The 72,089-nt window shown below is 46.2% G+C and overlaps 2 protein-coding genes across 2 annotated transcripts in view; both read left to right on the forward strand.

Moving 5' to 3' along the window:
* The window catches only part of LOC119402088 (monocarboxylate transporter 5), a 19,884-nt gene extending 14,793 nt beyond the window's left edge, over positions 1-5,091 (forward strand). The window contains exons 3-4 of the mRNA XM_037669190.1: positions 1-192; positions 4,149-5,091. The exon at positions 1-192 is cut by the window's left edge and continues 804 nt beyond it. Of these exons, the coding sequence (XP_037525118.1) occupies positions 1-192; positions 4,149-4,300 (344 nt within the window). The 3' untranslated portion in view covers positions 4,301-5,091. The remainder of the gene's footprint in view (positions 193-4,148) is intronic.
* Positions 5,092-36,615: 31,524 nt separating this feature from the next.
* LOC119402090 (actinia tenebrosa protease inhibitors) lies at positions 36,616-47,833 on the forward strand. The gene is made up of 5 exons (XM_037669194.1): positions 36,616-36,886; positions 42,789-42,944; positions 45,082-45,246; positions 46,386-46,635; positions 47,671-47,833. The coding sequence occupies exons 1-4, from the start codon at positions 36,814-36,816 to the stop codon at positions 46,628-46,630; spliced, it is 639 nt and encodes a 212-aa protein (XP_037525122.1). The 5' UTR covers positions 36,616-36,813; the 3' UTR covers positions 46,631-46,635; positions 47,671-47,833.
* The last annotated feature ends 24,256 nt before the right edge of the window (positions 47,834-72,089 follow it).

Raw genomic sequence — 72,089 nt, forward strand, 5'->3', positions numbered from 1 at the left:
TGCTGCCGTTCTTCACTTCGTACCCGGCGCTGGCGGCGCTCTCGGCTGTTGCCGGTTCTTGCAATGGCATAGCCGTGACGCATATTTTCGTGCTGTGCGGTGAGCTGGTCGATCCGGCGGTGTTCAGTCTGTGTTTGGGAGCCGCTAATTTTGTGGCCGCGTTCGCGCTTCTGGAAAGGCCACTTATGATAGGTAAGAATGTGGCGCCTATCCCGACCCACTCTGCATATCCATGTTTGCAACGCAGAAGTCATAACTATTTTATAGTCATTTTATACCAATTTAAACTATAGTGTTCTATAGTTGTGACTTCTGCAACGCACAAATCATGTCCTTTATTTTGAAAGCTTGCCCAGCGACATAAAATACTCAGTATTACATTTATATAGGTGGAGGTCGGTTTCCGCGATTTACATAAAAAGTGCTCAGTGGTCGTTCCCATAGAGCCAAAAAAACATGGCTGATCCCTCCGTCATAGGAATCGGTATAACACGAAAGTGAAACGTGTCTTCACAGAAGTAGTGCTTATGATATATGAGAGCTTGTACAATGTCTATTCGTGTTTGGCAGCTATAGCACCGTTTGACGTGGATGCACCCATGTTGAGAGCATGTCTCTATCGCGACGACTAACGCCCATGATCATGATAAAACCGTTGAGGTAGCTGACGGTGTGAACATATATTTGGACACAGCGAATCGTGAATCGCGCGTAAGGATGATATCAACGAGCTCATAATCAACACTGGTACCCGGTATGCACTTCTTCAAAGCGTCGTCAATTAAGGAGAGAAACGGCACGGTGTGCGCTTTCTAGTAATGGGTAGCCGACGCCTGTGCTCATGCATACATAACACACACTGCACTTCAGCAACGCGGGAGATAGAGGTTCGTAGCCTGAGCCGCAAACGCGTGCGTCCCGCTGGCCTCTGTCTCGCAGGCGCTGCTCTCGCTCCACCAAGGCACGACATTCGCCCGTCGAAATCGCGTCCTTTCTGCAACGCATATTGCAGCAGTTTTGTTAGTCGGTGCTCTCGCATTTGAAGCAGTCGGCGGCAGAGAAATCCCGTTCGTGCACGTGGAAGGTGCACTACTCCGATGAGCCGACGCACGCTAACACGAATCCAAAGGCAAAGAACGTAACTGCGTCAAGGGTGCCTCGGCGACGCCAGCGCGGCCAGTCTACCTCTCTGGTATCGAGACGCTTTAACCATGACCTCCGATATCACGTGCAATCTCGGAGTAAGCGCTAGTAAGTGTCGATCGTGAAGCATTACTTCTTTCCACCTCTCACAGACGGCGGCACCGCCCCGCTCCGCCCGCCGCGAAAGAGAATGTGTGAAAGATATAAGGCGCGTTCGCGCCGTGCCTCGCATCTCCCGAGTTGGTTTAGTCGGTAGAGCGTCGGGCGCTTGCCGTCGCGGCCGCAACGTCGTGGGTTCGATTCCCAGCGGGGTATCTTTTTCTTGGTTTTTTTCTTTCTCACCCGTTGGCGTCCATTTTATCAACGTCATATCCGTGACGGATGTACTTGGTGGACCCCGGCATAAAACACTTTCGTGTTAAAATCACAGTCTGCAGGGATGGAGGCCCACTGTTTTCAGGTAACGCCATCGTATCTGGTTTCGACCACGACATATTCAACACACGTTTTAGATTGTAGCCGCACACGCCCAAGCACAAAAATATGGGGAGGAATTCACGGAATTGTTAATGTGCGATTCATTTAATACAAGAAAAATGCAGACCTACGTTAGTGCTTCAGGAGGGATAGTGCCTTGCTGGCGAGAAGAGACGGGAGATATCACTGAAAGAAAAGAGTGCCTGTCTGTATGAAAGACAGGACATAAGAAAGACGACACATAGAAATATCATACAATGAGTGTTTTGATGGGACTCACACCTACCTATACCACAGAACTCGGGATCCTGGGAAACAGTGCATAGCGTAAAGTGGTCCTGCAGCACTTCTCCAAATAATCATTCAATGACCTCACTATTGCAGTTGATGACATTACGAACCGATTGCCGCAAATTTCTTTTTTGCAATTTGTCAAGTACGCGCAGCGTTACAGCCATTCGTTTCACGACCTAAGCACTCTCTCTCCTATCGACCCAACGAGCACTCTGAAATCTACGCTGGAGGGCCAAATTTATATAAATTATCTTTCGTAAGTGCCTCTTCTCACCGATCAGCCGCCTTCACTAATGATATGTTCCCCATCGTGACCTGCCTAAATAATCTATTACGAAAATTTTTAGCGCATGACCTTCCTGTGACGTGCCCAGACTTTGGAACAAACGTTAACCCATCATTTTTGGAAACAGGATCGTAGCAGAGCAACGTTTACTGGCCATTTATTCGGGTGTGTTTAAATCGGGCCGAAACGGAGTTCCGTAGACTTCCAAAAGAAAATCTCGATATTTTGGATTTTCTTACCGTATTTACAGCGGGAACACCCCCACAAGTGTTTCGCTTGCATATGCTCCAAGAACAATATGGAGACATTCCGCTTACCTCTCGCAATGTTGCAAATATTTTCGAAGTCTTTCGTGAAATAGGCAGAATCCAGTTCCTTTCGCGCAATTTGCACTTGCTTTCGTTCTGACTGTGAGCATGTTGTACCCCTAACAGCCTCACGCGTTTTTTTTTTTAATGCGGAGCATTTCTTAGTGAACTTCTGCGACCTTGAGCGTATCTATCTATCTATCTATCTATCTATCTATCTATCTATCTATCTATCTATCTATCTATCTATCTATCTATCTATCTATCTATCTATCTATCTATCTATCTATCTATCTATCTATCTATCTATCTAATCTAGCCGCCTACGACTATGAGCTCTCCTGACCGTTTCGTTAATGGGACGTATACCAATATCGGTATGACATAACATGACCGTATTACGAACATAAATGACAGGTCATCACATGAAAAACATGACATGCATGTCATGACCAGCATGATTTACATGCCATGGTGTTGGTGCTCTTGCGGCTGTTTTGTTAATTATATATATACCAAAATTGGTATGGCATGACGATAGTATATGACGAACACAAGTGACAGGTCCTAGTGTGCAAATCATGATATGCGTATCATGCACAGCATGATTTACCTTACATGGTCTCGGGGCGCTCGTGGCTGTGTAAATGAATGGATACATACCAAAACTGGTATGATGAGACATTCCTGCATGACGAACATAACTGAAACATGGTAACATGAAAATCGTGACATGCAAGTCATGTATGACATGATTTACATGCTACGCTCACGGTGCACTCGCGGCCGGTTCACTCACTAGATATACACCGAAATTGGTATTGCGCGACGTGACTGTATGGCAAACATAAATGACAGATGGTAACTTGACTATCACGATGTGGATATAATTTACGGCATGATTTAAATTGCACGCTCATTGTCCGATCGCTGCCGTTTCGCTCACTTGATATACACCAAAATTGGTATTGCGAGACGCGACTGTATGACGACCGTAAATTAGAGGTAGTAACATGTAAATCATGACATGCATGTCATGTACGACATGATTTACATGGCACGCTCATGGTGCACTCGCGGCCGTTTGGCTAAGTTGATGTACAGTAATATCAGTATTGCGCCACGCGACTGTATCGCGAACATAAATGAGAGGTGGTAACATGAATATCATGACATGCATGGCATGTACCACATAATTTACATGACACTGTTATAGTGCGCTTCTGGCCGTTTTGGTAATTGGATATATACCAAAAATTGTTATGGCATGACACTAGTGCGTGATGAACCTAAATGACAGGTCATGCATTGTATATTCCAGAATATACGTTTCATTAGCATAGTATACACCGGATTGTACATGCATGCATGCAAGTCAAACATGCGGTATATAGTGTACTAGATGCCATGGCATGAATGACTTCACTTGTCTCAAAGACAAACAAGGCGATGTAGCAGCTCTCTGCTGGCTGCTTCGCATTACATCGATTCCCACAGTGCGTGGGATCTGCCGTATTTTTTTTTCGAATCTCATTCGAGACATTTTGGGTTCATTAAATAACAACCTATTTTTTACAGGCACAACCCTCTTACTATATGTATCTTATGTATCTATATATTTTCTTTTCGGCAATTTTCAGGATACTGCAGGGACAAGCTTGGAAGCTATGATGGACTGTTTTACTTCAGTGCTGGCGTAGCCTGGAGTAGTGCAATTCTCTGGCTCCTCACATACATCTGTGAGAGGCGAACCACCAGTGAAAAACTGTTGTCCCAGGCAACTCGTCGATAACGGTAATGTTGCCTTAGGCAAAAGAATAATGCCCAAAAAGCTCAGGCTTTTGGTTTACTAAAGGTGGAATATGCGAAGAGGCCGCGCATCTTAACATATTTGCTGAAAACAATGTAAAAATTATTATAAGTACCAAACACAACCAGTAGCTTGTAATGCATAACGACGCGCTAGCAAAGAAATTATACGAATTACGAAGACAAGAGAAAATATGAAGATTATAAGTCTTTAAAAGCAACAAAAGCATGAAAATGTCAGGACAGCAGCTCGAGGTTTGAACTTCACACGAGGGACTTTTATTGAACAATTTATAAATTAACTATTAATAATTGGAGTTTTACGTAGCAAAACGACAATGTGATTACGAGAGACACCGTAGTGGCTCCGGAAATGTCGACCATATGGTGTTCCTTACAGTCACGTAAGTCTAAGCACATGGGCCTCTAAATGGCAGCTAACGTTGCCATTTGAATGGCGGTGTTTTCCATATATCATATATGGACCATTTCTGGAGGATATCTGACGTCAGGATTCCAGAAACATCTCGATACCAATTGTTCTCCTCTCTCTCTTCTCGCCGCCTTCTATCTTCTCTTTCTCCCGAAGCGGGAGGCAGGGGAAATCTGGTATTTCGACGCAAGAGGGTCTGGGCCCCTAGGAAAGCACCTCTTCAGCCTAAAACATTCGAAGAAAAACGCGTCCGTCAGGCTTGCCCGCCATGTTGCTTTCTGGCGTGGACAACTGTTCATTGCAAGAAGAAGGCTCTTCAACATACTTATTGAAAAAATGAATAAACGTTATTTAAGATTATTCCGGCAGTTTCCTTCGGGCGGGGCGAGGGGAAGAGGGGATGAACCGCTGTCCCGTCCAACCCTCCGTCGTGGATGATGGTGGTGCCTCAGGTGACGGCTTGATGTTCTTGGACCCGGGTGGCATCTTCGGCTTACCGGATGGCCCGTAGCTGGTCGGCCAGCTGGTTAAGAAAAAATGAAATATATGGAATGACGACAGTCATGTGTGGGCCGGGCCGCTAGCGAAAGGTCACGGGCTGCGTGTTTGAGGCTCCTGGCATAGAAGTACGTTTGAAGCTTGTTTGAAGTTTATTCACATGAAATAAATACATATCGATTGCAAACACTGTAAGACCCCTTAGCCGAAGGCTAGCATTGGGGACATTTACAGACACGTAATTACAGAAATGTTCATTAACAAACATGTAATTGACGGTTTCCATTGTCATTGACAACTACATAAAAAAGAGAAATAGCAGATAAAAAAAGAAAAAGATATAACGGAGAAAAAATATATGATATAGACATAGAATACGTGGTATAGAACAACGAGACAACATATCGTTTATAACTTAAATGTGGTAAGCATAACAACATTGAAAGAGAAAAGAAAGAAAACAAAAGAAAACATACGAGTGTATCTACAGGTTGCGCACGTCACATAAGTGTCTATACACATGACATTTGCTGTTGATAGTACTTTTTTAACCAGTGTGAAACGTTATTGCTCTGCTTTCCCTCAGTTGGTATGTCGTTCCATATTTTTGTACCAATAAATTCTACAAGTCTCTGGCCATATAGGTTTCTTGCCAATGGTATATTAAACTTCCCAATTGTTTTGTTTCTTGTTGGACGATTTGGCACACGCAATATTGATATGTTAAACGGATAGTTGTCCTTTATTACACTGCTAATCCACTTAGCCATACTTATTTCGCGTAAGAAATCAAACGGTATGATTTGCAGTTTAGAAAATATTGGTTTGCTTGCTTCATTTCGGAGCGAGAAACTAATAGTTTGGACGGCTCGTTTGTGTAAACGTCGAACAGGATCTAGGTAAGTATTGAATGTCCAGGCCCATGAATCAATACAGTACGTTAGGTGAGACTGGAAAAATGAAAAATACAGGATGCGGAGAATGTTTCTTGGAAAATGTTCCCGTGCCTGAAACGATGCAAAACAACCAGATGCTAACTTTGAGCAAAGAGCTTCGATGTGACGCTGCCAATTTAGATGCTGATCGAGAATCACGCCAAGATAGGTATATGAGTCGGTGAGTTCGAGTTAGCATTGATTTAAATGCAGTGAGACAGAACTATTACAGATAATTTTTGAACGTGAGTGGAAAACGGTATATTTAGTTTTTGTTGTATCAATGGTTAGTTTATTGGCAATGAACTGTTCGGAAAGTTTAGCAAGCTCGATTTGGGCTTTTTCCTGTAGTTCCTGGATGTTGCCACCTGTAATTATCATAGCGGTGTCATCAGCGCACATTGATATATCAGCGAATTTTAATGTTTGGGGCAAGTCATTTACATATATTGTGAAAAACACGGGACCGAGTACTGAACCCTGCGGTACTCCTGTACTAAGATGCTGAGGGGTTGACGTTATGCCGTTCATGTGTACGATTTGTTTTCGATTATCAAAATAACTGCGAAAAAAATCAAGTTCATTGTTGCGAAACCCATAAGCGCTTAACTTATTGAGTAAGATGACATGATCGACGGTGTCAAAAGCCTTTTTAAATCAAGAAAAATAACTTCCAATAGCTGGTTATTATGAAGAGCGGTGTTTAGAGTCTGCGTTAATGAAAGTACCGTTGTGGACGTAGAGTGTATAGGTCGAAAACCGTGCTGTTGTGGACAAAGTACATTATATTTTTCAAAAAAAAAGAATGAATGCGCTTAGCAAGAAGTTTTTCAGAGATAGTATTGATAACACTAAGAACAGATATGGGACGATAGCATGATGGGTCAGATTTGTCTCCGTTTTTGAAGATCGGAGTCGCCTTAGCAGTCTTCAACGTCGATGGGTACATTCCCGCACGCAATGAATGATTGAATAGGCGGAGTAAAATGGTACCCAGTATATCAGTGTTTCCTTAATTAACCTCACAGTTATCTCGTCAGGTCCTGCGGCCTTTCCAATGTTTAGTTTGTTCACAGCATTAAGTATTCATGCAGGTCAATGTCGCGCATTACGAAGGAATTAACGATAGGAGCGAACGAGTGTGCGGGCAAGTTATGATCGGGAAGTATCTTTGCAAGATTAGGACCGACGTTTGTGAAATATGTATTGAAGTTTTCAACTGTATTTTCCATTACGTTATCAGGAACAATGTCCTGCTTGCTAGAGCTGGGAAATTACCTCTTTCACAATTTGCCAGATCCTCTTAGAATTGCCTGCCGCGCGAGTAATCAGCCCGGAGTAGTAATCTCTTTTCCTCTTACGCAGCACAGATACTGTTTCATTACGGGCTTTTTATACTCACTTAGGTAGTAGCCATTGCCTTTGTTGTGCGTCCATTTATGGTACCAGTAGTCTTTCACTTTAAGTAGGTCAAGTATATGGTTAGTCATCCATGCACAAATAGGCTCATCGTAGGAACGCTTCCAAATTTCACTTTGGCTATTCTTTATTATGTCTTTTAAAAGCCGAATTAGATTCGAGAATTCAGTATTCACGTCATTATGATAAATTGTGTCTGTCTGGCTTGCCAACAAAAGGCTTCGGGCATGATTATAATCAATCTTCATAAATGTCTTCCTGCTATGAGATTTCTCAATTACAGGGATTTCTATATTAACAAGTATTGGCACATGGTCTCAAATAGTTTGCTGAAGTACGCGGGCATCTACATTAGTTGTTTCGTTTGTCATGACGTGATCGATTAGAGCTGCTGAAGAAGCAGTTACACGTGTTGGCACAGTTATATTATTAAGAAAATCATATGACTGCAGCACATTAGTATATTCAATGTTGTTTGAATTAATACTGTCGATATTAATGTCACCGACTATTACAACAGGAACGTTTACTTTTAAGAGTGACAAGAAAATTTCTTCTAGTTTATCTAAGAAGTTAGGTATGCTTGAATTCGGTGGCCTGTAAACCACCCCCTCTATGAGTGAGCCAATCGAAGAAAAAATGTTTCAATGTGTGGTAGGCTGACTGTGGCCGACGAAACGATGGCAAATCCTAGCCCACACCGTACAAAAGAAACAATACCACCCCCACGAGACGTTGAATCACGTGATTCAGATACTGTTTTGTACCCAGGGATACACACGTTTTCGTTCTTTTTTAACCAAGTTTCTGTAGCAGCAATGATATCGTAATTCTGTTTATGTTGTGCGATAAGGGACAAAAGCAAGTTTAGATTTTTATGTATACTACGGACGTTACTGTAAAACATAGCTAAATCACGCGCAGTTTTCGATGTACGGTCTTTGGCCATGATTAGAAATAATACATGTTATCAAGGCCCACGTCATACTATATTCGTCAGGTCTTCTTCATAGATCACCTGTACTACCCTTGTGTTTTCAACCTTCCTCATGAGTATTTCGCCGTCAGAAACCCAGGCAAATTTCCAGTTGTTTTCCCTCTTCACCTGTATAGCTTTCCCAAGTAGTATCTTGTTTTCCCTACGGAGATGCTCGTTTATGAAAACGGGCGTGTTTTCCTCGAAACCAAGCATGGAAGCATTCAGTCGGGTTTTTTTTCGCCGCCTGCAAAAACCTGCCACGTGTGGATCTGGGCACAAACTTGACTACAATATTTGCAGGCCCGTTTCCCCTCGTCGGCACCCTGTGGACCACATCTATTTCACTACTGGCATGCTTTATTTGTATGCTCGTAGCGACTGCATGGATAGTTTCACGGAGGTCCTTATTCCCTGCAGCAGGCACACCTTTCAATTCAATGTTATTCTTCCTCCCATATTGTTTTAGTTCTATCAACTCTGTTCACTTCCTTCAGTTCTTTGTTCAATTTCTGGTTTTCCTGCTGAAGGTCATGGGTGCGAGATTTTACTTCATTTACTTCCGAGCGAAGTGACGTTATTTCTGACTTGAACTCCTCAAAACTTTCCTTTATGAAGTCCATCGACGCCCTGACAGATGTCGGCTCAGCTTTTACCGACGAGTGAAGCGCCTTCATTTCACTCTTGAGATCATGCAGTGCTGTAATGAACTTCGGAGTCATTTCAGTCATTACTTTTACTATTTCCTTGATGCTATTAGGCGCTTTTCCTCCCAGTATTTTAGCGAAGTCTGTCATAGCGTCTGTGGCATGCGCATTCATTGCAAGTTAGCAGTCACAAACAGAATATGCAAACTCAAAAAGAAAACAGTGCGCAGTTGAGCAGACCAGCAGCCGCGACCACCAAGCACTCAGTTCACAAATGCTACGTATACACGGAATAATTGCCCATCTGCAGCATAAATAAGAAGCATTAGCGCATGTAGCGTGCACGGCTGCTGGCACTGCTCTGTGAAGCTGGCCGGGTTGACGTTCCTTTTATAGGACCGACGGGGGCGTTTCCCACGCGCAGAGACGGAACACGTGGTGGAATGTCTCGGCTTGTAAGGAACCAAGATGCCACGTCAAATCCGATAGTTGTTAGTCAACGATGTCACCTGTCTGATGATTACAGCATGCTTGTTGCCTGCAGCATAAAGAAGGAGCATGAGCGCATGTAGCGTGCACGGCTGCTGGCACTGCTCTGGCACTGCTATGTGATACCTTCTGGATATGAAAATATGCAGCCTCACAATGACCAGTCTTGTAAACTGAGCTGCTTTGCCAGTTCGCTCACTCTAATCAGTGATCATTACAGCAGAACAGCGTGAACTACTGGATAGTGAAACACAGAGCTGTGGCGGTGAAGAAAGGCTTTGATCATGATACGTTGCCGTTCTTGATGGATGCTACTACTTGGGTCACATTGGCCACATCACTATTTTCTCGCTGCTTTATTCCTTCTCACTTTCTGTGAGTCTACTTTTACATTTCGGAAATTCTTGTTCATGGCCCTCTCAGTCCTTTGCGATTAATCTTCAACGCTTCACGGCAAAAGTCCCCATCTTTGTCCTATAGTACTAGCTTCACGCCAGCCCATTTTAGTGAGGACGCTGTTTTTAAAACGGGGACGTGTGCTCACGAATTGCACTTTTGTGGGAGAAAGTTGATGCTGTCCTCTTGCCCGCTACTTCCCTTTCTGGAAGTGTTCCGGGCGAGGGCCAACATTTCCGTCTTGTCCAGTTTCAGGTGATTGCGGTAAGTTAGACCAAGTGCTAGGGTATTGCTCTCTTCATAGGGTACTGCAACTTCCCCAGTACATTGGACGTTTTACATTACCAAGGCGGATGGCCGCATCTTGGAGACCGTCACCAAAATGTTGTGCCAAGCAAATTCTTTTACTTTAATTGCCGTTCGAAGTTCTTGATGAAACCTTTTGAAACCTGCAAAGCAGGGCTTACTTCTATGCGGGCATTAAGAAGGCGGTCATGAAGAAGTTGCAGGCTTTGGCACAAAGAATACGGCAGAGACGTAGCCCATGTCCATGAGAATGTGGGAAACGTTCCCACAAGCAAGGCATTCTTTGCTTGTATCATGGAAGGACTTCCTCGCTACAAGCAAGCAAATCTTTTTTTTTACAGTGAGCCCAATAGACCAGCTAGGTATGAAGCTTTCACAGGAAGCATTGTATACATAGGCGACTTCTTGGAAGCTTGAGAGATAAAATGTGCAAAAGGGCCCGATGTAGAATAAATGTAATGCACAAGGGTTTTTGGGTGGGCTAGTCGTGTTCCACTTTCTCGTAGTTTGTGCTGTTCTGCCATAATGTTCATGAACCAATAGCCCCACGAAACTTTCACCATTGAGTTGCAAAATTCTTCTTGAGCACAAAAGAACTCTTCAAGAATGACAAATATATGTGTGTATCACCCACATAAATGAACTAATGTAGTTTTAGTACCACTTCGTCTACTCCATGATGTCCATGTAATGCTGGTTATGACATGCCACCCCTATTTATAACATGGTAGGTCATTCACTGCCGCTTGTTTATCATGTAGTCAAGCACATTCTCGCATATAATATTAATACAATATTGTTGGAGTTCTACGTCATGAAACCACGATATCAATATGATAGACGCCGTAGTGGAGTGCTCCGGAAATTTCGACCATTTTGGGTTCTTTAACGTGAGCCTATATGTAAGCACACGAACCTCTAGACTTTACCTCCGTCGAAATGCAGCCGCCGCGGCCGGCATTCGATCCGACGACTTTCGGGCGAGTAGTCAACCACCATAACCGCTAGAACACCACGGTGGGTCATTCTGGTATATACCCTGCTACTGTAATGACCGCGACGGCTTCACGACATATAAAACAAGCCATTTGTTGCCATTGATATCATGACCTCTCATAACTGTTCGTCTTAAGCGCATGTCAAGTGATTCGCATTCTGGTATGCAGAAAGGCAATTTAAAGGCCACTATAGCACCACAATGACAACACATTATTGAATGATGTGCATGACGTCCATATTGTGTTATTTGTGTTGTGAACTGTCAGTTGCGTTAGTGTACACTCATATCACAAGGTGCAAATTTTGGTAAATGCCAAGGTAACGAAATAACCACGAGGAAAAAAAGGTGTATGAGGATGGATGGATGGATGGATGGATGGATGGATGGATGGATGGATGGATGGATGGATGGATGGATGGATGGATGGATGGATGGATGGATGGATGGATGGATGGATGGATGGATGGATAGATGGATGGATAGATAGATAGATAGATAGATAGATAGATAGATAGATAGATAGATAGATAGATAGATAGATAGATAGATAGATAGATAGATAGATAGATAGATAGATAGATAGATAGATAGATAGATAGATAGCAAATGGTTCGCTGATAAATGCTTCGCATTTGGATGCCTTAGCTTCAGGATCCTTGCTTCGAAAAGAACATTCGACACAGTAGTAGTGAAACATGACATTCTGCTTATAAAACTACGATCAATGATCCTACTAGCGCTTTCTGTGGAATCGATTAAAAGATGTCTCGCGCCATGACAGTAGTGTTTCCCAGTTGGTGATAACTCACTCACATATTTTACATGTTTTTTTCTATTTTTTAGACTGGATTTATCGCTGTTTCAATAAACTGAGTTGTACCCATAAATAAAACATCAAATTTGTTATTTCCAGCTTATGATAGCCAGTTCTTCATCGATGCGAAGAACTTTCCATGTGACTTATTAAAACAGCTTTGTATGGTGGCGTGGTTCATAACTTCAGAAAGTGAAAGCATAGCGCCAAAGGAGCAAGCCCGAGACGAGTACGCCGGTCATGTATTTTCGCCTCGCTCTGGTTTCTTTTGCGCTACTGTTCTTCTTCCTCACTTTCGTTATCATTTTGGTTTCATGAACTTATGGTGAAGGAAAATCAAAACCTCGTAAACAGCAAGCTTATTTGCACCCAGTATTGACAAATCAACATGTGGTGATGATGGTGAAGAAGCATGCATTAAAATCATTAAGATGGATTAAGTTATTCGGCGAACCAATTCCCCGCAAAAGGAGTATTCACTGTATAAGCAAGTAGCACGCGCAGTAAGACGAGTGTGGCCCGCGCTGTCGTAGGTTTTCGGTAGTCTGATCGTTGGTGAAACACGCAGTCTTTTACTTATGTAATGCCTAAGATTGTAGCGTTATCGTGGGTGATGGCGTTGGTGCCAGAATATCCCCACACAGAGCATTCAAAATGTCAGTGGAAACGCGTACACCAGCACTTTCCTGCATTGAACATGTATGACGGAAAGTTGGGCAACCCGGAAGATCAGCGCCTAACAGAGCACATGTGGTTACTCGCTAGAAGGCGGTAGTGAAAGGCACCTGCTAATTGATAGAAAGGTAACTAATGCGAGCCGTTTTTTCATAGGACGAATGTGTTAAGGCGACCTAAAGACCAAAGAGCACGTGAAATGTCTGAAGCTTCTGTGACAGCGAGACATGGCCAAGAGAGGTGTGTCAGGAAGCCATCAGTGTATCTTTTCAAGAAAGAGTCATTTTTTGTTGCATATAGGCGCCTTCGTGAGTAGTGTACTACGGTCGTGCGGTCATGCGTGTTCTTGCGCACGAGCATTGTTCGAAGAGACAAGACTGTATGGTTTCAGTAAACCAGTCGTTATTCTGCAATCGACGTGTCTGCTTCTAATCTGAAGCCCAGAGCAGTTTGAGCAAGATTGATCCAAATAGGTCGCGAAGCTTCAGACTAAACGTGATTCAGAACCTTTTTGCCAGCAACAATAGCAAGGGGAGTTATGGGTGCTGCGATCGAAGCGCGACTAGGTTGGAGGGAACACCTATAATGAAAAAAAAAAAAAAAAACAAGTTTTATTCAAGGGCGAAGCAATCATGACGTCTTACAAATGAAGTTTATTTTCAGAAAAATATTATCTGGGTGCAATTAGCAAGGAATTTATGGCAGTGCTTAATTATTCCGAAAAGCCTAAGATCTAGAAAAATATTTTTCTTGGTGCCCTCTGAAGAGAGCAGCACGCCAGTACTATTCCGTGCAGCCCTAGGCGTGCTCGTAAATGTAGTCTGTGACGACACGCCCCCTCGCGTGTTTTGGTGTTTCGCACTCTCATGGGTTCTCTCGGATGTTGTGGGGAAAATTTAATTTTTGCTATGCGGGGCTGTGGCTGTGTGCGTGTTTGCTATGCGCGTGTGTTACACGTAACGCTAATTTATCGCGCCATTAGGGAAAGCGTAATGCACGTAGTGTCCACGCACTTTTTGTACTTATTAGCACACTTGGTGTTCATTGAGTACAGTGCAATAAAACTGCGTTGTTTTGACCACTGAATAAATGAAATATAATTTTTGCGTGACTGGGCTTCATTTCTCCTTGTCAGAATGGAAGCACACAAGCAAAGTGCTCTGTAAGGCTCCTGCATATGTGCGAAGCAAATAAGCAACGCTGCAAATATGAGAGGTGCACTGCTGCTTGTTTTAATACAGCTGCGGAAGATGCCTCGAAAGCCGAATAAAAGTTCCGAGAATAAGTTTCCTAGTAAAAACAAGATGAATTGAACTGCAGTGCAAGTGAGCACCGCTATTTAGCCTTGAGTCGATATTAGTTTAGCGGGCGTCGATTTCACGTACACTGCAAAGGAATCGCCGGCCCGCCTTAACGCGAGTCCTTAACGATCAGGAGCCTACGAAAACTATTTCAAGATCAAATTTCACGCTAGTGCCAAGAAAAATGGCGGCACTTTTTTATCGGATATTGCGTCAAATCCGCTTAATTTTTGTTCCGCTGGAAGTGTTTCCTCCTCACACACATGGCGCGAAGCCCTATGAGCAGCCCATGTCACCATTTTCTGAACGTATGGGCTCCTATGGAAGCTTCGCTACTATTGAAGCCCCCTACCATAGAAGGCATCAGTTATATTTACCTTGGTTGGAATTCTTACAATTACACATATCCCTGTTCAGTTATTCTGAGATCACGAAAGATCATGAAAGTTTATCATGGTGATGAATGTACTAGGCCATCGCGTCGGCAATGTTGGGTACTATCCTCAACTTTCGCCGCCCCGGTCGCCCGGCTGTTACGGTGCTTGGCTGCTGACAAGAAGGACGAGGGTTCGACCAGCGCAGCTGCGGTCCCATTTCGATGTAGGCGGAATGCTAGATGCCTGTGTGCTGTGCCTTGTCAGTGCGCGCCAAAGAACCCCAGGTGGTAGAAATTATCAGCAGTCCTCCACTACGGTTCTTTCTTTTTATATGAAAAACGTGGAGAAATAACTACGGCTTCTCTCACAGTCCTAGTCTCTTTGGATCGTGAAAACACAAAAGCTAGCCAATCAACCTCGCCTCAACTTTTTCTGGGTGTAAAACTTCACATGGGCAGGCATGCGTCAAAACAGTTTGTCAATGACACTGACCGAGTGATGGAGGAGACATGGTAAGGTCACCATAACTTTGGCAGTTTTATGCCATCGGCCAATAAAGATAAAGGCTACTCGTATTCGCAGGCGTTATCGGCCAAAAATACGCCGTTGCGGCTTCGCAACTATGTTGGTGAAATGAGCCATCATGCCAAAGTATTATATACGCACGCCTGCAGTGGCCGCTATTTCAGCAAGACATCTTGCAATATAATGATGGTTGTCGCTCCGATATTGAGTGAGACGGCTGCAAAACATAGTCCATTTTACGTCCACGCACTGTAGGTGCGTGATATGTCAGACACTGAACGGAAAACCATGTATGAAGCCATGGCTTGACATACAATTCTCGGCTGTTTTTTTTTATTCAGGTAATATTTTCTTAAACCCTTGGCGTTACAAATGAATTGCTGCTAGTGTGAAGGTTACATCACGGCGATGACTATTATGCTTAATGAAATTCATAATAAGTGGTATCGCTTCTGCTATAATAATAAGCGTGGAATGAAATATCATTTCTAGTCGGCTCATGTCAGACTACAAGAAGTACACAGCAGCAACATTTTTAACTTTGCCGAACGTGCGATACTTCAGCCTTATTTATTGCCCATGCGTTTCTGGAAGCGCAGACGCGACGAAGGTGATCAAGACGCAATAGGCACATGGACTGTTTCTTTTTATTTGCCAGATGCAGCTCCTGTGAATGAATTGGTACTGCCACTATTTAAATGCTGGCTTGCAAATGCGTCAGGAGTATGTTACAAAATACCAACGCAGATTAACCCTATGACACGTTATGTATACGATTGCGTATGCCATCTGTTCTTGCTCTTTGTACCAACTAGGGGCTATATCCAGATATATCGACAGCGAGATGTATCGACATTTGGATAAACTGAGCCTCCTGCATAAAAAATTTGTCTTCACTTAACTTCATTTTGCAGTGTACCATTGCATATGATGACTCTACTGAAAACACTACCACGTTCGACGAGTCGTTCGGCATGCCACTTCCTGCGAGCAATGTGTAAAGTATAATTTTTCTTTGCTCAAAATGGGCATAAATAAAAATGAACTTGCACTGTATTTGTAGCCTGAGAGTTCAATCTATTTACGCCAAAAGAGGGCATGAATGACTTCGGGATACATAGATATTAATTACAGCCTAATTAGGATTAGTTACTATAACACACATAAATTAACGTATTATGACATTATTTTTGTTGCAATAGTCTATTGAGTGCCTTGAAATAACGTCGTACTGATTTGACACATTTACAGAGAGTACTTCATAGGTAGCGTCTGAAAGGGTTAGCGATAATCTTGCGCCATTCCTTGCAACAGGGTGCCGAAGCGAGCGATTGTGCGCTTTTCATTTCCTTTTCTAACTTTTTTGTTCCGGCGCTACGCCACCGATAGTGTGTGTGACAGACAAACCATTTGTTGTATAGTCGCGGCGATAAACTAAAAGAGAAAATGCGAGGCAGGCGCGCAATGGGGGGCAACGCATGCTCAGATGGGGCCAATCTCAAACCACATGTTATGGGGGGCGATCGGAGATCTGTTCGTTCCGCTTGTTCGTTCTCCTGGGGAAGAACAAGCGCGCTCATTGGCTGAAGCGGCAGATGCCACTCAAGGGGTGGTGTCGCCATTTCGATTTTTTTTTGCTTGATCTTTTCTTTTTTGGTGACGTCATATCGCGTCATAGCGAGTGGGGTGATTGGAGATCTCTGTTCTGCGCCGTTCGTTCTGCCCCCATTCTGGCGGCGCACGCGATTGGCCGAAGCCGGAAAAAACCACGTCTCTGAGGGGCGTAGCCATTTTTCTTTTTGCGTGATCTTTTATTTTTTGGTGACGTCATAATGCGTCATAACGAGCATGTCGTCTGCTACAAACGAACGGAGCGCGAGGCCGTTCGCACACGTTCTCTCGAGCGAACAAACGGCTTCGCACGGCATGATGCGGCGGTTACGGCTGCCGCAACAGCTGATTTTGAGAAAATGGCGCTTGCGACGTGTGCTTCTCCTGCGGTTTGAGGTGCGAGATGCGTTTGAAGTCATGAGCGAGTGCGCCGTCGCTTTCGGTTCTCGAAACGAACAGTGCGAACGAAATGAACGGGCCTGCCACTGGGCTGTGGTCTTACGCGCAGGGACTTCTTAATTCAAAAGCGCTACCAGCTACTGTCACGTGTCGTCCCGGTCCTCACTCGTGAACGACGGCCCCAGCGGGCGCGACGGCATAGCTATCTGTGGGTGCTCTTATATAAAAGCCAGCAGAAGCTCCTTTTGACGATCCGACACCCGGGAGCCAAGCCAGACATTCCGGTGGGACGACATTTTGAAAAACTGCGCCAGCCGCTACTTTTCTCCTTTTTTTTCGCGTGCTCGACTTCACATAGCGAGCACCGTTAGAAAAACTAACAGCAATAAATATCAGCACTCAAACCTATTGCTGTTTCAGAAACTGTTTGAGCTTGAGAAGAAAAACAATATCTTTTCTGTGTTTATTAGAAGGCAAGAAACACTTCGTTTTGAAATATACGGTCCCCTTGCCGAGGACAAACGATGCGCGTCTACTTCCGGAAAGCTCGCCGCTCACCGCTTGACGATTGGCTGTCCTCTTCATCTCGGCGGAAGGGAGCTGCGGACCGCCCACTTTTGTGACGTAACACCGCCAGAACGAACGCGGAACGAACAGAGATCTCCGATCCCCCCCATGTGTAGATGTCCCGCGTGTAGCGCCGAGAGCGACGCTCCGGCCTTCTAGACAGGCGTGTTGACCTCTGTAGATACATGGAAACGGCGCAGTGAAGGTCAATCTAAATAGGTCGCGGAAGTCAGAACGAAAAGTGGTCGCAAACCTATTGCGACAAACATGAACACCCGCGTGACGGTTAAAGCGCTACTAGGTGAGGGGGGGGGGGGACAAATAATGAAAACAAAAAATTAATTAAACGTTTATTTTCATTAGTTTTATTTTATTTGTCACGAATTAAATTAGTAGATTACTTTAATCAAACTTTAGTCTTGGGTATGTGGTTGAGTGGCCAATTATTTTCGTTTATTTTCAGAAACAGCGGGCACATGCAGGCAGTCTCGTAACATGGGCCAACGGTTTTGCGCATTTTCAGATGCAAATGGCGTCGCTCGTTTTTGCGCAGTATGTTTGTGCCTGTCGTCCGTAGGTGATTTCCTCGCATAAGCGTTGTTTTCTAGTCGTGGTACTTGGCAGAAGATAATATAGCCCATCGCAGCCATCGGGAACCGTTTCAGTGACTGTGTTTTGCCAGCGCACGGCCGGCGTGCTGTCGCCCTTCGGGACGATGAGTCCGCCACGCTACGCGAAGAAACGCTGCGCTGTCTACGGATGCAAGAGCAACACGTGTGCAAGGTTTGTGTGCACGTTGAATTGTTATGCTACTTTTGATTTCTGTGTTATATATTTTGGGGTAGTATCCTGTTCAACTGCAATATTTCGCCAATAAAATACACCTTATTTATCAAATCTGTCTTTTTCGTCTTCCCGTTATCTTGCAGGCTTCCATTATGGAGCCGTCATAGTGATGAGAAAAAGAACGTGTAGCTATATAAAAAAAAAGTAAGAAGCGGTGCCCTGTCAAAAAATTTCATAATTTCGCGCCCATCGCGTTAAACCGTGACGTCATTTCCGCTTCCGGTTGTGACGTCATCTTTTTCTTTATTTTTAATTCTGTTTGTCCCCTCCTCACATAGATGGCGACTGTTGCAACAACTAGCCACCGGCTTGACACGTGGGCTTCTACGGAAGTTACGCTACCAGTTTACATTTACCTTGGCGCAGTCGTGCAAGTGCAGTTGTATCTTTTGACGGCCACAACTCGCCGCGGCAGAAATGCGGGCGAAAAAGTTACAAATGAAGCGATAAGGAGCGTCCTTTATGCGACAGAAGGATATGGAAAAGCCGTGCCCGCTCCATCTTCAGGGTCGAAAGTGGCACGCGGCGAAGTTGGATGTTCTTTGTAGTACGTTATGTTGGGCCAGACTAGTTGGTGCATCATTACTCGGTGCATCGTTACTTGCGCCCCGTATTTCAAGTAATGTCCTTTGCATTTTGCGCGAGTATGGAAGTGGGAACAGAACGACAGCCGTGAACCCTCGTGCTGGCGATGCACTGTTCGCGTTGATGGGTGCTTGTAGCTTGCGGCCTCTACTATCAATTTATTCACGTTGTCCCTAATGCGGTCGGGTGCCATCGTTTACGTCGGAATCGTTTACGCCATCGTTTACGTCGAGAAGATGCCTCATGGCCAATGTGCCTGACTACCGTTTTCAATTTGTTAGCAGGTGAGTAGGAGTTATTCCCATTCCTGGCCTAACAGTGGCGTCCGTGTTCGCGTATTGTCACGCATCTCCAGTCCCAATCACCCTTCGATCGCTGCTTTTGAATGAATAACCCACGCCTTGGACAACGCTGCGTTGCTGTAAAGCAAGTTATCCATCAGTGAATAACACAAGCTATATGATAAAAACAGAGTACAAGCCTAATTATCTCTTCCAAGTATCATTTTCCGAAACGTTCCAAATTTTCACAGCATCAACGCATTTTTACTTCTCGCTTTTTTTATTAAAGGAGATTATATAATCTCCTTTAAGATCAACATGCGCTCGCTGTTGAACCAGGATGTCGGTGAAAGTTGAACGAACAGCGATGTTAGCGTTAGATTTATCCACCCCATCCTAACCAAGTTGCACCATTGGCCTTTGTCGCGTTTTAGATATTCGTCCTGTGGAATTATTCGAAACTTCAAATACTAGCTATTCGAAAGTCCAATCGAATTATTCGATTAGGAACTATTCGATTCGAATTCGAAACTCGAATAGTTTTCTCATGTGTTTTTCTACGTGCGGAAATGACATATGTCATTTCCGCACGTAGAAAAACACATGAGAAAACTGTCAAGTCCTTCACAACATCGCTCCAGAAACGAAGGCACGGATTTCTTGCTTAGTTCGGTCGCATATGCCGCAAGCGCCGTAAAACGACCTGTCTTTGGCCTGCAAAACCCTCGGTGATTGGCTTTGCATGTAAAAATTTGTTCACACTGGGCAGTCGCCACTGCCGCACCGCACCACTAGTTCAGAAAATCCCATCGTACCGGCGCGCAGTTAAAACGCTGTTGTGAACGGGCGCCCGAAGACTTTTGGGCCCGGAGCATACATGGCGATGGAGCACGACATTACCGTTGTCAGATGAGCTGTATTGCGCGTCCATAGGGAAAGAAAACTATCTACCGTACCCCCTCTGTTTGGAGGTTAGGAGTGGCGTTACTGACTGGAATGGCGGCTCTTCCATCAACATGCTTGCGCGCCCATAAAACAAAAGCCGCTCCCGAACAAGTGCGTAATGAAGCTGTCAGCACGCCGTAGCGTCCCTGATTTTTCCTTTGTCCTGCCGTAACTGGCGGTACACATTTCGTGCAAATATACATTGTATATTCGATTCGATATTCGATATTTCTGGCCACTATTCAGCACTATTCGATTCGAATTCGATTCGAGAAAAAATTTCACTATTCGCACACCCCTAGTTTTTTTACTTCATTAACATCACATTCGGCCACCGTGAGCAGAAGTCGAACATTTGCCTTCGTATTGGCGTATGTGCAGAAACTAAAAGTGACATGATGAACACACCTTGAAGCAAATATAATTTTTTTATGTTGAAGCATGTTAGCAGACCACCACTCACCGGGAGTTTTATTCGGATTTCTTTAAAACCAAGGAGCGCTTGCAACGAAACGCTAATTTTAGGTTTTCTTATAAAGTTTACAGTACAGGAGGCGCACAGGTTTATCGTTTTTGCATATGTTCAAGAAAAATGTATGGACATTTCACTGCACCTTTGCAATTTCGCAACGGAAACGTAGCTATGCTTTTTTGATACAGGCTGAATCCGCTTCTTCGCGGAGATTACTTTCGCGCAGTTTATAATCTACTTGTTATCACCGTGAACAGTTTCAACGCCAAAGCTCCTGAAACATCATTTGATCTCTTATTGACGTCATTTCGTGTTATATCATGGACGGCTTATTTTTTACAAGTAGAAGTGTCGACCTCATAATCCCATGTTTGCTTTTCGCCCATTTTTTTTCAGGATACTGTAGTGACAACCTCGGAAGCTATGATGGACTGTTTCACTTCAGTGCTGGCATAGCCTGGAGTAGTGCAATTCTCTGGCTCGTCACATACCTCCGTGAGAGGCGGACCACGGGTGAAAAGCTGTTGGCGAGGGCAACTCCTCGATCATGGTGACGTTACCGTATACAAGAGAACAATGCCGCCAAGAAAGACAGGTTTTCTGATGATTTCATGTCAAACATGCAAAGTGCAGGCTGCTAAATAGGAGGCTGTCCCAATATCTCTGCTTGAACTGCAACGGACGGTCGCAACTCAAGCAGATATTAAACGCGCCGGCCTTCTCCGGCTTGCGAAGGCGCATTAAGGGGTCCCGAAGGGGGGACCTTCATCGCTCAAACAGTAACTGCGAACATTGATCAAACGGGCGCGGTCACGCTATCTCGATATAGATAAGCAGACGGCTCATACCTTTGTACGTGGAAGCGATAGACAGCACGAAGGTCATTTCGGATGCTGTAGTGGCCGTGTTCCCTTGCGCAAGCGTTCTGTACAGTTAAGCCAGATCGGATACTAAATGAGTTATGTTAACTTGGAATGTCTTCCTGAAAGGTCATAGCGGGTGAAGGCGACCAAGGCAGTGCTCAAACTTTTGAAGACATCAGACTTGTACCGGCGTTTATAGACCAATGGCGTTAACATGACTCTGAGGTGTGTGAATTGTGCGTGCGTGCCCTCCCTCTCTCTCTCTATCTCTATCTTTGAAACTCACCCACCCCTTTCGCCAGTGTAGGGTAGCATACCGGTTCTTATAGATTGGTTAAGATCCCTGCGTTTCCTTTCTCTCCTATTCCCTCTTTGCTTCCTTGATGACTCATTTAACATTAATGATCGGGTACTAAATGACTTATCTGCCGTAGGCTTATTTTGTGAAACATTCCAATTTGCTGCTCTCGAATTCATTGCTTCACAATTGCGGCGAAACTGAATTTTTTTGCACCGAAAAAAAAAGCGTTTATTCAGATGACTGCGGTTTTCTCGGTGCTCAATGAAAGAATCGTCCATAAATGGTTTTATTGTCGTACAGTGAAAACTCTCATGTGGTGTCTGTATCCTCACGCAATGCAAATGTTCGTGACTCTTGTTAGCCTGTGTACTTTCACGCTGGTATATAAAACTTCCCGCTTCTAAAAGTTGCCTTTACAGGGCAAAAGGATGTGCCATAGCCGTCGTCATAGCCAAGACTTGGCGCTGGTGAACACAGCGGCAATTCTTTTACATGTAGTCAAACACCAAACAATCAATGACTTAAAAGCCCCGGCTGCATACCGCGACGTAGGGGCACGCACGCGTAATTAGGAGACTTAGAATTCGGCTTCTTCGGTGGCAACTCGTTCTTTCGTACAGTTTCATAAATCATTTGCCCATCATTCCTAAGCGTCACCTAATAACTACAAACAAATTCCGTTGTAATTTTCTCTGCATCATTGTCGGTTGGCTTGAGGAGGTTGTGCGTTACAAAAACCTGATGCGTCTGTCGGCCTCATTCACGATGGAAGAATGTGATACGTTCCAGGCAATTAAATTTACAGATGCAGTCTTACATCATCATCATCATCATCATCATCATCAGCCTGTCTACGCCCACTGCAGGGCAAAGGCCTCTCCCATGTTCCGCCAATCAACCCGGTCCTGTGCTTTCTGCTGCCACGTAATACCTGCAAACTTCTTAAAGGGGTCATGAAGCACCTCTTGGGCTGATTGAAAAAACACATCCTGCGGAAAGCTGACACGGCTATGAACTGCTCTGCCAAATATTACAGTCGTGCGCGCCGCGTAATGGCCACAAGCGGAGCGCGAAGTTGCCGTTTCCCCAGGCACCCTCTTTTCAAACAGAGGCCGGTTCTCACTCTCGTCGGTGGGCGGGGCGTCGGTCCGCTGTACGTCGCAAGACCCATAGCATGCTTATTGGCCGATAGCCGACGTAAATCGAGAGCGGCGTTCGGATCAGATGCGCTTCTTGCCGCGGGGTGCCGCCCCTTGCCGGCGCCGCACTCCTCAGTACACGGTAGCCGCACTCGCGCAAGCGAATCACAGCGGGAGAGCGATCGCGTTTCATGACGCGCGCTGGCGTAACTTCTTTCCCCCATGCCATCCCTCCCTGTCTAGCTTCCAGTGCGCTCGCCGGCACGAGAAAAGAGAGAAAGCGCTGGGAGCGTGCGCCAAACCCCCGTAACTCCGCTGATTCTTGACGGATTCGAGAAATTTTTGCGGCAATCGATTCGGGAGGCAGTACACTCCGATACTGAGGCCATTAGATCATTACTTGGAAAAGTGGTTCATGACCCCTTTAATCTCATCTACCCACCTAATTTTCTGTCTCCCCCTCACGCGTTTGACATCTCTTGGAATCCAGTCAGTTACCCTTAATGACCACCGGTTATCCTGCCGACGTGCTACGTGCCCGGACCATATCCATTTCTTCTTCTTGATTTCAACTATGATGTCCTTAACCCCCGTTTGTTCCCTGACCCACTCTGCTCTCTTCCTGTCTCTTAAGGTTACACCTATCATTTTCCTTTCCATCGCTCGCTGCGTCGTCCTCAATTTAAGTTGAACCCTCTTTGTAAGTCTCCAGGTTTCTGCTCCGTAGGTAAGTACCGGTAAGATGCAGCTGTTATATACCTTCCTCTTGAGGGATAGTGGTAGATTACCATTCATGATTTGATAATGCTTGCCGAATGAGCCCCAACCCATCCTTATTCTTCTAGTTATTTCACTCTCATGGTTCGGCTCCGCGGTTACTACCTGTCCTAAGTAGACGTACTCCTTTACAACTTCCAGTGTCTCGCCACCTATCACAAAGCGCTGTTCTCTGCCAAGATTGTTCCACATTACTTTAGTTTTATGCATATTAATTTTCAGACCTACTCTTCTACTTTCCGTATCCAGTTCAGTAATCATGAGCTGCAATTCGTCTCCCGCGTTACTCATCAATGCAATGTCATCAGCGAATCGTAGGTTACTGAGATACTCTCCATTAACTCTTATCCCTAACTCTTCCCAATCTAGGGCCCTGAAAACCTCCTGTAAACACGCGGTGAATAACATTGGAGAGATCGTGTCTCCCTGCCGTACGCCCTTCTTTATTGGGAGTCTGTCGCTTTCTTTATGGAGGACTATAGTGGCTGTGGATCCGCTGTAGATTTCTTCCATTATGTTTATATAGGCTTCGTCGATGCCTTGATTCCGCAGTGCCTGCATGACTGCTGATGTCTCCACCGAATCAAATGCCTTCTCGTAATCTATGAAGGCTATGTATAAGGGTTGGTTGTATTCCGCGCATTTCTCTATCACCCGATTGATAGTATGAATATGGTCTATTGTTGAGAATCCTGTACGAAATCCTGCCTGGTCCCTTGGTTGATTGAACTCTAAGGTCGTATTAATTCTGTTAGCAATTACTTTTGTAAATAGCTTGTAGACAACGGACAGTAAGCTTATGGGCCTGTAATTTTTCAGGTCCTTGACGTCCCCTTTCTTATGGATCAAGATGATGTTGGCATTCTTCCAAGATTCTGGTATCCTCCCCGTCGAGAGGCACTTTGTATACAGGGTGGCCAGTTTCTCTAACATAATCTCTCCACCGTCTTTCAACAGGTCTGATGTTATCTGATCCTCACCAGCTGCTTTGCCTCTTTGCATTCCCTTTAGGGCTTTCTTTACTTCTCCTGTCAATACTGGTGGGATGTCAGATTCCTCTGCGCTATTACTCCTTCTTACGTTATCATCCTGAATGCCTCGGCTGCTGTACAGATCTCTGTAGAACTCTTCCGCTACCTCAACTATTCTATCCATATTGGTTGTGACCTTGCCTTCCTTGTCCCTTAATGCATACATCTGATATTTGCCTATGCACAGTTTTGTCTTCATAGCTTTGAGGCTTCTTCCGTTCTTTAGAGCATGCTCAATTCTCTCCATATTATACTTTCTTATGTCGGCTACTTTACGCCTATTGATTAACTTCGAAAGCTCCGCCAGCTCTATTTTGTCTGTTGCATTTGAGGCTGTCATAGCTTGACGTTTCTTAATGAGGTTTTTCGTCTCTTGGGATAGCTTACCAGTGTCCTGTCTAACGATTGTACCCCCGACTTCCACTGCACACTCCTTGATGATACTAGTCAGATTATCATTTATTGCGTCAACGCTAAGGTCGGTTTCCTCGGTTAAAGCCGCGTACCTATTCTGAAGTGAAACTCTGAATTCCTGAACTTTCCCTCTCAGAGCTAGTTCATTAATCGGCTTCTTGCGTATCAGTTTCTGCCGTTCCTTCCTCACGTCAAGTTGAATCCTAGATCTTACCATTCTATGGTCACTGCATCGGATCTTGTTAACTACTTCCACATCCTGTATAATGCCCGGGTGGCCGCACATTATGAAGTCTATTTCATTTTTAGTTTCGCCATTAGGACTCCTCCACGTCCACTTACGAGTAGCCCGTTTTCTGCAGAAGGTATTCAAGATGCGTAAATTATTGCGTTCTGCAAACTCTACTAGTAACTCCCCTCTGGCGTTTCTAGAGCCGATCTCCCTAGTAACTCCCCTCTGGCGTTTCTAGAGCCTTACATCGAGCAGTCTTAAAAACCACTCCTTTTGGTAAGATCACTCCGCTGCTTCAGTGACGTCTGCAATTTCACGCGAGTGCTCAAGGCGATTGTTATGGGCATCTAAACCAAATTTGCTAAGAATGACTGAAATATGTGCTGTCACCCACCAGAAAAAGGCTTATGTCGTTTGTGTATGGCATGTCATCCCATACATGACATGCATATCATGCCACTCGCCATATGTCATGCTATTCCCTATATGACGGGTGAATAGTTGCCACATGTTTGTCCCACAGGCATGCACGTTCGGGTATAGTATACCGTGTTAATAAACCACCACTATAAGCCTTTGTGCCATTCATGTAATGATGTAGATGTCGTGCATCACGACCGGCCGCTCACGTTATGACCCGTCATGCTTGTCTGCAATACACGCATTTCATGTGATGCGTGTTCGGGTAAAAGTAAAGGTAATGGAACAACCGTCATTTCATCACGGTGACATCATATCACTGTGTGATTTAGTAGTGCATCATTTCGAAAACGTAGCAGCCGGCTCTCTTTGAATACAAACTACTTCAGATATGGTATTTGTTGGTTGTTCTCAGAGTGAAGGGCCGAACAGCGGTACCACTAGTACATATAAGTTACGGAAACTTATTAAAACCCGTATATCTTCTTTAAACAGGCACTTAGATCCCAGAAGAGTTGCACTACGCAAGCACTAACCGTTCAGATATCGTCTACCAAATAATTACAGAACTATACAATAAAACCTTCTCAGTGCGAAAAGCAGAGTACAAAACTTCATGTTATAATCATTTATTGCCTGCCATGAAAACTTGTTTTCACCGTTTCCGTATTGTTCTGATATGGTTTATTTCAGAGTCCATAGAGTGGACGGTGATGCAATAGGTTTCTATTGTAAATGGCCTCCACAGAACCTATCGGTGAAAACACATTCTTCTACTAAGTCTTGCAAAAAGGATGTCGTGACTGACTTGACCGAGTGCCTTTTTATTTCACCATACTGAAGAAGGCAATTATTATGTTGCCTTGTATTGAATGATATCATTCGTTGTGCTGCATGAGATGGCCTATAGTTGTGCTGTCGTAGTTGACCATTGTAATGCAAACAGGTAGCCCTAGTGACACCACCTGAAACCTTTGTAAATCGCGAATACGAGATAATTTGTACTATAACATCAAATATCAAGGAACCGGATAATAATTAGCCAGAATTCCTAAGAATAATATTCCTCTGGCTGGACACTTAAAAACATGCGAGCATTGTAACAATTAAGCAGTCCCGACAAGAGGAGTGAGCCGCACTGAACAATAAAATGTACATTTAGACACAATGAGCGAATACCAAATAGCACGCTATTATTCTTCTAGTCTATCCTACCTGTATCAATTATTTTTTCCGCGTGTATGTTCCATTTGTATTATATCACAGTTTCGGTGGCGAGGAGACGGAAGGAGGGGCTCTGTAAAGACACACTCCTTGCTCTTACGAGCTTCCCATCCAGTGCTTGATTGCAAGCCTTCATTATCTGGGTTCCATTCTTGTCCTGGCTATATAGGTGCGCACAATGAGCCAAAAGGTACCTCTTAATATTTCAGTTTATAAAAAGTACAATTAGGGCTACTTTTACTGTTATTACATTTCTTTACTTCTTTAGACGAATGAAATGTATTGTTCACCGTTGCATGTCACTGCGGCGATAGTTCGAAAACCGGCTGACACGTGTTCACTGCAAGCCAATTGACAAAATGTCTGGCACGACGCCCAGCCCATTGTCTTCGATGCTGATGATTATGTAGGTCAGTAATATTTTCAGGACAGGGTCTCGGTCCTCACCTAAGACATCATAATGCCTTGAACTAGACTGATCGTTTTCGTTCCTTTCCCCAGAATAATAGAAACCGTCATTGGCTTCAACCTCGCAGTTTTCCATTGTGAGCTTGAAAATATACTTTTTGCTTACGCAATTTCTTTCGGAGGTGGGTATTTCGGACACATTTCCTGTGTCGCGGGTTGCACGTGTCTTCTCCAAACAAATCTTTTCGGCCTGTCGAATTAGGGTGTGTTTATTTGAAGTGCATGCGCTTCCGTAATACCTTGTCAGCTTACTTCCTGTCGAAACAATCGGCGATACTTATTCATGCGTACGTCATTCTATCGATGCGAATAACGGTAAGGACAGGTTGGAGGTAATAAAAACTTGAAGGTATATTTTAGTGAAATATTTACAGTCATATGTACATCTTGCCGAAGCACACTGATGATAACATAGACATCAACAGCATCTTACTCTTCTACTTAACTTTTCTTAAGTTAGAGCCTAGAACACTGTTACTACATACGAAGAACCGAGTCTCACTGTTCGACCACCAAGTGGTTACGGCCCAGACAGAAGTTGCATCGTACGGAGTTTTACTGATCGATCAGTTAAGTGATTACAGCCTAGACTGAAGGGAAACGAATTCCGTCCACTCTTAAGTACCTTGCGGTAAACAAAAAAAAAGGGGGAGGTGGCCACTGGTGCTCCGCCTCGGCATTCCCTTATCCAATCCGTTTATCCTTAGATTAAGCCACTCCCTACCGGGCTGCCTTAATCTCGACAGCAGTGTCTTTACAGCGCAGACAGGCATTTTGGCACTCTTTCCCATCATGGCTCTCTCTTTCCTTCCCACGCTCTTAGGGATTCTCACGGTCGAAATACATCGGTATCTTAGCCAAGGTGCATTCACGCCATTTTCCCGTACTCATCGAGTTGAACCCGCGGGCGCAGTCGTTAAATGGTTCCGGGAAAGAAAAGGCGTTTGCGTGACCCTGCCTCCCACGCATTCGACCTTGCATTGTTGCGAAAGCATATGTCGGTCGTTGTTGGGGTCACGCATACTGTCGCCTCGAGCGACGGCATAGAGCGGGGGATGTCCTCCTCATTTTCCCACACGTTCGGGACGCCGACATCTGAGAACGGTCGCTTGACCGCAACCCATGCTGGCCATCGCTGCTCAAAGGAAGCCGTTTGCTTTCTCTTGATAATTGCACAGCCGAAGACCGGGCAGGGGGAGAGCCGAGAAAGAAGCTTTGTACGACGTACCGTGCCGCGCCGTCCCGTCTGCAGGATCGACTTATGAGCGGCAAACATAACACGTCCCCCCTAAAGAGTACGCTGGGCTGTTCTACGCTCAGTGGTACGATAAATCACTGCCGCGATTAGGTCACTGGACTTTCTAACCATACAACAGTCTACACAAACATCAAACACAATTGCAAGACAACAAGGTAGGAGAATACAAGAAATGTAAACAAGTGCATGCGAAACAATCAAGCATTGCTGCTTCAAGCAGTAAGATCACTAGTGTCTGTTTCTTGAATTCACAATCACACAGTCCACAATATACAGCAGCAAGTGGGCAGGAACATTCACGTCCCCCCCAGTTGGCATGGCACTGTTATTCTGATGGCTTCCATAAACTATTCTGGAGCCTTGATAATGCATCCGCATTACCGTTACATACGCCCTTCCGATGTTGTACTGACACATGATATCGCTGTAACGCCAGCGCCCATCTTGTCAATTTCGCCCCGTGCGGAGTCGGAGTTGTAAGGTACGACAGCGGATTGTGGTCGGAAATGACGTTTACTATGGCACCGAAAAGCCAGTAGTCAAACTTCTTTAAGGCCCATATTATTGCGAACGCTTCCCTCTCAATTGTCGACCAGCGCATCTGGGTCGGTGAGAAGCGGTGGCTTGCAAAGGCGATAGGCTTCTCTTGCCCCTCGGCTGACATTTGCGCCAAACATGCTCCCGCCGCCGTAGCTGATGCGTCTGTGAAAAGCCAGTAGGGCTGAGATGGCTCTGGAGTGTTAAGCGCCACGGCCTCGCACAAAGATCGTTTGAGAATCTCAAATGCCGCCTGGGCTTCCTCCGGCCAGGGTATCTTATTAGGTACCGCTTTCTTTGTTAACAGCGTGAGCGGGCTCGTCACCTCTGCGTATCCTCGGACGTACTCGCGATAGTAGCCGCAAATTCCTAACAGGCTGCGTAGTTCCTTTTTGGTGCGCGGTGGTACCAGGTTCTTAATCGCTGCTATTTTTTCAGGGTCTGGTGCATGTGTCCCTGAACCGACAATGTGCCCCAGGTAATGTATGTGGGATTGCGCAACCTGACACTTCTCCGGACTGGCTTTCAGTCCCGCCTTATCTAAGACCTTAAGAATAATGTCAAGATGCTTTAAGTGCTCCTCCCAAGTACTAGAAAAAATAGCAATATCATCAAGGTATGCCGTGGCATACATTTGATGTTGCGCCAAGAGTTTATTCACCATTCTTTGAAAGGTTGCCGCGGAATTTTTTAGCCCGAAAGGCATCACTTTCCATGCGTACTGACCCTCATGCGTTACAAACGCGGTGAATTCCTGACTCTTCTCTTCCATCGGTACCTGCCAGTACCCGCGCCTAAGGTCCACTACCGTAATGAACTGCGCTCTACCTACTCGGAAAATCAATTCCTGAGGATTCATCATAGGGAACGCATCCACTTTGGTGACAGCATTTAACGCCCTGTAGTCCACACACATGCGGATAGTCCCTTCTTTTTTTCCGACGCATACCACCGGGTGTGCGAACTCACTCTCCGTGGGGTAGATCAACTTCCAAGTCAAAAGTTCGTCAACTTGCCGGCTGACTTCCTTCTTTAATAGTTCCGGCACCCGATAAGGAAACACCTTTTTTGCCTGGTGGCCCGGTTCTATTTCTATCTTATGTTCGTCTACCTTCGCTATACTCGGGGTGCCGTCAAAGAGTGTGCAATGTCTTTGGAACACCGCCTGTACTTCCGCCTGCGCGTCAGCATCAAGGTGAGCAACCTTCTCGCTCGTTAGCACTAGCTCTTCCCGCCTTATAGTGGTTGGTTGTGGAGCATATTCCACCTCCCCAAAATCATGGTCCTCATCGAAGACGACACCAATATGACTGACCCTTGCATAGTAAGGTCGAATGTTGTTGGCGTGGACACTTTTCACCTTTCCCTCAGATGTTTCAACGCGGTAGGAATGTTCGCGCTCACGTCCAACCACTGTGAATGGGCCTAGCCATTTAGGTGACATCTTACAAGTCCGATCATTGTCGAAAACCACAACTTGGTCGCCAACGTTAAAAGCTTTGAGCCTGGTGCTGCGATTATACGCACCGGCGTAACTCTCCTGATGAGTTGCACTCATTAGTTCAGCAATATTAGCGGCAGTCTCGAGCTGCTCCTTAAGTTGCTGTAAATACTTGGCGGGGCTTTCTCTCAATGTCGCCGGCACCGGCATTTCTCCCGTCCACGTCCTCTGCAGTATTAGAAGCGGTCCCTTGGGGTTCCTTCCATACAATAGACGAAACGGAGCTACTCCGGTTACCTCATGGGGAACTTCCCGATAAGCCCATAAAACCATTGGGATCAATTTGTCCCAATTCTTGGAGTCTCTCTGAATGACATGATACAACATGTTTTTCAGTACTCGATTCCACCTCTCTACAACTCCATTACTCTCTGGGTGTTCTGGGGTTGAGAATCTTGGTGTGCAGCCTAATTTCTCCAGCATCGTTTGCGTGAGCTGAGATTTGAAATTAGTGCCTTGATCGGAGCAGATCATCTCCGGAACGCCTGTGCGACTGAAGATCTCAGTCAGCGCATCACAAGTCGCCTTAGCTGTCAAAGAACGCAGTGGGACCACCTCTGGCCACCTCGTGCAAAGGTCAACTAAGCACAGCGCGTACTTATGCCCTCTCGCTGACGGTGTGTCCAGGGGTCCGATTACATCTACATTGACAACTTGGAAAGGGTGCTCGGGTCTAGTGAGCGGAGTTATAGGCACCCTATCCGTGCGACGCCTGTCTGAACGAATTTGACATCCATGGCACGAACGACAATGCTCTAATATCTCCTTCGCCATACCCGGCCAAAAGAAGTTATACCTAATGCGAGCTTTTGTTTTCTTTGGCCCTAGATGCCCCCCACATAATGACTCATGGGCTAAGTGCATTACCTCAGTACGCTTATCTTTGGGGACAACTAGTTGACTCACTCGAGTGCCTGCTATTGAGTCGCAGTGGTATAATAGCCCGTCTGAAATGAACATGCCGGATTTCCCACTACGAGCATCTTCCCAACATTTCTTTAGCGTAGCGTCACCCAACTGCACTTTGCGGAACTCTTCTCTTTGGCCAGCGACGCCTCCCTTTCTTCATCAATTTGCGCATCTTCCCCGAAAACGTCTTTTTCCTCCAAGGTAAGATTGCAGGCCACTACTTTTGGTTTCTCTACTGCTTGTTCTGCCTCATGAGCAGGCTCGGCCGGTGCTCGACAGGGTGCCAGAGGGCTGCTGGCCTTCAACAAAAGTTTCCAATCTTCCTCGGTCAACAAACAATCTGTGCCCTCGACGAGCTCATCAGTTAACGCGCAGAGTAGGTCGACGCTCTGAGGTTGCGTCACCACTCGCGGGCTATTTAATTTGACCGGCAGCGTAGCCAGCCTTGCCTCGATTGTTTTACCAAAAGCAGACACCAACCTTACCGTGCCACACGGCTCTATTAGACTACGCGGAAGCAGACTCTCCCGAATGACGGTTATCTCACTCCCCATATCCAAAATCGCATCTGCGGCTATACCTGCACATGCTACAGGGATTAACTGCGGTTTATTTGTGCCTTGACCCTCGTGTTTCAGAGACTTCACCTTTGCGCTAAGTACTCCATCAGGTATTTCAGTTTCCGTCTCGTGGGATAACGTTACCTTTTGTACTTTCCGCTTTGGCTCGATAGCCTTTTTGGGGTTGCTCTCCTGATCACTAGACTTCGGGCATTCTCTAGCGAAATGGCCTGAGCCGTGACATAAGTGGCATTTCAAAGCCCCTTTCTCTACCCGTGTCGCCGGCTTCTGTCCCATTTCTACACTTGGTTGCTTTGAAGCACGCCCTTTCCCTTTCGCTTGTTCGAAATTTTGGAGCACTTTAGCGATCTCAGTTGGCCTAAGTCATCCCTCGCCTTCCCTTAATCTCACATACTCTAGACCCTCCGTACTTAGTCCCGATTTTATACGGTCAGCAACGATGAGTTCGGCCATCACTTCTACCGTGTCGGCCTCTCTCACTTGAAGGTAGTATGAGAAATAAGTTCTCACACGCGACGCGAACTGCGCCCACGTCTCTTCCTTCCGTTTTACCGCTCGTTCAAACCTCAGCAGATACTCTGCCGGAGAAAGCTTCAGTTCCGTCAGCACCGCCGCTTTAACTGACTCGTAATCTGCACTCTCTTCAGGGTTGAGGTTACGCAGTAGGTAACGGACTCGTTCAGTTAGTGCTGGTATAACCAAATGCACGCGACTCTCATACGGTACTTGGTAAGTAGCAAACAGTTTTTCTATTTCCTCAAAACATAATGGTACATCCGCGTCACTCGGCAGGCGAAACCCTTTCAGCACTTTTGCACATTGCTGGACAGAATCGAAGCACCGTCGCCTCTGATCACCCGTCTCCGACCCAGAGTTGGACAACGTGCCACTGAGACGTTCCGCGTTCATTCTAGTTTGCAATAGCTTTTCGTACTCAATCTGAAGATTGAGCCTTTGGATTTCAAGTTCGGGCGTTCTCGTTTCGCTTGAAAACGGCAAAACCTGAGATGCCTGCTGCATCGATTCTTGCCTCTGAGTAGGCATTCTCGCCTCAGCTGATTTATCAGAATTTAGACTACCATCCTTTGATGGCTCTCGATTCCGATCCATATCCGCTACACTCGCACCTTCATCTCCATTAGACTCCATTGTTTCAGCACCCCCGCGTGTTCTCACCATGTGCTCTACACATAAACTGCCATGCTAACTTGAGAAAGACGTAAGAAATCCTGCTCACCCTTTGCTGAATGCTCTGTTGTTCCTGGATCTCCTCCACGGCGCCGGAGTTGACTGCTGTGGGATCGTCTCGACGTTGCCGCTGGTAGCTGTTGGATGCCTTGCCCCTCGAGTCTTCTCAGCGCTGGTCCAGTGTATGGTGCTGTAGAGCTCACCGATCCCTGTCAGACTGCGCCAGTTATGTTTTTTCTTGTTCGTTTTCTCCTTGATGTGGATTGAAGTCCCGTCAAGGAGATGATCGACGTCGATGAAGCAGGAGGCAGGTTGGAGGTAATAAAAACTTGAAGGTATATTGTAGCGAAATATTTACAGTCATATGTACATCTTGCCGAAGCACACTGATGATAACATAGACATCAACAGCATCTTACTCTTCTACTTAACTTTTCTTAAGTTAGAGCCTAGAACACTGTTACTACATACGAAGAACCGAGTCTCACTGTTCGACCACCAAGTGGTTACGGCCCAGAGAGAAGTTGCATCGTACGGAGTCTTACTGATCGATCAGTTAAGTGATTACAGCCTAGAATGAAGGGAAACGAATTCCGTCCAGTCTTAAGTACCTTGCGGTAAACAAAAAAAAGGGGAGGTGGCCACTGGTGGTCCGCCTCGGCATTCCCTTATCCAATCCGTTTATCCTCAGTTTAAGCCACTACCTACCGGGCTGTCCTTAATCTCGACAGCAGTGCCTTTACAGCGCAGACAGGCGTTTTGGCACTCTTTCCCATCATGGCTCTCTCTCTCCTTCCCACGCTCTTAGGGATTCTCACGGTCGAAATACATCGGTATCTTAGCCCAGGTGCATTCACGCCATTTTCCCGTACTCATCGAGTTGAACCCGCGGGCGCAGTCGTTAAATGGTTCCGGGAAAGAAAAGGCGTTTGCGTGACCCTGCCTCCCACGCATTCGACCTTGCATTGTTGCGAAAGCATATGTCGGTCGTTGTTGGGGTCACGCATACTGTCGCCTCGAGCGACGGCATAGAGCGGGGGATGTCCTCCTCATTTTCCCACACGTTCGGGACGCCGACCTCTGAGAACGGTCGCTTGACCGCAACCCATGCTGGCCATCGCTGCTCAAAGGAAGCCGTTTGCTTTCTCTTGATAATTGCACAGCCGAAGACCGGGCAGGGGGAGAGCCGAGAAAGAAGCTTTGTACGACGTACCGTGCCGCGCCGTCCCGTCTGCAGGATCGACTTATGAGCGGCAAACATAACAGAGGGTGTTTTTCGGAGTTTATTGTTGGAAGAAAATTGGGCGCTTATCGAACTTTATTTCCCGCAAGTGTCCAATTCTCCGAAATTCTGTGTTCAATTTTGAAATATAAGTTGCTGCAACGTGTTCTTAATAATTTCATATCCAATTAAAATGCATTGCATTGATGCAAATAATCCTTTTTTTTCACCTTTTTATTTTTTCTCCACTTCCTGTTCATTTACCCTGTTAATAAGCCTGTTGTTGTGCCCTGCTGCAAGCTCGCCAAACCGTACTTCGGGGGAGGGGGGGCAGGAGCTAGTCAAGCTGCTTCTCAGCTTTTTCTCGCAGCCTCCCTGATCTTCCTGATGAAAAATAGGGAGTTTATTATTATTATTATTCTCAATACTCCAAAATCATATATGAAATTGTATCTGAACAAAAAATTATGCGAACACACTAAGTGTATTTTAGATCTCTGCAAGGTTTGAAAGCACAAATACATATACAGACAAGCACAAATACTTGAATACAAAACACGTACGTTTGTTCGTATTACAAGCTTAAAGCTTGTTCTAATAGACGCAAGCATATTTTGCGAGGTTGGTGCCACTGATGGAGGTGCGCTCCTTTCGATTGATGATCCTCAGCTTTGAAAATGCCCTTTTAAAATCAGAGTTTATTGGATAAATCCGAATTTTCAAAAGTTTTATCGGCGAGTATTTATCGTTCAGATTTATCCGAATACACGGGGCCCTAGTTATGACTAAAACACTTTGTCTTCGTCAGTGCAGCCACGCAAAAGGACAATGTTGGCTCAACAGCATTTTCTGCTGATCATTGGTACCCACTTCTAGCCCCGGCCGGCCTATAGACTCCTCTTTTGTTCGAACCGACCGCCATAGTAGTCTTCTAAGTTTATAGGCTCACGAAATATACTATCTGATTTTGAAGAGCATAGTTTGCAGTTTTGAGTGACATTCTCCACAATCTCCGCTGTCCTTGAAAACACGACAGAAATAAAGTACACACGTTGTAAAAGGAAAGCACGTGCAGACCGTCTACACAATTGTCTATGTTATCACGCACGTATGTACTTGAACACGGCGAAACAAGGCCTTTTGTATCGCTCGCCAGCTAGCGCAGCTTTCTTTGCACAAATATTCGTGAGTCCATTGGCGGCCAATGGCATGCAGCAAAATATGCCTTGGTACAATCCTCACAATTTTTTCCCCAAAATTTTAAAGTATATATCAATATGCGAAATTATCACTGTGTTTGCTTGCATGTCGTGATTTAGCCCGTGTGTACAAAACGGAGCTGTGCTGTACTTGACTGTGATCTGGGCGTGGTAAAAGGCGGCAAAGCATTTTGTAACGCCATCACCTTCATCCCTGCATAGTACTTCATGATTTGGGTGGACATTTTTTGCTGGGTGTATTGCGGTAACCATGAAATTTACCATACGAGTCAAGCTGGCATATATGTGTGTATACGCTTCTATATGGACATCAGCACTGCGTATGCCGCCTATATATACATAATGTAATTTCCCAGTAATAACGGCGATGTTTTTGTCTGATTATGACAGAGCAATAAAAGAAAGTTGCGTTTCCCAAGGCGATCCTCCTCTTCGTGCGTTTTTTGGTTTTTACAGAATATGCACAAACAATAGACAATGTGCTCCTGGAAAAGCACATCGTGAATGTTAAGGGCATATGCAGTTTATATCACAGATGCTTGAGAACATTGCATAGCGTAAGACTGCCGAATTCCTGACGCGGTGTGCTTGGGGCATCCTAGGTTGTCCGTGGTTTGAAACCTGCTCGCCTTGCACCCAAGCTACGGACGCTCGGCGCTTATAAGTAGGGCAACGGAAAAAGCGCTTGCCGCACACAAGTGGGAAAAGGACACAATGAAAACGTGTGCACTTTTGTTGTCCGCCTTTCTCTTCGGATCTTGCGCGGCCACGAGCTACTCGCCCGAAGGTAGGTGTTGCGCCATATTCTTTTTGTGTTTTTGTGAAGTTACATCAATATTCAGTCTTAATCTTTAGCGTAGTAGTGGTGTGCGCGTTGGTCTTCAATAAGCCGCGTTTAGATCCTGCATATCATCTGTCAATACGTAGCTACGAGAACGTTTTCATAATTGGAGTGGGTAACAGCGACCACAATAATTATAGGGGAAAACAATGGTGGCGTCGTCTGTGGTATGCAAATTCGCTGTTACAATAAACACTGCTTTCTTTGCCAACACCAACCGCCGCCTTGCACTGGATAATTTTCTGCTACACAGTCTAGCCTCAACAACTGAACAATGCGTATACGAAAACTACCTGCAGCCGGAATAATGCACTTCGCAAAACATTGCAGTTATTTCTTTTTTGCGTGTGTCACATGAAAAAAAGAATATTACACTAGGCTTGAAATTTTTCTTTGGGACGATTGCAACAATTTCACCGTGTTGCACCTACTAGGTAAGTTTATTTCTACGTTTCAAGGTCCCCACGAATTATTACAGTAAACCTAAGCTCTTCCAGCTTCGTTTGTTTTGATGTAATGGTAATTTATTCGCGAGGTTTCAAGATAAAAGACTGCGTTCTCAGTAGTCAAGAACGCGTGGCTAGCCCAACTCTAGATGAAGGTTTTTTTATTATTATTTAACGCACGCCAGAATTTAGGCACTTAGGATTTGTTCATTGCAAGTTTCTCTCGTGGATGTGACGTTCACCTCAAGCCTAATAACCGATGACTGGAAAACAATTCCTTCTTCACTGCTACACACAAAATAGTAGTCAGGCCAAACTAAAGCTGTTTGTTTCGCTTGTTGTCGGCAACCAATGGCGTGGTTTGGTGCTTGTACTCGCCGTTAATCTCCAATGCAGAGCCTGCAAGACCCTCAGGAGTTTGTAAAGCCACCTCAACATCATAGGTTAGAGAACTGATGTTTATTTAATTGCGATTTTCGAAATCACTCAATGACTGTGAGCAGATTCTTCATTCCCTTCGCCTGGCCCTAGACGTGTTACCATAATAAGACTTGCCGAAACAGGAACTGCCAGTGAGATAGGTTTTCTAATGACGTTCTTTAGGGTACGTAGAATACAGAAGTTCCACCTTAGATGTGGTGAGCTGATCTCCCTTCTGCAACGTTATGAGCTGGGGAGAACCGCCATGGGCGCGGAACGTTAGACCTCGTGCCTTGGAGTGGGCCAGCTCGTTGAGGTTGGTCAGGCCTCCTTCAAAATGGCCCATGTGAGCAGGAAGCCTCATTAAGAAGTAAGTACAAATGTCTTTGTCACCGAGAATACGGCGTGCTTACTTGGAGATGGCGCCGACGGCAAAGGCCCGGATGGCTGTCCGGGAGTCACTGAATGCGTTCGCACGTTTCTCGTCGAGGAGAGCAATGGCGATGGTCACCTGCTCGACAGCCTTCGAGGACGAACATTCGATTGATGCGGCGTTGATGACCAAACCAGCTTTTTTGACCCATACTACCGCGTATCTGTTGATGTTCCTGTGCCGGGCCGCGTCGACAAAGCAGCTCTCCTCAGGGATCTCTGCTACCCTGCCGAGGGTCGCCACCACCCGAGCCCGTCTTCTTTCCACGTTTCACGGCAGGTGCATATTGCGTGGAACGGAGAAAACGATAATCTGTTCACGTTGGTTTTTTTCAATGCCCCCGGTAATTGCGGTGCACCATGGTGGGAGGGATACCAATGTCTGTCAGAAGTCGCCTCCCAGTCTTCGTGCCCGAGAGTGTGAAGACCTGTGTCCTCTCCTCAGCTTCCGCAATTTCCTAAAGCGTATTGTAAGTTCCCAGCTGGAGGGGTCGTTCCACTTGCGTGTAGTTTGGGAGTCCAAAAGCACTTTTGATGCCCCTCCGGAGCATGGCGTTTAGCTTATCCCGCTCAGCACTCTGCCAGACATGCATGGCCGCGACGTACGTAATGTGACACAGTAGAAACGCGTGGATGAGCCTGACCAGGTTGTTTTCTCCAAGACCACTGCGACTGTTGGCGACCCTCCTGATAAAACCTGTGGTGCTGTCCGTCTTTTACGCGAATCGGAGTATCGTTTGGCTATTGGTGCCCGACGACTCCACGATCATACCGAGGATGCGGATCGATGCGACCCTATGGGTTGTGTCCTCACTCTTTGTGTGAAGGATTATGTCGCTCTCTGCCAGGGGTTTCTAGTCTCTTGGCTTGCGTCTCCGCCTGCTGGGTCTGTACAAGAGCAGCTCTGATTTGATCGGTGAACACGTCAGGCTGGTTCCCTGCAGAAAGGAGTCCGTATAGTCGATTCCTTCTTAGAGGGCAGATTTAACGTGCGCGTTTCTGCCTCCGGCACACCAGATCGTTATGTCGTACGCGTAAACGGTACGTCCCATGCTTTGAGTCTTCCCGAGACCCTCCAATAGACCAACCATGGCGATATTAAACAAAAGCTGTGAAATGACGGAGCCTTGTGAGGCGCCCCTATCACTGAGTTTTTGCTGGCCTTGAGCAAGGCGCTGCGTCCCTCGAAGAAAGTTCTAAGGAAAGAGTGAAAGGCCGCGCCCATGCCGAGGTTCGAGATTGCGTGGGCAATTAACTACTGATGCATATTATCAAAAACCTTCTCCAGGTCGAAATCGAGAATGGCCCTCGTGTCCCGGGTGTTAATGTCGAGTATATGAGCCTTGATGAGCCTCATAGCGTCCTGGGTTGAGAGACCGGGCCTTAATCCCACCATGTTGTGAGGAAACATTGTTTTCTTCGATAAACCTTGAGATTTCGTTGTGGAAGACATGCTCTGCCACCTCACCTACACAGGACGTAAGGGAGATGGGCTGTTGGTTTTCTAAGCTCTCTAGTAAAAAAAATATAATAAAAGCACATGAACGCGCTTCCGCTTCTTCATTGCGTCGTTGGTGTGAGCAGCAGCACAGTGTAGGGCCGTGAATAAGGGCGAGACGCGCACTCCACACCAGTCCACAACATATCCACACAACATATCAGCTAACCTTGCCATTTAACAGATCTTTCCCATATCTCATATATGGGGGTCACTTCTGAAAGGGACTTGGTGTCAGGATTCGAGAAACATATCAATACGAATCTCCAGACAGAATGAAATCTGGACTCCGGTTCTGAAATATAGCTTTCGTTCCACGGTTATGCTTCAACAAATGGTGACAGCACTAGGTGCCTCAGGAAAAAAAAATGCTTGAGACCATTCACGTCTGTGTAGCTTACCCGATCGAAGTGTTATTAATCGCGTTAGGCAAGAAACTAATGCAAGCTCCATTTAGCGAAGTCAGATAACTTCTTCCTTGTGAAGCACGAAATAGCTGCTAAAGTTTTAAACACACTCGCTTAAACACGCCGTCGGGATTGCTTTCTTTCTGGGGCGTGCAGCTGTCCAGTGTGGATGCAAAGCTCGTGGAGTACTTATTAAGAAGAAAATATGGAATACAGGCAGTCATTCTATAATCAGGCCGCTGGCGAATGGACTGCATGTTTGAGACCCCTGGTCTAGGCCAAAGAACGTAGCGCTGGCATTGCTGGCAGCTGACCCGAAGGCTGCAGGTTCGATCCCAGCCACAGCGGTCGCATTTCGATGGAGGCGAAATGCTAGAGGCCCGTGTATTGTACGATCTCAGAAAACGTTAAACACCAGATGGTCGAAATTTCCGGATCCCTCCACTACGGCGTGCCGCATAATCATATCGTGGTTTTGGCGCGGAAAACTCCAGACATTATTATTAGCATTACTGACACTTATACAAGTATTCGGACTTCATGAAGATTACGTATTTTCAGCGAATTAAATAATGCCGTCAGCTGAGGTTGCGCGTCACGCCATGCGGTAAGTAGACTTGAGGACAAAGGAAAATGCAACACATGTCCACACCTCCTGTGGGCGCGCGCGAGCCGCAGATGTTCTATTCATATTTTGCCAAACAAGTGCTATTTTAAAATTTTCGGAGACAATACGCTATTGGTCAATGTGTACCCCCACCGAACTAGGTCTCTAAAAACACCTGCTTCAGGTTTCACTGCAAGCGAAGAACAGCCTATGTAGTTAATGTGAACAACAGGATACATCGCTGATTTGAATTGTTATGTTCTAGAGTTTGCGACTGTGCACTATGTCACCTAGTAGTTGTCATGCTGTGACACCAAAGGACATAATATAATTGCCGTCTCTAATACTGAATAACAAAGAATGCGTCAGCAACGTGTCTTTTGTGTGCTTGAAGTGCTATCTTCAATTCAAATAGGTACAAAACCCCATAACTGATCAAAATAAGGGCTTCATAATTTCCTAGTAAACGTCCGTATTATGCACATATTTTAAAACTTTCCTGAATCTTCACATTCCTTGCGTTTTCTCAGACTGGTATTTTTAAATGCGAAGCATTTCTGAGCGAACCACATAAATATTGATTGTTTCTATCTATCTATCTATCTATCTATCTATCTATCTATCTATCTATCTATCTATCTATCTATCTATCTATCTATCTATCTATCTATCTATCTATCTATCTATCTATCTATGTGTCTGTCTGTCTGTCTGTCTGTCTGTATATGTATCTATCTATTTATCTCTCTATCTATCATACCGCCTTCGTTGGGCCGCTCACGTGGTCCTCTCCTTACCTAATAATTCAGGGTGAGAAAGAGATAAGATAAGCGCTACACCATCAACTGATAATTATCAAAGCAACAATCAATAAATTTTGTCGCTGCCTGCAGCTTTCTCAACCGTGAATGCACAACTAGCCCAACTGTCAAGATTTTAGCTTGAAAATACGTCCGTGCCACCTATGAATTCAATGTGCTGAACCTTCAACAGTTTTGGTTTCATTCTTCCTGATTTACGCATTTATTTAGGACAAGATTGAAGTTTTCTTACGGAACACGGCTACAGGTACGCTTCTGCCTGACTATGCCGTGCCACCCGTACAGCAGCATGCAAATATGGGCAAACAATCAAAGAATCACACACGAGTTAAAGCTGTACCCTTTTTTAACAATTGAGTACACAATTTACGTCAACAGAACTAAAAAACAAACGTAATCGCATAGAGTTTTCTGAGCACTTGATAAAACTAAAAGAACACCTACAAAATATTATATACTTGCGTTTTAACGTTGATATTAGTCCTCAATTGTGAACAGTCCTCATGCTGTTTTAGATGCGAAGTATCTTAAGGCGGAGCTCAATCCGGTGGTGGTGGTGGTGGTGGTGTGCGGCGTGACCACCCTTACTGCGCATGCGCATGCCCTCTCCACACACCTCCTCTCCACTCACCCTCACCCCTCCCCTATCCACTTTCCCTCTCCACTTCCCCTCTCCACTTTCCCTCTCCACTTCCCCTCTCCACTTTCCCTCTCCCCTTTCCCTTTCCACTCTTCATCTGAAACGCGGGCTAGACATGCCGAAATTCTCTCCTGCGCAACGCCGCGATGAGCTCGAGCGCATGCGCGTCCCCTCCGCTTCTCTCTCCTCTTCCACGCTGCCCCCCTCTCGCCCGCCTGTCGACCGCGTTCCCCGCTCGCCCTGTGAGAATTAACGGCCAGGCTAGATGGAAGATACGACGCGCGTAGCATCCCTCTTCGCGTTCCACGACGCGAGGTCGGTAGCATGCCCAACAAACGCCAACGGAACGCGATCGTGCAAGTGCTCCGGCTTCGCATCGCCTCATGGTCCCCTTTAGCGGGAGATGGTGTAATTTTTTGTATAGGTTTGCTTTGAAATTGCAGAATTAATGTATAATACAAACAGGCTATTGTCTAAAAAGTCAAAATCTTGCACTGCTAGTTTTTCTTCGTATTTTTTTCTGCAACACTTTTATTTGACCTCGTGCCATTTTCGTTTTCTCGTTGTTCTTATTCAGATAACAGATGCCTCACAAGCTCGCTGGTATTGCCGGCAGGGTACTGCTGGAAATCATACTGGCAGTACAATCCCTTTTATAAACGATGTGTGTCGACGTGCAATCCGTTGGCCCCATTTACCTCGAAGAGGGAATGTGACTGGAGCTGTCGCACTAGTGAGTATTATCTGCCCATGTCACTCGCTGCACAGTCGTGCATACTCTGTAAATGACAATAATGACCTCGTTGCAAAAATCAGCATAGTTTCGATGGGGCAAACTATGTAACGTAAGCCGTAAATAATGAAGCACACTTGCGAACTGTTCACCTTTCTCGCTTCATTATAGACATCGCATACCGAGTGCCTCAAAAATATGGTTCAACCGAGTTTACCAAGCAATAGCAGCTACTACTACAGTGGCTAGACATTGTACTACTACCGCTGAAAGCACGCGGAAAACATGTCGCAGCGGTGTGCCGCTTGTCAGCGCCCCCCCGCGGCAAGCAGCGGCACCCACAATTATCTTCGTATTGGCGGCGACGGATTCACAGGACAGGAGTTGAGGTCTCGAGGCGTGTCGAGGCGCCGATACTGTGATTCACAGTCCATATCAACCCAGGAACGGCGAGAATAGATTTTCAAAATCTTAACGCGAGAGCTTTAAGGAACCCGTGTCGCGGAAAATCCGGCGCCGGTGGCACTGTAGGTTAGTTAAAAATCCCGATGGACCCAAAGAATAAAAATCACCTTTCGAGCCGGAATCGAACCCGGACATTCTGCGTGGCATTCAAGTATTCTTCCACTCAGACACGTCACTGCTTGAAGTTGCTTCGCAATAGTACCCAATACAGGCGTCATATAGGGATAGCGTCGATCGTGGCTGAAGTGTTGGCTATTCTGTTTGATGACAACGTAATAAGCATTACATGTCTACTCCTATGACACATCTATTTATAGTCAAGCCTTCCTCGACCCCGGAGAAATGCGCCAAAGATGGATAGTTATACCATGCGCATCATCACAACGTACCGTGCCCCTTGCTTCGATAAATGTGACCTCTGTGCTAGCTGGCATTCATTTCTGTAGCGCGAAAAAATATGGACAGAGACGCAAGAGGGGACACAAAGACAGGACGGGCGCTAGTCTGTCCTCGTGTCCTCTCTTGCGTCTGTGTCCTCATTTCTGCGCTACAGAAATGAATTACAGTTATCACAACTAACTAGCCCGCAAAACCGCCTTGTATGTGCTACAACGTGAGTTACGTTACGTCGGGCCATAACGTGTTCTTTAGACGGCAGTGTAGTTGACGAGCCTAGTAAGCCCACAATTCGCGCACGACTACACACAAAGACAACGATTCATCTCGTAATTGTAGCAAAGGAAAAAAAAATATGCAGCATAGGCAGCTACTCTCTCAATGCTTCGCATGAAATCGATTTCCGCGATGCGTGGGATGTGCCGATTTTTTTTGTTTTTTTTTTTTGGGGGGGGGGGGAGGGCCTATGCCCAGCCAACTAAACTGCTGGTTTCAATACAACTTTATTCCTTCCTCATTCTCCTCCTTGAAGGCAGTGTCTCCTTGGGCTTCATTGAACATTTTTTGTGAGGGATGACGATAAGTTGGCCACAATATGACGACGATGAATTCGGAGCGAATTCGGTTTCTCTCGATCAGACGTTTTCCATAGCTACGCCTTATACCGGATGTTAGGTGTAGACTGGAATTAGGTAAATGTTCAGACCGGTTGAGACTAAACTATAACCCATAAGGGCAAACCGAAAGTAAAGTGAACCGCCATAGTGGAAACAGTAAATTAAGTTAAAACCGGAGGTGTCCAGATGGAAGTAAACAGACGCACCGGAAGCGTCACAAAAGTCTCGGGACAAAATTGCGAATCGATCTCAAGGGGATGAGGGAGGTATGACGAGTATGTAACAAACTACCTTCACCCTCATTGCAGTTAACAATTTGTTTGGCAAGCATTTTTTTTTCTTTTTCACGTAAGAACCTTGCACAAGCTCAATCGTTTGCTATCGCTATGCTCTTTGCAAAGGTTCAGTTGACGACCCAAAGAAAGAGACAGAGAGAGGGAAACAAATGAGAGGAGGCCAGGGAGCTCAAAGGCTTACACAGAAACTATTCAGCGAGACAGGGCCTAAGCATGCGTCGTGACCTTTCGCACTTCTACTCAAAAGTGTAAATCCCCATATATGTCAATCAGTTTTAATCGTTCTTTAATTACAAAAGATTTTTTGCCCAAGCGTATCTAAGAGTTCGGCTAAGCTTCTGTCATTTTTCTTCAACGTTTCAGTGGCAGTGTGCAAGGCTCCCCGTACTGAATACAAGTGCGAATTTGGCTCTTACCCTGTGTATTACTACGACCCAAGGAGAAAGACCTGCGTACGAACTTCGCAATGCACGTATTATGGAAACAACTTTCCTACAATGCGGGACTGCCAAGAAACATGCATGAGACGTAAGTGACCTGTCTTACTTACCTTCCCTAAGAAATCAGCGTTCCGAAATACCTCTAACGCGTGCACGTTATCCGAAGGTTGTAGGTTCGGTCCGTACCGGCGGCACGTTGATCTTGCATCCACTTTAATTCCTTTCCATTTATGTCACAATTACTGTACTGCAGTTAAAAACATACAAGTAATGCCCCCTATATCTTCCGTAGCTTCATTCTCTGTTGGTTTCTTTAGGTTCTGCAGAAGGTTTGTCACAAGACGAAGTTAAGCAAATATTCAGCGCTCCCACTTCAACACGTTAACCGTTTTTGGCTTACCAATTCAAATGAGCTCACGAGGTTCACAACGAGCCCATCTTTTATCTGAAACAAAAGCAAACACAACAATGAACAAAACAAAGTCCGTTCGAAACCGCGAGCACGAAGGCTACGCAAATCAATGTTCCACACTTCACTCCAATGGCCGCTGAACGATCGCAGCGCCGCCGTTCCCTCTTGTAGATCTTTTATGAAACTCTATGGCATAGGCTATTTACGGAATGCGAATTCCAGGAGGCGCTTGAGCCATGCCGGTAAAGCAGTATCAGGGGCCGCGAAAGAATCGAAACGTGCCTACCATCTATGCTATACGTGCTTATTTTTACACTCACTGAGCTCTGAAGATTCGAATCGAGGCACATCCAGAAGATCCACAATAGGAAAATGTTCCTCATCTTAACTTGCATTTATTCCCTTAGACTTATCAGCGATGCATATTGCTATAGCTAAAGCAGCCCTTATTGGTATTATTATTGTCTACTCCCTCGTAATCGATGGATTGCTTGCACGTGATGCCATGGGTACAGCTTCTGAACGTACTGACACTCCAGGATGGCGGCTCTGATGACAAACAAGAACCTGCTTCAATATGATAATGACGTGGAAGGAACGCCTCTCTGCGTGAATAACGAAAGAAGCTGCATGTGTTGTTTATAGAAGATTAATGCGACATTGCAAATTTCGTGCCCCACCCCCATGCTTGTGCTCTAACATGGCGGTTTCAGTGACGTCGATGCAAGTCTATTAATTGCCGTAGGGAGTACAAATCTGATGTGCAAGGCGAACGGTGTGACACGACCAAAACACGTTTCTCTTTATCCCAACAGAGGAGCCATCCGGGCCGAATGTCAACCCATGCAGCGTGCTACCCAGCGAAGGGTACTACTGCAAGGGCGGTTTCGGATCTTTCCGCTTCTTGTTCGACAACAGCAGCAAGACGTGCCACCTGTTCTGGTACAGAGGTTGCGGAGGAACGCTGAACAACTTCCGTTCCTACTATACTTGCCTGAACCGTTGCGCTGGAAAGTATGTCACTGAAAATAGCCAGAAGTTACTCGACGCAAAGTTCTAGACAAGGTAGGCCGTCGATGCTTTCAGCGCTTTCTTCTGCGTAGCACCGGCGTAGCTGCACTTTATTGAAAGTTTGCTCAGAGCTATCGCGAAAGAAGTGTCGGTCCAGAGTAATAAGTTGTTGTTAATATAATCTTTATTCAACTCGCAGTTTGTGGACTGGCTTGTTCAACTAGGTAAAAGCAGCGCAAGAACTTTTGTATTCATTCGTTTCTGTGTATTAAACCCGACCCTTATTAGTCAGTGCCTGTCCTTCTTTCTGCGCTACACTTATCATGAAAATCAACCAGCTAGCCCAGTTTTAATGGTGTTGCAGACTTCTTCAAGGGTTTTCGAGCAGCGCCACTAACCCACTTAAACCCGCTGTGGTGTAGTGTGTTTCTTGAATATTGTCACGTGATGCTGTAACAGAAACCTCTAACTAGCAGTACAGCAGAACGTCAGGCTGGTCCGATCACTGGCTTTTCTTTTTTGTTTTTTCCTACTACACTATGGCATATACCCACTCTGGGGTATTGGCCAAGAATTCGTTGTTTAATACTTACAAGATAAGTTGAAAATGGCAAAACGACCTCATCGTCTTTTACACGAGCTCGTCCTCACCTTTTCAGCAGCGGCACATACAAGCGTGCCAGCAACATTACTGGCCGATCTTTACTCGTGGCAATATTGTATAGGTGTTCTACCTTCCAAAAGCTTCCAATGAAAACAGTGAAAATGAATGCCCTGAATGCCGTTAAACAGGCAGATTTGCGTGTAGAGACTATTGTATTGTGCAATGAAAACTCTCAGGCTTCCGTTAGTGCAAATCACTTCTACGGTCCGTTTTCTTCTAATAAGACTACAAAATATCAGATAGGCAATACTTTTCAGAAAGCTAGAAATATCGCCACCTTCGCAGAACAATCAGCACTCTAAACGAGCTAGACAAGCTGACTCTAATATTTATTGTTCTTTGAAGCTGCATTCTAAATCCTATTCTTAACCTCGAGTTGTCGCATGTCCACATTATTTCTGACAACCTTTATTCATTTTCAATAGGGCGAGATAACCAACTTTATAATCTGGGACTGCATCATAAAAACGTCATATGAGCCACTGCAGTTGCATAAGGGACACTGGTGGCGAAATTTTCCGTGGTCTTACAAGCCCAACGCCACGGGGATCCACGCGCTAAAGTAAATAAAAGATTTGTTTCCAATCATTCGCCTTATATTCTTGTTCACTACTCGCTCTCTTTTGAAGCTCTTCGTTTGTTTGCTTCCTATGCAATCCTAAAAATATTCAGAGCCCTTCCACTATAGTAACATGGAAGAGCAGCGAAGCTGTTTGTCTTGTTTGTAAATGCGAAGCATTTCTTAGCGAACTCAAGGCACTTTGAGCGCTTCTATCTATCTATCTATCTATCTATCTATCTATCTATCTATCTATCTATCTATCTATCTATCTATCTATCTATCTATCTATCTATCTATCTATCTATCTATCTATCTATCTATCTATCTATCTATCTATCTATCCGCCTACATCTCAGTGCTCCCGTGATCGCCTCGTTAACTTGATGTAGACCAAATTTGGCATGGGAGGGTAAGAGGATTCGACGAATATGACTGTCTGGTCGTGACATTAATAAAGTTGAAATCCTGTCACGTACGTCGTCAAACCCTTTCCTCCAGACACGTGTGGCACATATCCGTTTACCACGGGCCGCGGTGTACGGGTATGCACCACAGGTGATCGACACTTTATATCTACCAAAGAACGGCGACAAGAGACATCGGTAATTTAAATTCGAGAGGACCAAGAAAAACCGACATCGGTAGCGTTGACCTGACGAATGGAAAGAATTAAAAATAGGATCCCAGCAGGATCAAGCCCAAGCATTCTGCGTGGCAATCAGTTATTGTACCACAAAAGCACGCCAAGTCTATGAACTTGCTTGGAAAAAACACCCCATGCAGGCGTAATATCGGTGCAACGTCAGTTGTGGTTGTGATGCTGGTTATCCAATGTCCAAGAAAGCAATAAACACTACATATGTACAGGCGTCATATCAGATTAACGTCTCTGGTTTCAGTGTTGACTCGGCTCCTATAGCAGTCTATAAAGATTACATTTGTATTCCTATGATTGAGGAACCTATATTGGAGCATTTCTCGACCCCGGAGAAATACATTACCGAAAGTTAAGTATGGTATTCACATGAGTGCACCGCAAAGTGCACTTAGTTTCGAAAATACTGGCGTATGTACTCTAACGTGACGGCTGAGGTTACGTCGCACCATAAGTTACCCTTGAAACGCCAGTGTTGTCGATGTGCCTGGTAAGCCCGCGATATTCACACAGCTACTACACTTACAAGAACACGTCGATCCACCTCGTAACGCTTGGCTCAAAGCCATGAAATACCGCTTAGAAGTGCTCGCTGACTGCTTCGCATGAAACCGATTAACACAACACGTGGGATCTGCCCAATTAAAAAAAAAAGTTCCTCCATGGCTTGAGCTATCTAGCAGATCACGCAAAGTTCTTCGCGTGCACTCACCTGTGTTCCTATGCGCATGCGCCTCTACGATTCGATGTACGGCGGCGCCGTCTGCGCTGGCGCTCTGCGGAACGCGGCCACGCTAAGCCGTGTTCACCCTAAAGGCCTAACACGCGTACGCATTGCAGCGCGTCAGCGCATGGCGTGTAGACGCGGCGCCGCGCCCTCTCCCAATGGAGGAAGAGTGCACGCGGCTACACGAAGCTCTGCACGCTGTTCCTCCATTGGAGAGGGCGCGGCGCCGCGTCTACACGCCACGCGCTGACGCGCTGCAACGCGTACGTGTGTTCAGGCCTTAAGAGTGGACGCCATTGTGCAAGAGCGGAAGGCGTCGCGACGCCAGGCTTTCGACGACGTTTGTTTTTGTGAGGTGCTCCGGTACGACGGGTACACGTAGGCGATCGTAGTGGCAAACCGGCGCACAACTCCTTTGAGCAAGAAGGTGCGACACGCCTAGCACTAGCTCGGGGGAGTTCGATAACACGAACTACCGGATTGTCTCCGCCGCAAAATCATGCTGCGGTTGGTCGCGTACAATCGGCGTAAAATGGGACACGAACAGCGGCAAGCATTCGCAATGGTAGAGTGTACTAGAACAGGGGTGTGCTCGGAGCGAGCTTCGAAAAGTGAAGCCCAAACGGAGACATAACTTTGGAGCGCTGTGATCCGTAGTCTGCAATGTGTCGTCGTTTAAGGGTTACGTGCGGCTCCACCAAAGTGGTGCAGAAATAGAATGTCTGCTTCCCACTAAAAACGCCCGGGTTCTAATCGCGTCTCTTTCGCAGTCTCATAGGTGCCTCTCAAACGAAAGGGGAGACGCGAAAGCAACTCCGGCGAACTCTGCATGGGTACCAAGGCACGACGGCACAGCTTTCGGATGCTCTGTGCGATTCATATCTCTCTCGCACGGAGGACCCGACTGGCCCGGCGTACACGTACTGTCGTAAGCCTAACCACCAACTCGATGCTCATTTTAAGTTGCATGACCTTAAAGCTGCCTCAGCTAAAATGCGCCGGGGTACGGCTCTAGGGCGGGACCGCATAACAGTGAAACTGTTGGCAAACCTCCCTGACACAGCCTACCTCCATTTATTAGAATACATGAACCAGACCTGGGACGGACGGCCGCTCCCTCCCGAATAAAAAACATCACTTGTGACTTTTATCCTCAAAACAGGCAAGACCTTGAATACGGAATATCTGAGGCTCATATCACTAACCTCGTGCACGGGCAAGCTTATGGAGACGATCACAGGCGTGCGCAGGGATCCCCATCAGGGGGCGGGGGCAAGATTCATCGCAGCACACCCCCTACTAGGTCAATGTACGAGGCAGATTTTGCGCCCCCCCTGTCAGGTGATTTGAGGGGCGGCCGCCCCTCCGCCTTGCGCACGCCCACGCCTATGGAGACCATGGTACCGGACCTGGAGGGCAGGAGCTTCTTTGCAGACACCACGTTTGGGTTTCGCCCACACATGTCTGCACAGGACGTCCTTCTCCAGTTGCACAGGGCTGCCATACAATCCACACCTTCGCAACACAATGACAAAGCCATTCTCGCCCTTTATCTGAAGGGGGCTTTCGACAATGTTAAACATGGCAACACTAACACCAGCCGCGGCTCCTCTCCTAGCTCCCTCGCGCGCGCCGGGCTTTTTTGTTTTTGTTTCGTTTGCGTGTGCGGGCTCCCTCTCCCTTTCTTTTATGACCCCCTAGTCCGCGTGCTGCGCTGTGCAGCGCGCTTTTTTTCTTTTTTGCATCCGCTGCGCGTACTGCGCCGCGCGTTCGTTGCGCGTTTGAACGTGCGCAATTTGCAATCAGGCATACTGCAAACACTGCAGTCGTGCAGCATGTGCCAGAACGCAAAAGAATGAATTGCACTCACAACACAAAATATCTTTGGTCTCGTTTTATTGTCCTCGTTTCTGAAAATCAACATTTTCATCAAATGTGATGCGATATAGGCTCAAGAGATTAACAGAAGTTATAAACAGGAGATTAACATAAACGTGTTCATGATCACTAAGCAACACGAATGTTCTCGGCAAAGTTAAGAACTTAAAGAACAGTGGAATAAAAAGCAACATAACACTAGGGCACATATTAAAAAACACAATTTTTATACTGACAAAAGTGGAGAACAGCTTCTCATATATGCGCACCATATTGCACAAAATTATCATAACAAAATTGAACATTCCTTGAATGCAAAAACAATGAAAGCAGTTGGAACACCTAAAAATAGAATAATATAATGTAAAGATCATTTTAAAGATGTCAAAATGAACTCCACACATAACACAACTAATATTGGCCGCACTTTATTTACTACATTTTCAAAAACGTTGATTATCATATAACTAGTGATGATAAACGCGTAGAAAATGAACGGCTGATATCGGGTGATTCATGGCATCTCTTCTTGAAGATCGCCGATTCTGCAATTCTCCAGCTTTTCTCTGGGCGCACCGATCAGCTGTGTTGCGTTCCGAAATACACCCTGAAGAAAAGGGCAAGTTTCAATGAGATAAAGAGCGCCGTCGACTCGTGCAAAAGTGAACTTGTTTGTTCGTCTCGGAATAGCACAAGTTTTTATACATCTACCTAATGTCTCACAAACGTGTTTATAGGCGATGGCGAGTAATTAACCGGAGACAAATGAAAAGCACACACTCCAGCACGCGGTTCTGTGAGAGTAGTAAACCTGTAACTATAGTTACGTCGCATGGGCTTCATGTCCGCTGCTTGTTCGTATAACGATTTAAACACAGCATCGTGCCCTTTTCAAATCAGTCATTTTTGAAAACATTAACTGAAGCCCCACTGCAGAGAACAGCTACTCGGTATAGACGTGAATTCAAATTGACACAATGAAAACCGCGACTCAAAGGGCACGCTGACCTGTCGTTCTTTTGGGGGCCGGCACATATATTCCGGGACTTGTTCTGGAAGTATTCGAGCATCAAAGCACTATGCCCGAACAGCGCGTGTCGTAAAACATCGCGTCGCACAAGCACACAGCGAGCGAGCACCATGAAATGGACGAGCGACGACGGCTAACACATGCCTTACCAACGCCAGACACGAAACTTTCTAACGGATTTCAAAGTCGGCGGCGCCAGCAAGGCGGCGGAAAGCGCGCCTCCCGCAGGAAAGGGAGTTGATCCCACCAGAGAGGGGGTTGAAGAGAGTTGGGAGGAAAGAGACGGAACGCAGATTTTAACTCTGATCCCATTCAAAGGATGGCGCCTCAATTTGCCATACCGGTCACGTGGGTTTCTTTCACTAGCCTGACTACGCCATGCAATTTTGCGGGTCTTCAGCGCTGCTATAAACGACCATGCTCGTTTCAACGCTCTTTGCGACTAGGGCGTGCAAGGCAGCCACATCCCAATGCTTGAACTGGTGCTAGCTGCATCAGAAACAAAGCCACATAGACAGCAGTACTCGTACGTACCAGTCAGTCCAAGCTTGTTGCCAATTTTATTCCACAAATCGTCCTTCAGTAAACCGTCCTTGTGCTTCGGGTGGCGTTTGTCGTAAAGCACGAGGTAGTTCCGCACCATTTCGATTAGCAATTCCGCTATGTGGACGTTTTTCGACTGCGACGGGACGAGCGTGTCGGACTTGGCCGCCATGTTTTCAAGTTCCGCGGCGAGCGGATCCGGCGGCGGTTGCCGCAAAAATCTCGGTTCGGCGAATCTCGCCGCCGCCGAACCGGATTCTGCGGCTCTCCGGTCGCCGGACTGCTCAGTGTGAACGAGCCTGTAAAGTCGCTAGATTTTACAGCGAACGCTGTTATATGAGATCACAACAAGGGCCATTTTTGGCGCCGTAGTTGTCCGCCGCCGCTGCCGGTGTCCGTAACCACTATCGCCCGAAATAAGAAAAAAAAAAAAAAACGAAAGAAGAAAAAAATTTGCAGCCAGTGTTCTACCACAGAGCCACGCCGGTCCCAACGGGACATGGCCAGTGGCCGACGGTTGGCAACGAGTTGGGAAGCAGTCGTTGGCCAATCTAGTCGGCCATACCAGGGCCGTACCCAGGAATTTTTTTCGGGGGGGGGTTTGCGTGTAGAACGGCTGCCATTTTTTAAGATTTATACTGGCTTATTTTTGTGAATAAATCAAGTACATCGCTTACTTGTAATAATTCGATGGTACTTTTCAATTATTTGTACCCAAATAAAGAAATTGGTATGTCAACCTCAAATTCTGGTTAAAGCAAGAAATAAGTTTGGACAATAGCACCACCAAAGCCGGGGACACCGCGACCAACGGCTCCTGATGAAGTAACACAATGTAACCACGGTACAAAAACGGTATGTATGTGTTACAAGCTGCCACTCTAGCGTCGCCAGCGCGAAGTCGGCGACGGGAATGGCAGCAGGTTAGGTCGTTCCGTACGTAAGCAGAGACAGTGAAGAGATCAGAGACGTGTGTGGGGAAAAACAAAACTCTAGTGATATTGCAGCACGAGGAATCTAGTACAACACTTAATACCAACTAACAAAATACATATAAAATCAATAAATCAGCTTACAAGAGAGAAGTATTACAAACTACACAAAACTAACCAACAATAAAACTACAGATGAGAAAGTCCGAAGGTATAAACAGGTGAAGGGATACCTGTGATGACCGGCAGCGTTGAGTCCACGACGATCGGATGCAAGAAGTCAGAGAGAGTTCTGGCACAACTGCGATGTCGGCGGTGTTGCAGCGCTGGTGTTTCCGGTAGGCTAGTGCTTGAAGCCGATCTCGGGCAGGTTGAACTTACTCGAGATTCAAGTACCGATGCCTACGTTACAGACGTTAATTTCGCGTCACAACTAGACGAATGGCTAAGTTTAGGTGGCCAGCCGATACGGAGCCACAACCACTTAAGGGATACTTCTTGATCTCCTTCTACACCATGTTGGTCAGCAACTAGACTGCTTAGCAAGGCGAAATCCTGCGCTTAAATCGACCTCCGTGTCCCCTCATTCTCGTCCTGGGGGAAAAGAGACCTCTACATGGGTCCAATCATGCACGTTTCATTGTTAGAAACTCCACCCTAAAAATATATTGACCGCGTCCCTTTTTAATTAGGAGAGGGTCCTCAACTGAGCGAGAGTGACAACCTGTTGGGGTTCTCTCATACGGCTTGTCCACAAGCAGTTTTGCCCGTGGGAATGGTCAGTTTCCTTGGTTTCAGCCGGTGCGTCTTGCAGTCTACAGCTGGTTCGGGGTGCATCGCGGCCTTTGACGACCCTGCCGACGCCGCCGTAGGTACAAAGGATCAAACATCGGCGACTAACGTTTGAAGAACACCCCATTCAGAACTTCCCTGCACTAAAGACCAGTCTTTTCATGAGCGAACGGTTCCACCGGTCAGCGGGGGAGTGCGGCGCCCGTTAATTTGCCGTTACGCCGGGTCGCAAAATGGCAGTCCGTGACAGTATGTATGCAAGCAAACAAACAAGTCGCCCGACATTCCGATCTTCTTGTTACCGTTCGCACATTCTGCTTGCTGGATAGTTTCCTCGTAATTGCGAAAGAATAGAAGGGTTGAAGCTTAGGCTAGCTGGGTTAGCTTTTAATCGACTCTTGAAACATAGAGGGAAGTTTAAACGAGGAAGTTTTTCCTTCTCGGCAACTTGCAAAATTCTGTGAGGACTTGTTCTGGGGTCACTTGAAGTTCTCGATGGATGCTGAGCAGTGCTAGTCCGGTCAATCTGTCGTTGTTCATATGATTTCGAAGGTAGCTCTTCAGCCTTCTCAGTGTGGAAAAAGTCCGTTCCGGGGTCGACGTCGACACGGGTAAAGTCGCCAGGATAGAAAGTAGGCTGTGGATGTTCGGAAAAAAGTCGCGGTTGCACATCTCTAAGGCCTGTAAAGCACAAGCTGGGCGATTCTTTTCTTCGATCTGGCAGCATTTGTTCACCCACAGTGTGAACTCTGCTTCGATGACATTAGCGGAAGGAATGTCGCCAAGGTAAAACTGCACTGCATCATCAATATCAGAAAGGCTAGCCGATGCGCAGAATTTCGGCAGCAGCATGTTAAGGCCAACCACGACCTTCTTATGGGCATCGAACCGGTCTCTTAATTGATTTTCGAAGTCAGCCAGCAAAGGCAAATACACATTCCTCCGGTAGTACTCTTCGGGAGTAGCAGAAGGTACGTTGCTTCTTTGCATCTGCCTTCCAGTGATGCGTGGTAGGGCCATCTCAACATTTGTGATCTTCAGCAAAGAGAGCGACTTCAGAAAAATCTTATTAAATTCCGTTTCCGCACTAGCCCTTTTTGTGGAAAGAACGTCTATAACATTCTTTACGTGATCGCACGCTTGAGCCAAGTCACAGTCAATTTTTTGAAGAAACTTGCAAAGTGGCAGTGTCAAAGAGAAGAGGTCGCTACAGATCTGAAGCGAAACGACAAACTCGGGCTTCGTAATGGCATTGAGCAGTTGAGAAGCTTTTGATGAAGTATCAGATGACGCGGCCTCTTCTTCCAAATATTCGAGGAATTGTACAATAGGCACGTACAGTTCAAGGAAACGCTGAAGTGCATCGTGACTCTCTACCCACCTTGTTTGGCAAAAGGAGAGAACTGATTTTCTTTTTTCTTGTGTTAAATCTTCTACTTTGTCTCGCAGTTGGTTCGTCCTCTGTGGCGAAGCTCTCACAAACGTACAGGTTGAGGATACAGTTCCCAAACAGTTGCGGATGCTGGGGAGTTTGCATGCGTGAAGCAGAGCAAGGTTCAACGAGTGGGCGCTACAATGCACGTACAACGCTTTGGGCGCTGTTTGACGAATGAAGGCTTGAACACCGTTAAGGTGGCCGCTCATTGATGCCGCGCCGTCGTATCCTTGCCCGCAAAGTAGGTTCAGGTCAAAGCCATGACCTCTAAGGCTGTTCAGGATTGTGCTCGCCAGCGCCTTGCCAGTGAGATCGTACACGGGAACGAAATCTACAAAATCTTCTTTAAGTATGGGCACTCCCGACGTGTCGTGTCCAACGTACCTTACACATAGGGAAATGTGGGCGGTGCGAGATATATCAGTGGCCTCGTCAGCTAGAACTGAAAAACACGAACCTGAGTTGACGTTTTCAACTATCTTTCTTTGTATGATTTTACCACAGAGGGTGATCAACTCATTTTGAATTTTTGGGCTCGTGTACAGCGCATTCGCCGGAGATGTTTCCATGTGAGCTCTCAAGGCGGCATCTCCACATTTTGCTCTCATCCTAAGCAGTGCGCGGAAATTTCCATCATTTTTCAATGGCAGCACTTCAGACATATTTATCGGACCAGAGTCGTCTGTTGCCGCGAAGCGGTACTTCTTGCCTGCCACAGAAAAGGATTGTTTCTATTATTGGCAGCAAGTTCTTGCGGTTTTCTTCGCCTGCTTTTTAAGACCGTGGTCAAGTTGTGTTAAGATGTCATGCTGTGAGCGGGACCGGACTGCTAAAAAGTTCTCCGATAGCGTTGTTGACATGGCGTGATAACTGCTGGATGCGTGGCTCTTAAAGGCGTCCATGGCTTTCTTGTAATTGGTGAACTCCTTAGTTACAAAACAGCCCAAGCGCTGGTGCTCCCCTTTTCCTGCACACTCGCTTGCGAAGACTACGCAATATTGCATAATGCTCCTTGAAGCTTCTCTGAATAAACAAGCCATGGGTAACGATCTACCCAGTGAGGTTGGAACTTCAGATTCCTTTTCCCTGTGGCTGGATAATCATAGTTAGCCGGAGGGGTCCACGGATTGAGCAGCAGCTTCTCCGTCGTCTCTGGATCATTTACATTATTGCTTTTCGAGACAAACAGTCCCAAGTCCAAAATATTCGCACTCGTCGCACAGAGGGGAGGCGAACCAGAATGTGTAGGTGCCATGCCACTCACCTTCCTTGGGCATTGCCCAGTGGTAAAGGCGTCACTTTGCCCAGCGTTGACTGTAGAACAAAGGTCACTTGGAGTTGCACTGCGGCCACCATCATTTTCCGGCGGCGCATGGGTGTCCTGCTTGTGTTCGTTCTCAGGTGATTCACATAAACCGGTGCATTCTCCTGAGTCGCTACAGAAGTTCCGACGCGCTTGGCTTTCCACCAGTGCTGAGGAGGGCGAAGTTTTATCCTTCGAAGGAGGCGGTTCTTCTCCGTCCGCTTCATCGGTTCGAACTTTCTTGAAGTAAGACGCAAGACTCCTTTGCTTCGTTGTTGCAGAGTGTCTTTTCATTTTGCTGCCGCAATCCTGTGCACGCACACAGAAGTGGCCAGTGGCTCCAAAAGACGTTTGCGACTGCTTCGACTGCCTGGCGTGAACGGCGGGCGATGTTTTCTTCCTCTCTTATCCACTTTACAGTGGCTAGAATGTAGAAGTGTGATGAACGCGCCGGCTCCCGCGTGGCGCATGTGTTTTCTGAACGCCGCTACAGCTGGTGTGCATGCAGGACCATTATTGTACTCCCGCTGCAGCAAACTGGATTAACGCTACTTAAAGACCTTTTCACAGAAGACTCCATGGGCACTCCATACTCCCCTTAATATACGTGAACCCCCCAAGAATGCACTGCCGAGACATTTGCACTCCCGTGGTACAGTCCAGAAAGCAGGTGTTGCTCCGTTCCTGTGAAAAAGTCACCTTTTCACAGACGGCTCCCTGGGCGCCTGCATAATTCTCTCTGGGCTGCGCTAATTAAATAGCCGTGACCCCCCAAAAATGCACTTTGTAGGCTGTGACGTCAGCCTCTGTACTCCCGCGCGCAGCCCAGCTTGGCGGCGTTTTTTCTCTCCTGTGAAAGTTGACCGCTGGTGCCGGATTGTGTGCCGGCTGTATCCTCGCTTTGTGTGCTTTGTAGGGAGGCGCATATACCTTGTGTGTACAGAAGAGGTAGATTTCCTTGCGTGTGGTTAAGGTTGTTCGAAGTTGCTCGGATATGCCAGTCTTTCAGTAGATGTCATCTTCGATGATTCGTTTCGGTGGCGAAGACTACAGTTTGAGAAAAGTTTACCCTGCAGCCTGCGTCCTCGGAATGCGCCGCTGAGTTTTTCCGCTTAGGGGTTTCGTTCCCTGGCAAATTTGCGCACGTCGTGTTGGTGTTGCCGTTGCTGTCGAACTGTTTACTTTCACAGAAGGAGACGCGCTTTTCGTAGAAACCCAAAGCCGACACGTGCGGTCCGCACAGACGGATAACTTCTCCAGCGGCAATGCACAAGGAAAGCATCTGGAATCAATAAAGGAGCTGCTACGGGGTGAAAGACGAAAAAGAAAAGACTCGAAGGAACGCGAGGGCGAAGTGCAAAGCTGTACAAATAGGGCAGGTGCGCGTGCGGGGGAGGGAGCGCTGAGGTGTTCTGGTAGGTTTGAAGAAAGGAAGAAGAGGGAAGCAATGCCAGGAAAGTTGCAGTGTAACTTTGGCAGCTGGGGGTCGCTGTGAAGGCGTGTAAATATTTTAGTATCACCCGAAAAGTTAAAGCATCAAAAAAATTTCGGGGGGGGGTCAGAACCCCCTCAACCCCCCCCCCCCTAGTTACGGGCCTGGGCCATACAACCAAAGAAAAAGGTTGGCCCGTGACTGGCCATCGACCAGGTCGGCAGCAAGTTGGCCAGCGCGCTTGGCCCGACGTCGCCTGTTTACCTTCTGCCAACGCCACCCGGGCTTGGTCGGAACACGAGCGTGGGCCGACCTCTATTTTAGATTGGTGTGCTATGCTAGGACGCGGGTGCTTGGCGCTCGTCAATTTGCCTGTTGTGTAAGTAGCAACGGATATTCCTGCTGCGTTTTCTTTTTTTCTTTTTTGAGGCAGGCAGTGGTATGTCGTGAATCGTGGTGTAAATTGGCAGTTTATGGACATATATATGCCATTAACAGGGGCGTAGATAGAAATATTCTCTGGGGAAGATTGGGGGGGGGGGGGAAGGGGGGGGTGAGGTGGTCAGCCACCATTTATACCTGCTAATTCGTCTACATACACACATGCAAAATTGAGAAAATTTAGGAGGGTTCGGACCCTCCCCCCCCCCTCCCCCCCCAGATATGCCAATGGTTTCAACTGTGCGTACTCGACAAGCTCCACCGCCGTGACACTGCTGTGTGCGCAGCAGGAGGGGAGCGAACACCCCCTTCTTCCTTCACGTGGTGGACCGGTTCTTCTTGCTCGCGGCAGCCGGCACACGGGGAGAGGGACATAGAGTGGTGGGTGAGCGGGGATGAGCATGGGAGCGAGGGTCTAGGGACTCCAAGGGAGAGCGAACGAACGAACACTTTGTTGAACCGTCGAGCCGAGCGGCACGCGAGGCGAAGACTCGAACTGCTAGCTGGCAGCTGAAGCGTGGTCCCGTAGCAGGACCCACGGCTCGAATCAAATCTCCACCTTCGGGAGCGGCGTGTGACTCGTGTCCCTGCTAATCGTCGGCAGCAGTGTACGGCGGCAAACCACCAGCACACGGACGTTCCACAGCAGATAAGCCTACTTGTTGAACAGCTCTCGCACCTTCCGTCGGGACCATCTTGCTTTAATCGCGTTCAATCTTTGCTTTGGTTAACCATCCTATGTTTCTTTTTCGAATATTCTGTCTGTGTAGGGCTGCCGCGTGTACTGCCGCGATGATTTCGCGTGTCTGTCACGTAATTTTTTTTTTCTTGGGTGGATTCCGACGTTGTGTTCTTTTCTTGCGTCGCGGCAGAGTGTCATTTGCTTGTGTTTAGTATGAGTATTCCTTTGTATGTGATCACTGATTTCGGGCGGCGTGGTTTTATTTTGTTAAAGCGAGTGTATGTTTTGACGTCGTCTTCTGTCCGATGCCCCTGGCCCGCAGTCGATCAGGCGTGGACATCATCGCCGGTCAGCCTGTCGAACAACCCGCTAACGCACGTCGGTGGAGTTGTTGTCACCAATTCCTTGCGGAACGAATAGTGCAGAAAATCAGCCTTTATGTGTAATTTCTATTTTATATGTTAATTGAATTATCTGCACTATTCGTTCCGGAAGGGATGCGGCGACAACGATTCCATCCACATGAGTTTGCGGGTTAAATAAAACAAAGGAATACTCAAACTAAACACAAGCAAATCACCCTCTGCCGCGACGCAAGAAAAGAACACAACGTCGGAATCCACTCTCAAGAAATAACAATTATGTGACAGACACGCGAAATCATCACGGCAATACATGCTGGAACACTACACTAAGTGAAGAAAATATGGGACGCAATTAAAGCATGAGAGTCCCGACCGAAGGTATGAGAGCTGTTGAAGAGGTGGGCTAATCTACTTGCCTGACACCGCATAACAGAGAAGATGGAGGAACGCAGAAGCGGCAGCTAGGCAGCGAGCTCACCTGTATCAACGTGAAAGTTTTCGCGCCGTAAATCTTCTTGTGCAATAGACTTGCGCAAACTTTCTTGTGCCATTTTACGTCCATGTACTGGTGATGTAGTGAATTGCATTTGTGTTCCTATACAGACAATCTTAGTTCACTGTGTGTTTCTGCACTGTTTTGATGTGTAAAATTCTTCAATAAATGGTCAAAATAATTTCCTGCATTTTGTACTTGTGTCTGCCGACTTTACTGGTGTGCAATACGGGGCTTCCTTCCTGTTGCATGTACGAAAATGTAGCATCGCGAAAAATCAAGGCTAATTATTCCTCGGCCAAGCTGGGTCCTACGTGACTAACAGCTGGCCGTATGCGCGAATAAGCACCGGGCCAGGCGTGGTCCCGCCGTGGCTGGCAACTGGCCATTTCACCGGCCCAAGCTTGGCACTAGGCTGGCTGGCGCCTGGCCATGAGCTAATTTTCACAGGGCCAAACGTGGCCGTTGGGTGGCTGGCAGTCGGCCAGGTTGGCCATTTAGGTCGTCCCAATGTCGGTGGCCATAACATCGGCCAACCTGAGGCCAGTGTCAATCCCCAAATGTGGGCCGACGTCGGCAGCTGACCTATGGCCGAGGTTGGCCAGGTTGGCCAATGACCTTGGGCCAGCGTCGTGCCGAGCACTTTTGTACCATTGGGGTGCTTGAAACTACGTTGCAAAAAGACCCTACACAGGCTTGATGTCACGAAGGAACCACATTAACACATGTAATGTAGCGTGTTAGAAGAGTAAAATAATGCTACATGCATACTGCCAGCCCCTTGAACCATGCGCGTGTGCGCCGGACGAAGAGAAGGAAGATCTCTCTCCGCTCAGGCTCTGAGCTGAACCGGTCAGCGCTGCAACCACTACTGTAAATATATCGTGTAAATAGTCTACGGACTACACTCTACCTAGTCGCCATTCACGTAACAATAACAACCAAGCGTCACACAATGCGAATTGCGCAGCGAGTGGGTTGTTGAATGCTTCCAACCCATTACAAAGGGCTCTCCCATATTACTTCATCGTCATCAGCCACAGCACCAACAAAGTTCACATAATGCCTTAAAGGTGTTTAGCGGGTACCACGATTCTCCGCAGAATGAAGAGCTGCTTCCCTACTTCAAAAAATTATGATAATTTATAGCGTAGTGGGTTCCTCGCAAGTGCACTTCTATTGGTTGCCAAGGAAGCCCATAAGACTCCTATGATCCATTTCCTCAGGGTCTCATTAATGTTAATTCGCTCTCTCTCTCTCTTTCTCACGTTAACGCGTATATCATAAAGCGTGGCGGGAGAGTTCAATAACGACCGGGCGTCACACAATGCGAATTACGTAGTGGGTCTTTTAAAGCTTCCAGCCCATTACAAAGGGCTCAGCCATAATTCTTCATCGTCATCAACCGTCGCATCAAGTAAGTGCACCTGATGCCTTACAGATGGTAGCTCGCTTCTCCGCAGAATGACGAGTAATGTCGTGGTGGGTGCTTCGAAACTTCCCGAAAATTATGATTTGTGGCGTAGTAGGTACGTTGCTAATGTACTTGTATTAGTAGCCACAAGAGAGTTTATAACGGGCTCTAGAAACGCCGCTCTTCCAGCTTTCGCTGTGACTGCACGCTTTCCGCGCAGGTTTTCTCTGTTCTAGGGACTTTAAAAGAAAAAATCTAGGGACTTTAAACGCGCGCGAATGCCGCGCTGATGAAGATGATATGATGATGATTTGAGGCTGATTCCTTTGTATCGGGCGGGCAAGATTTATTTGCCCGAGCCAGAGAACAAAAAAAAAACACCTAAAAAGTAAATACACTGAAACACTCTACAGGCGTACACATCCCATACCAGTTCGGCTTCAATTTTTGTCCGCGTAAATCACTACTACCGCTGCGTCGCGCACCACCACTGCACAAGCCTTTTTTTGGTGGTGCGTACTGCCGCGTAGTTCACTGCACCAGCCGCTCCATCGCCTGTGTGTGGCCCCGAGCAGGGGCGTAGCCACGTTAGGGCACACCGGGCCCGTGCCCCCCCCCCCGAAATTTTTTTTTTTTTGCCATACAGAGCAGAAAATGACACTCGACCACATCTGCCTGCTCGTCCCCACTACAAATCATGGAGGTGCCTCCCCCGAAAAAAATTTCTGCCTACGCCCCTGGCCCCGAGTCATTTGTGTACACAAACCCCAGTGCCTCGGGCAGTGTGCAGCCAGCGAGAGGGCACGGATGGATGGATGGATGCTATGAGCGTCCCCTTTAAAACGGGGCGGTGACATGTCTGCCACCAGGCTCGAAGAAAAAAAAAAAAAAAAAATCTTCCTTGTTTCATGTTGGCCTAATACCTTATCTACATTGATTAAATCTATGTTATTATACCAAAAAATATAAATTCACGGTCCATCTCTCTGCCTCTTAAGGCAGAATGACCTTATTTTTCCCCCATTATTTATTTTTGTTCTTTATCTCTACTTTTCTGCCACCAATACTCTAACCGTCTCTTACTTATTTCTATCGCGGACGTGTTCAGCTTTCCATTGTTGTCCCTAAAACCCAAGGCTTCATGTAGACTCGTGCCCACACGTATACCTGGGTGAATATCGCCACATTCAATCAGTACATGTTCCATCGTTTCCTTAGTTCCCCCGCAGCATGTACATTGTTCTTCTTCGTTACTAAATCTCGCTTTATAACTACGCGTTCTAAGGCAGCCCGACCTTGCTTCAAACAGTAAAGCGCTTCCCCTTGAATTATCATAAAACCTTTCCCTCCTTATTTCGTTTTTTTCCCTTTTCGGTAGTTACTCAGAGCCGGCTTCTTTTCCATCGCTGTCATCCAATAAGTCCTCTCCGCCTCTCTGACCTTCCGCTTAATGCTCCTTGTTGCCATATCGCCCGCACTGCCAGCCGTATATTACTGGTGAGCCTCCTAGTTCTTTTTCTCCACTGCGTGTCAACGCTTTTTCTATACAAATACCTGAAAACCTTCTCTGCCCATCTACTCTCCTTCATTTTCCTCAGCCTCTCTTCGAATCTCATTTTGCTCTGCGCTTCCCTCACTTCAAAGCCTGTCCATCCCATATCACCCTTTACCGCCTCATTGTCGTCTTCCCGTGAGCGCCCCAACGCGAGGCGGCCCACCGTCCTTTGATTTACATCCATTCCTGATTGCACCTCTGACTTCATGCACACCACTGAGTTCCCAAATGTAAGCCCCGGAACCATCACACCCTTCCACAGCCCTCGAAGCACCTCATACCTATTGTATCCCCATAAAGCTCTGTGCTTCATAATTGCAGCATTCCTCTTTCCCTTTGCTACCGATGCTTTCTCTTGTACCTCCATAGATCTATCCCCCTCATTTACCCATACTCCGAGGTACTTGTACTCGCTTACCCTCGGTATTTTTTGGCCCTGTATTAATACCGTATGGTCTCCGTGATCATTGAATACCATCAATCCACATTTGTTGCACTAAATCCTAGTCCTAGAGCCTCACACTCCCTTCCGCATATATCTGCCAGTCGCTGTATATCATCTTGACTGTCCGCAAATAAGACAATATCATCAGCATAAAATAGACCTGGAAGCTTCTGCTCAACCATCGCTCCGACCTGTTTGTGTGACAAATTAAATCCAATGTTGCTACCTTCTAGCGCTTTTTCCATCCTCGCCATGTACAGCATGAATAACAGCGGGGACAAAGGGCATCCCTGTCTCAGCCCCTTGCTAATTTCAACGCTGTCCTTGCTACTTATTCCTTCCCATTCTATACAAACTGTATTTCCTCGGTATATTTCCCTCAAAAGCTGTACACAGTCGTCACCTATGCCCACTTCCTTCAATATATCCCACAAAATTTCCTGATTAACGTTGTCATACGCCCCGGTGATATCTAGATAAGCTACGTATAAGGGCCTGTTTTCTATTTTAGATATTTCTATACAACTGGGTAAGAACAAACAGATTATCGTCTAACCGCCTGTCGATTCGAAATCCATTCTGAAGTTCTCCCAAAATATCATTTTGTTCTACCCACGCTTCTATTTTAATTTTACTGCCTGCATCGCCAACCTGTATAGCACCGATGTAATTGTTAGCGGTCTATACGAGCGAATGTTATCCTTTCTCCCTTGCCTTTATAGATTAAGTTCATTCTACTTTTTCTCCAACTGTCTGGTATTTCCCTCTCCTGTAAGCACTTTTCTACGGCTTTCAGCAGTGCTTCTTTAGTGTTATGCCCGAGTTCGTTAATGAGGCTGACGGGAACCCATCTAAGCCCGGAGTAGTGCGCTTAGGAATTTTTCCTTCGGCCTTCTTCCAATTGAAATTCTCTAGTACTACATCTTCGTCGGTTGCACTCCTTGCGTACTTTTACTCACCGGGGGAATCCCCTGGGGGACCTTTTTGAACGAATCGGCTGTTATCTTTCGGATGTAACCTAGCGCTTCATATCCTCCAATTTATTTCCTCCTTCATCTACCATATGTTGTTGCATTGTGACAGACTTCCTACCCGCGCTTTAGGTGGCTCCAAATATCCTAGGCGCGGCCTTTTTCTTTTCGCGAATCTCTGTCATCCAGCGTTCACTTTCACCTTTAATTTTTGCCTCGACTAATTTCTGCACAATGGATTTTTGCTCTAAATATATTTCCCATATTTGGTTGACTTCGTCCTGTGGCCGCTTCTCTCCTTTTTTGCCTGTCTGTGCTCCCGTGATGCCTGACGTCGCATATCGATCGCTTCCCGGATTTCTTTGTTCCACCAACTTTTTGGCTTTTTCTTTCCTTTCCAACAAATAGTTTTCTTCTCTATTTCCATTTCTTTCGTGATTACATGTAGCAGCTCACTATACTTCCAGTCTTTGCCTGGTAGTTCGTCTACTTTTTCCTCGACTCTTGCGGCTATATTTGTTATTTGTTTGTCATTTAGATACGAGCTGCCAAACTTTGATTCTATGTTCTTATTTTCAGTTTTAGATCCCATTTGTAATATTATGCGTTTATGATCACTACCCAAGCTGTTATGCCTTCTTCGTCTATTCTCATCTCTCTAAGTTTGTCATATATTCCTTCTGTCATGAGACAGTAATCAATGCTCGATTGCCTGTTTCTGACTTCCCACGTGATCTGCCCCTCACACTTAGGCCCCACGTTAACTATCTCAAGACTATGTTGCTCGCAGAGATCTAGCAATAACTTGCCATTGATGTCTGAATATCCGTCAAGGTCATGAATGTGAGCGTTCATGTCCCCTAGAAGGATTATCTCGGCATCATGACCAAATTCTTTAATATCGGTGCTTATGCATTTCACTATCTCCAGATTCTTTTCTCTGCAGTTATTGCCTGTCCACAAGTAAGCTACACCTAGCCACGTTTTCTTTCCACCTACTGTGCCCGAAACCCACATGTGCTCTGAACACGTTTGTTTCACTCTCTCCCATTTTGTTCTGCTATGAATTAGCATTCCACCCCCCCACCTCTCCTTTCTGATGTGATCCTGTTACATCCTTCCCAAACATAATTTTCAATATGTGGTGGCTCTTCCAAGTCTCTAAGGTGTGTTTCTGTAACCGCATAAACACCTATCTGTTCCTTGTTTAACTGTCCCTCAATCTCTAACCATTTTGCCTTTTTTCTGCCACCCTGCATGTTAATGTAACTAATTGCAACACGCGCCTTCTTCCCTTCTTTACCTTTTCTCTGTTTTTTTCGCTATACTACCTGTCAAAGAGTCCCCCTGGTTGTTTTCCTCATTACAAGCTACCATGGGCACCGAAGGGCCCGCTGGCCCCCCAAAAAAGCTACTGCGCGTCCTGCAAGACGCCAACCCACCTCATGGCCAAGCCTCCTATCGAAGTGTATTCCGTCTCTTCGAAAACCACCCCACCTGTGCACCTCTCTGTTTATTTCCACTACCTCGATACCTTTCTCTCTACTCATCTGCCATATCTCTTTGTTTGCGTCGACAACCGCTCTTTGCAGGTTGCCGTCACGCACCGGTACCTCCGGTATTGTGCATACCACTATCTGCACCTGAGGGGAAATGGCGCGCATGTCATCGACTCCTTTCGCCAATGTGGTCGCTAGTTCGGCTGATTCGTTACTCAAGACGGCGTTAGACCTCCCGCGATTATCACGAGGTTACGTCCATTAGACTTAGCTGCGAGTTTTGCGTTAGCTTGTCTCATCACTGATCCCAGCCTATGGCCCGGGAACTTTCCTATTAAAACTCGTTTGTCGCCTCTCACCCTTTCCTTGACTGCTTCTGCGCATGTAGCTAAATTCGAGTCCCCGGCGATTATCACGTGATCCGACTTTTCTGGTGGACTCTCCCGCACCTGGCCACTGCACCTGTTACTAGCGCGTGCTACTGCTGTTGTTTTTTTCCCCTCCCGTTCCCAAGACTACTTCGCGGAAGGTGGGTCCTGTGTCCCTTGCACCTGTCTTTTGCAAACCTGTTTCCCCCTTCGCGCCTACCACTGTGGGGGTCGATGCCCCATTTTTCCCGCTGTCGCCTGCTTCCCTGTTCCCCGTGGCTACATTTGCTGGCATGGCTACCTTTGCTGGCATGGCTACCTTTGCCAATCCCTCCTCGCTGACTTAAGCCTTTCCGCCATAGCCATCGTTTTTTTCCCGCTCTGTCGCTACCGCTTTCTCCAGCTCGGATATTCTCACCTTGAGCTCATTCTGGGCGGCCATCATTATTTCCATCTTCGCCTCTAACTCGCATTGCTTACACTTGGCGTCAGCTCTCTCTGTCGTCTCATCCATCACAAAACCTCTATTTCCGCCCCATTCCGCATCCTGAACACTTTACGGTCTTTTTGACCATGGCTATAGAGCATTCACGCGGCAGATTAGATTAAAGCCAAACGATATCACAAAACTCCGCAAGTATGTTACACTTCAAAGCACCTGTGCACCTTTCAGCCACGTGGTGGCCAAAAAAAACAAATATTAAAAAAAAAAACACCCGAAGCGACTGTCACACCACTTTATACCAACAGCACAAAGTTGTAAGCTCTATTAAGCTGCAATCTAGTGGCTTAACTAAACAAACAAGCTCGAATCATGCAAAAAAAAAAAAGCACTTATCTGACGCTGTCATTCCGGAGCCCACGAAAAACACGTCCGTCCCTGCCGGCGGCAAGTCATCTTTTCGTCTACTTTACTTTCTTCACATTTACATTCTAAATACTACAGATAACACCCCCTGTACTTTCCTTGGCGTTATTGTCTGTTAGTTCTCATTAATATTACGTCCGTCCTCTAGCAGCACCACTGCGAGCGGCCGCGCCATCTACAGGCTGTATTGCAAACTCTCCCGCTGGCTAGAGTGTGCTTGGCCTGGCTGGTTCGCTCACGTCACTAGGGAAAACTTCGTGGTCTTTGTTTGTTTATCCGCAGTCGTCGACGGGGCGCGCCATCGTTCAACTTAGTGCTCGACCACCGCCGTAGATTTCCACTCGCTGTCAACGAAACGCTCGGAAACGTGCCGTATCTGTAACGGGCAACATGTTCACGAACGTCGACATTCGCGGCGTCGAGCGCACTCGATGCTCGTCGAGCGGCTGCGAATGTGACGCCTTCACGCGACCCTCGGCCGTGGACACGTGCGTCGTGCAAGCCGCATCGGTGCAGTGCGGCTGGTGCTGTTACTTGCGGCCACTCGCCGGTCACTCACTGCCGTGCAACAGGTGCGCCGTCCATGGATGGTGAGTCCGCGTGACTTTTGCTGTCTCATTTTGGCACTACTGATGCGTTGCACACTGAGAACGAGCGTCGTGCTCAGCGAGGGAGCCGAAACGTCACGTGTAAATGGCGGCGATTTCGGAACTTTGTTAGCCCTTGATCAATATCTGGTGTTTCACGTGCGAAAAGCACGGTATGAGTCTGAAGTTTATAGTAGGGTGCGCGAAGCTTTGCGTTTGTCGCCACTGCGAATGCGTCCGTACGTTATCCTGTTGGGTACCCAGGTTAAGTTACAAAAATAGCGTATCGTATAACCAATGATCCGTGGAGTACTCCACGCCGTAGTGGAGGACTCCAGGAGTTTCGACCATCTGGTGTTCTTTCATGTGTCCTGACATCGCACAGTTCACGGGCACCTAGCATTTCGCCTCCATCCAAAATGCTACCGCCTGGGCCGGGATGGAACCCACGACCTTCGTGGCAGCAGCCGAGCAGCGTAACCACTGTAAACCCTAGCGTCGCGCATTGTGGCTCAACGGCTGAAGGTGTTGCAATGTTCAGCACGTGGACGTCGGGGGTTCGATTCCATGCTACGGGTGGTCTCATTTCGGTGGGCAATTAAAAATAACAAGCATTTCGATTTACGTTGATTTTAAAAGAAGACCATGTGATCAAAATTAATCCGAAATCATCTGCAACAACGTGCCTTTTAATTATATTATGGCTTTTGCTTATAAAACGCCAGAACTTGATCATCAGTTGGAATAACCCGAATGATGAGATTATTAATGAAGATGCTACAGGCCGGTTAGTATATTCACTGATGCATAGGTGGTCGGCCCTGACCGGTATTGTGTTGAGTGGGTGTAGAACTGCTGTTGTATAACTTAATAAAAAATTGGTGCCACTATTAAATCACTAACTGATAACAGCAATTTTGTTGCGTGCCTTGCCCAAGATAATATCAATCACTTTATTTTTATGCACAGCAGCCTAACTTTCTTGGAAATCATTGCTTATAGAAAACTTTGCCTGCATTTATGATTATTTTATCAATTTTATGACCGACTGAAGATTCCTAGTGACTTTCGTAGTATGTGGTATGTCTGCTATGGCCTTTCCTGTCGGACCATATACCGGGTGCACTGTGTCTATTGGTTCCCACGCTTTTTTCCACAAGACATTGATCATGCTCTAGCATACACACTACTGCATGAAGTTCGCGTAACGTACTGGGTGCTGCTGAATCGCTGTCATTACTGCCACGCCTCGCCCAACCCAGTGCAGATATGCGAACAGTGTCACTCAACATCAAACGATGTATTGGGAGCTTGATGCACGGGGTTAGTTAGATTAGGTTAGGTCTGCATGGCTTACTCGTCATCAGCTATACTGACCGTCCAGACTGGGAGCAATGTGATAATTTGGCACTTGTAGAACACGTCTCATGAAATCTGCCTGCGACATGCCGTGTAAAGAGAGTCCCCAACCAATGTTTGTCAGCGTGTATGTATGTTTAGGTGCTAATCCAAAAGCCTGTAAGTCAGCTCAAAATTAGGCCCTATGCTGGCAGTGATTTCACATTGTACAGAAAGCCCCTTAGTTGCAGCGCAACACCTTTGTTGGGGAGCTAATGCTATGTATTTTATGTGTTTGCACACTCTAAAACTAAATCTATCCTACTGCAAATTGGTGTACAACTCGCTTATAAAGATCCAAATAGAAGAGTAGAGAAAATTGCTTGACCATCATGTACTTTTTAAAAATTGATACTCTTGCTGTGCATTTCAGCTGGACCGGAGGAAAATGGAATTGTTCAGCTCGAATGCACCCCAATAATCTCAGAAGTCATCCAAGCGGTATCGCCTGGAAATGTTTCGGCTTCGGGTAAGTTTCACAATCGAGTGATCTGGACTCTGAGATAGCTCAGATTGAGATTTAGGAGCCATACAGTTTTGACGTGACATGCATTTTCCCACAGCAATAAACAGCGCATTGAACATATCAAACGTTCAAAAGGCATCGCAGCTATAGAAGGTAGTATCGAAAAGCTTTGAGACAGGCTCCATTTTGAACAACATAGTTTCTGTGTTTGAAAGAATAGTAGCGGTGTGCGAATATTCGAAAATTTCGAATAACGAATCGAATAGCATTCTATTCGATTCGGTACTCGAATCGAATAGTACATACTCGAAATACCGAATATTTTTCGAATAGTTTTCGAATAATAAGCGCCGACGGGAGAACCCCAAAACAATGATACTTTGGAATAGTTAAAGGCCATTTTTCTTCTTTTAATCACTAAATTACCAGTATGCATGCAGCCCAAGCTTTTACGAAACTACCGACGCTATATTGATTACCGGATGAAGGCGTTCTTTTTTGATTAAAGCTCCACACTTGCTCAGTTTTTACTATGCTGCCTGTGCATCGCATTAATCAGTTCCTGTCGTCATCTTGTAAGAACTGAAGGTGCACCTGCATTCAGCTTCATGAATAGCAATAGATGCAAGGGTTGTGTTTGCGTAAATTGTTCTTGCAGATACAGCTTTCAACACCGATGTCTACATGCCTTCAGTGCCGAGGACCAGGTTGCGATGGCAGGTTTATGTGTTTCATTACCGCCTTAGCTGTATGCGTAGTCTTCGGTTCTAAATTGTTTAGATTTTATGTCTCAGTTTTATTTAAAAGCAGGCGACAAAGCATCTGCAGTCACTGCTTATTTCAACCTACAGTACGAAAATATTTCGAAGGTTGTGGTCGCTGCTGTATACGAGCTTACCTCAGATTTGATAACTGTGGTATTTTGAGACAGTTTAAAAGTAAGCGCAACGCTCTTGGTGAAAGTTCGTGAATATTTCTTTCAAAAAAAGAAAAAAAAAAACGCTGCGGAGTTATAGGACCGTTTTAAGAATGGTTGTCTTACTATTCGAAAACTATTCGAAAAGTATTCGATTAGTATTCGTATTCGATTCGGTGTCATCCCTATTCGATTCGTATTCGATTCGGTTCCAAAATTCACTATTCGCACACCCCTAAAGAATAGGAATCTATCGATCAGGGGTTCATTTTCTGTAGACAGAACAATATGAATTGAAGAGATAATGAAGCCACAGAAAGCACAAGGGGCGTTTTTGTAGTTTTTAATTGAAGAGTTAAAACTAAAAGTGTAGGAAAGAAGTTGCTGTGAGTGGGGTATAAACACACATCCTTCTTGTGGACTTTTAAACACTTGCCTTCAAAATGGCCCGATGCACAGAAATAAGGCACTCCCGTTGTCCTTGCCACATTGCAGTTATGTAGTGATATTGATAAGTAACTTACCACTGTCTTAGGCAGACTTATGTAAATTCCAACATTAATAGTCGGGTGCTGACTTATATTCATTACTGAAAAGTTTACTGCCAGCGACAGCAAGACAAACAAGAAATTGAGCATGTTACAGTGTGGCTACAACTATGAGTCAACCTTGCTACAACTATGAGTTCTTTTCGGCTCTACCCATAGCATAGGGTTGTTCTGTCTGCTTATTCAGAAAGTTCTTTTTTCTTCTTTTGGCTTTTACTGTTCACACCAAGAGTAAGTGCCGATCATCGACGGCATAGCCACAGTTCCAATCAGCAGTGGCGCTCCTGATGGTGAACAGCAGCGATAGAGTGACCTAGAATGCTGGGAGTGGTCGAAGTGCCGCGTGAGTATGTCGAGAAGCGTGAAGCTTTTTTGCTAAACTCCCACTAGAGGCACTGCTGACAAAACCTATGGGCTGGCTCTGCTCAAGGAAGCTGCAGTTGTCTGTTGTGCACTTGATTTTTTTTATTATTAGTCCAGTAGGGTTGAGAGCTGGGCTAGTTGGTGAGATATCATTTTAACGTATGGTGTAGTAGCGC

The sequence above is a fragment of the Rhipicephalus sanguineus genome, chromosome 8, assembly GCF_013339695.2.
Source record: "Rhipicephalus sanguineus isolate Rsan-2018 chromosome 8, BIME_Rsan_1.4, whole genome shotgun sequence".
NCBI lineage: Eukaryota > Metazoa > Arthropoda > Arachnida > Ixodida > Ixodidae > Rhipicephalus > Rhipicephalus sanguineus.

What these genes read in the sequence shown, in the direction of transcription:
- LOC119402090 (XM_037669194.1), top strand. Translation starts at nt 36,814, where the DNA reads ATGAAAACGTGTGCACTTTTGTTGTCCGCCTTTCTCTTCGGATCTTGC. An exon ending in CACGAGCTACTCGCCCGAAG is followed by an intron (nt 36,887 to 42,788) that starts GTAGGTGTTGCG and finishes GTTCTTATTCAG; the next exon opens with ATAACAGATGCCTCACAAGC. An exon ending in CCAAGAAACATGCATGAGAC is followed by an intron (nt 45,247 to 46,385) that starts GTAAGTGACCTG and finishes TTATCCCAACAG; the next exon opens with AGGAGCCATCCGGGCCGAAT.